Source organism: Saccopteryx leptura, chromosome 3, assembly GCF_036850995.1.
Source record: "Saccopteryx leptura isolate mSacLep1 chromosome 3, mSacLep1_pri_phased_curated, whole genome shotgun sequence".
Lineage (NCBI taxonomy): Eukaryota > Metazoa > Chordata > Mammalia > Chiroptera > Emballonuridae > Saccopteryx > Saccopteryx leptura.
In genome coordinates, this window is record NC_089505.1 from 279112109 (window position 1) to 279184197 (window position 72089).

General features: G+C 43.1%; 1 long non-coding RNA gene across 2 annotated transcripts; it reads left to right on the top strand.

Moving 5' to 3' along the window:
- Positions 1-38060: 38060 nt before the first annotated feature.
- On the top strand, positions 38061-45293 carry LOC136400981 (uncharacterized). Of its 2 annotated transcripts, none has more exons than XR_010750441.1 (4): positions 38061-38188; positions 41366-41496; positions 41606-41759; positions 42594-45293. It is a non-coding gene; the product is annotated as an uncharacterized lncRNA (long non-coding RNA). The 2 variants fall into 2 exon arrangements; XR_010750440.1 differs by lacking the exon at positions 38061-38188 and adding an exon at positions 40503-40584.
- The last annotated feature ends 26796 nt before the right edge of the window (positions 45294-72089 follow it).

A 72089-nucleotide genomic window follows, 5' to 3' on the forward strand; every position in this document is an offset into this window, starting at 1 on the left:
AAGTGTTCAGCGCTATATTACTTTTACCTACCTTCACAGGGTGATGATGAGAATCAAATGGGATAATGTATTTAGCAGCATGTGGTATGTTAAACTAGTAATTGTCACCCCCACAATCATCAAAGAACTGGATCTTTGCGCTGCCATGGTCTGCCCTTATATTTGTTTAATAGTGGAAGCTTATTGAGCAGTATGTTATAAGAAGTAGTGTGCAAAGTTTGCGTACTTAGAATAAAACTGAGCTGGAAGCCAGATTTTCTAACATCTTTTTAGGGCAGCTTCTATCTTGCTGCTGGCATGTCATTTAAGGTGAGAATTGTGCCCTGGAGAGAAATGTCTGTGGAGACCCTAAGAAGAACAGTTGTTTGGTCCCCAAGGCTTCCTCTTTTCTAGGGCAGAACTTCCTCTGTTCTGCCCCAATTCTCCTGACCTCCCACACCCCCCAAGCTTAATCTGTGCCACAGGGTCTTGCACCTCCTTCCCTGTGGTATCTCCTAGTCCCCCTGCAATACTGGGTCTTATTTGTCCCCAATTTTTGCCACCTGACTTAGTACTAGGACCCAATCATAGTTTGGCTTTGTTTCTAAATGAATATGTGAATGATATAGAATGCATACAAACAGCAGTTGATTGACAGGTCAGAGTACCTCTATGATCTTTCTCAAACTGGGGATTCCACAATGTGACCCCAGGTTATTTTTAAAGAGAGATTCTGAAGGGGCACAATGGATAGTTCCAGAGATAAATAGTCTCAGTTTCATGTTCAAATTTTCCTTCCCTATCTACGTCTTCCTTCTTCCTTGACACAGGCGTGTCTCTAGCACCACACTCGTTGTTTGGAGTCACGAATTACTAACATCACTCAGGTTCAAAAGCTACTTAGTAAGAAGAGATGAAGAAGGCAGACAGACCTCGCAATTGAGAGATGGCTTTAGGAAGAGCTCAAAGGAGGCTTATGACACATATGCATGAAAGAAAGGAAAAGTGAACTTAATCATAAAAGTGAAACTCAGAGGAGGGGGGAGAGGGAGAGAGGGAGAGAGGGAGAGAGGGAGAGGGAGAGGGAGAGAGAGAGAGAGAGAGAGAGAGAGAGAAAGAGGAGTTGGTGCCTGTAGGAACCTGGTCGGATCAGTCAGTGCAGAGAAACAGCTACATCCACGGAAGCTATAAGATGTTACATTTCTCTGTTCCTGGCAGCCTAAAAAATTAGTTTCATTTCCTAAAGTGTTTAGCTGGATCCCAGAGAACGTTGCGGCAGAAGGGAACCTGGCGGCAGAGGGCACAGATGACTAAGTCTACTTCCTTCACGGAGGAGACGCGGGGCTTTGGGCGGTTTCTTTGAAGTCCCTCCAGAGGCTTCTAAAGATTGTTCAGTGGCATCTGGTCTTTAATCCTAGACATCAAACTTCTTGATTTTTGCCCTGGACCATCTGTTTCTCAAATTTCCCTGGAACCCTTCCTTTGTGACAAGTAGGGGTAGAAATATTGCAGTTTTATTTCTTTCCGTTTTGCCTTCTCATCCCAGTCACAGTGTTTAGAAAGGAAGACTTGCTTGTCTGCCGAAGCACAGAAAGGTTAGACCCGCAGTGGTGACCTCGGTATCTGCAGCACACCTTCAACCGCTCAGACGCCTGTGGCCTCAGCTACCCTTCTGGACAAAGTGGTGGCTCTCCTACACTCCAGCAGAAAGTGAGGGACACTGAGTGAGCTCTTGTGACCATCCAATGTCTATGTCCACACTGACTATACAACTTGCGGTTGTGAGGAACAGGGACCCTGGGATCTGACTGCCTGTGTTTAAATATCAGCTGTTCCTAACCAAGTGCCTGACAAGTGAGGGGAACCAACGTTGTGCCACCCTGAAGCTGCCTTTTTGGGATATTGATTTTAAGCTGATTATTGAGAAACCAAAGGACCCAGCAAGAAACTTTGACCTTTCACTTTCCTGCCCAAAAGATTCAACTGCAGGAAGGGAGTTCTAAGCTGCCACTTTGTCCTGATTGGAAGGCTGTATGGTAAATAAGAGGCTTCAGAGAGGGCAATGCCTGTTAGCTAGATCCCATTGTGTCCCTCTGTTTCTAAGTCAACTCGCAAGAATTCTCCAGCCATATGTGTGTTCCCTTCTCCCTCAACTTCCTGTAAGTCACCTATTTTCATTTCTGAAATCTAGTACCCCGTTCTCCACCTTTCTTCTTAAGTCCAAAACGTCTTAATTAACAAATGTTGCTTCACTGTCTTTGGAATTTTCATGCTTCTGTGAATTTCTCATGCACATGCATTACAATTCGATTTTTCTCCTGTTAATCTGTCTCCATTAATTTGCTTTTAGTTCAGTCTAAAGAACTTTGAAGGTGGGAGGAAAAGCATTAATTTTTTTTCTTAGCCTCCACACAAGTCATCTAACCCTATAAAGCCAGTATCCTAGTCTATAGAGTGGGAGAATGATAACATCTACCTCACAGAGGCATTGTGAGGATTAAATGAAAACACTTTACCTAGTGTCTGGCCTTGAGTACACGCTCATGAACATCAGTTATTATCATTTAATATAGGAATACTATTTCTAATAATAAAGTGAGAGAAAGTTCTCACCTGCACCAAGAAGGAAGAAAGGTGGTCACACAAGACCTTTCCTTGAGTTCATCCCACTCCCAAGAATTTGATGTTGTCATATAGGGTAGTGGTCCCCAACCTTTTCTGGGCCACGGACTGGTTTAATGTCAGAAAATATTTTCACGGACCAGCCTTTAGGGTGGGATGGATAAATGTATCACGTGACCGAGACAAGCGTCAAGAGTGAGTCTTAGACGGATGTAACAGAAGGAATCTGGTCATTTTTAAAAAATAAAACATCGTTCAAACTTAAATATAAATAAAAAGGAAATAATGTAAGTTATTTATTCTTTCTCTGCGGACCGGTACCAAATGACCCATGGAGCGGTACTGGTCTGCGGCCCGGGGGTTGGGGACCACTGGTATAGGAGACAGAGCAGAAATGGCTGTTTCCAAGCTGATGAATTACTTAGGGACTTTTTTCTCCATTGCATTTTATCTGTTCAGTGTTTTTAGTGTTCATGGCCATTCCAAACTTCCCATGAGCTGGGGGAACATAAGCCTACAGCCACCCTGATCCAAGCTTCTCTAATTCTACAGACTCCGTGTGGTAGGTGGAAGGATTGATGTGGGCTTCCCTAGCAAATGCTTGTTGGGCATTGTGGAGACTCCCACCTCTAAAAGGCTGCAGATACCATTCTATCCTCAAAATGAAGGCTGTAATTACTACCCTTCTGGACAGAATGGTGGCTTCTCATTGAAAGAAGATAGGAAACTGATTTATTTTTTCCTCTCTGAGACCACTATTTATTGCATCATATTTTAGAATATGAGGACAAAACGCAAGTTTATAGAGACAACATGAGTTTGTATAAATAAAATGAAGTCCTAGCTGGTAAAGATATACCAAAGAACATTGAACTCCAAATGTCTAACTCTGTAGTCCATACTCAGCCAAAAGTCCCATTGAATTAAAGCACAGACTGCATAACCATGTACACAAAATGTCTTTAAAGTTCTTACATAAATTTAGAATAGTCTGTTTAGAGCTACTAAGGCAAAAATTCCTTACTGAGGGTTTATAGGCACTGGTACAAGCCATCCCTAAACACTCTTTACAATTTTTTTAAAATTATAAATAAGAAAGAACAGATTCTGCCTTCACAACTTCCACTCCAGAATTTGAGTTTCGAAGCACAAGGAACAGAGTTCTTGGAAAAAAAGAAAGCTGAATTCTAGGCCTCTGATAGCAAAGTTATATAGTCTGGCTGAACACTGCCTACATTTTAATTCCACATATTTTTCCTTTGAAACTCACATAGGATTTAACATCTTGGATGTTTCACGTTGAACTTGTTGAAAAGCCCTCACAGTATTTTCAGGCCTTGAACAAAATGACTTTTATTTCTTACTTTTCTTGTTCAAATCAGTGAGAGAATTAAGTTGAATAAGTAATAATATGTGCAATCCATTTAATATAAAAATTCTGTCCTGTAGCTTTATCATGGTGTGGGCCATTATTATGTGTGTTGAAATTAACCACTTCCTACGTCTCGTCAGACCAGTACCTGGGATATGTCGAAAAGGTCAATGTCAAAGTCTTTGCTAAGAGAGAGCTGACTGCCACTGCCACCACACTGGAGTAGTGATTCAGGGATGGAGTTGGCAAAGGAGGAGGAAATGGCTATGGAGAACTGCTTTTCAATAGCCAGAGCCCCAAACAAACATACAACCAATCAAGTCACTCCACCTTCAACACCTAACATTACCAAGAGTGGTAATATGAAGCTAGCCATTTGGATTGCATGGGTCCATTTGCTATTTATGAGTAGTCTTCATTATAGCTGCCAATAATACTAAACTCTTATTATATGACATGGACATCTATGGGATGAAAGAGGACTTGGGAATTTACCCTCAATCCCACAACGTTATGATAGATTGACTTGCCTACGGATAAAATAACTATCAACTAAATTAAGACCATAGAAATTATGTAAACATGCCATGGCATTGCATTTATAAAAAGTATTCACAATTATCACTTCATGAAGTTTCCCAGTAGCCCTATAAGTAGAGATTATTATTTTCATTTTACCAATGAAGAGAATCTCAGTAGTAAAAGTAAGAAAATTGCTTGATCTTACTAGCAATATAAGAAGTATACATTGAGAAGCCCTGGCTGGTTGGCTCAGTGGTAGAGCATCGGCCTGGCGTGCAGGAGTCCCGGGTTCGATTCCTGGCCAGAGCACACAGGAGAGGTGCCCATCTGCTTCTCCACCCCTCCCCCTCTCTTTCCTCTCTGTCTCTTTCTTCCCCTCCCGCAGCCAAGGCTCCATTGGAGCAAAGTTGGCCCAGGCGCTGAGGATGGCTCTATGGCCTCTGCCTCAGGCGCTAGAATGGCTCTGGTTGCAACAGAGCAACGCCCCAGATGGGCAGAGCATCGCCCCCTGGTGGGCATGCCGGGTGAATCCGGTCGGGCGCATGCGGGAGTCTGTCTGACTGCCTCCCCATTTCCAGCTTCAGAAAAAAAAAAAAAAAAAAAAAAAAAAAAAAAAGAAGTATACATTGAAACAAGAAATCATTTTTTTTCCCCAGAGACAGAGAGAGAGTGATAGATAAGAACAGACAGGAACGGAGAGAAATGAGAGCATCAATCATCAGCCCTTCGTTGCAACACCTTAGTTGTTCACTGATTGCTTTCTCACAGGGGCCCTGACCACGAGCCTTCAGCAGACCGAGTAACCCCTTGCTTGAGCCCGCGACCTTGGGTCCAAGTTGGTGAACTTTTTACTCAAGCAAGATAGAACCCACGCTCAAGCTGGCGACCTCGGGATCTCGAACCTGGGTCCTCCGCATCCCAGTCTGACGCTCCATCCACTGTACCACTGCCTGGTCAGGCACAAGAAATCATATTTTGACTATCAAACTAACAAATATAGGTAGACCATCAAATAACCAATATTTTAAAAAAAACAGATAATGTCTTATGCTGGCAAGTTTGCTTTGAGATGGAAATTCTCTTTCTACTGCTGGTGGGACACAGTGATTATGCCTTTCTGAAGAGCAATTTGCAACATGTATCAGAACCTTAAAATGTGTTCATACTTTTAGCTACAATAATTTCATTTCTGAGATTTCCTTTTAAGGAAGGAAGAGGAAATGTGAACAAATTTTGTATATAAAGATATTTCTCACAATGTTCTTTATAAAGGTGAAAACTTTCAAATAACTCAACTATTTAAATAGAAATGATCAGAAATAGCTATGATACACCTACACAATGGAATGCTACGGATCCCCTAGAAGTGATAGTTTTGAAAAACTTTTAATGACATGAGATAATGTTCAGAATATAGTGTTAATTGCAAAAGAATAAATGACTTGAAACAGCACAATCATAGTTATAGAAAAATGTATGTCAATTCATTTAAACTAAACTGGAAGAAATAGAACTGTAGTTAACAGAGGTTTCTGAGTTATGTATAATTTTAGATTTTAAAAATACTTTTCTATATGTTCCATAGTTTTAGAAGGAAGTTGTATTATTTTTATAGTCCTAAAAAAACCCTACAGCAAAGTTCCTAAAAATAAAACTACAATGTAACAGAAGTTTGTTCAGAGAGATTAGTTAACTTGTCCAAGGTCACACAGCTGCCAAGCAGAAGAGCCAGCAGCTAAACCCAGTTCTTTTGGCTCTAATTCCAATGTCTCCTTCCCCGTACTACAGTGTCTCTGAAAACAGTCAACTGATCAACACATTGTTGATGTCTGAGTTGTTAGAAAACAGACCATTTTTGAAATCATACTAGTGTTCATTACTACTTTAATTAGACTCAAGAGTACCAGTAAGCTTTGTAATATTGCTCAACTTACAGAGCCCTACAAGTTGCTGACACCCCATTTAGAGCACTGAAGTGTGCTACACTCACTACAGGGTATCTCACCTGCACCAGACTGAAACTCCCTTCACACAGAGAACCACAGCGAGCCCAAACAGAACACAACCTGGAAAGGTTATTTATTTCAGTGATTTTCAAACCTAAACAGCAAAATTACCAGGATGATTTTCTAAAAATACAAATCCAGGTCCCACCCAGGAGATCCTATTTTAGTAAGTTTGTGGTGGAGCCCTGGCCTCTGTATTGTTAAAAGCACTCTGGGCAGGCCCATTTTTAAACCATCTAGCTAGAACTTGAGGGTACTAGCCTCCGAGTCCTGTAACTGCTTGGCTCATTTATGCAATGGTTAATGATGGAATCACCTTGTCGCCCATTGTTGCCTGTATAGGTTATTTACTGCTGCTTAACTTAGTACCTTCAAACAACAAACAGTTATTATCTCATAGTTTCTGTTGATCAGGAAGGTAGAACCAGTTTCACTGAGAGTCTCTGGATCAAAGTCTCTCTGTGGTTCCAGGCAAGCTGTTGGCCTGGGCTACACTCTCATCAGAATGACAGAGAGGGAACCAAAGCAGGAGAGAGTCTACTTCTATGGCCACTTACATCAGTTGTTGACAGACTCTGTTTTTCTCCAGCAGCTTAACTCACAACATGGCAGCTGACTTCCACAGAAAGAGTCATCAGAGGTAGGAGAGAGAGGGAGGAAGAGGAGGAGGGAGAGGAAGAGAAAGAGAGAAAAAAAGAAAAGAGGAGACAGAGAGAATATAAACTCAAGCTGGAAGCCAGAATTGTTTTATGATCTAATCTTCTAAGTGACATCCCATCACTTTTCTGTATTTGTTAGGTGTAAGTTAATAAATTCAGCACACAACCATAGAGAGGGTATTACCCAAGGATGTAAATACCTGGAGGCAGAGGTCCCTGGGAGTCTTCTTAAAGGATACTTGCTGCACTGCCCTAGGCAAACAGTGGAGTTAAAATCCTACGGCAAACCACCTTCATCCCTTTCCTTATATTTCTATGTGGTAAATAAGCAGAGGTGGAGCTGGAGTGAGGTTTGTCTACTGTTGGTAATTAAACCAGTAGGCCCAAAGCAGAAGGAAAACAAACCTTCCTGGTTAGTGTAAGTCAACACCTGAATTTTCACATATACAGCATGAGCTATGGATGTCACCTTCGAGACTTGATAAATCACTCACTGTTTTTGTCTTTTAAAGGAGTGCGTATTTCAAAGAACCTTGGGAGCTATTATTTTCAACTTTGACCCTAACTTGTGAAATAATACTCAGTTCTCCTAGAAAACATACTTGAACTTCATATCCTGACCTCAAATGCAGCTTGCTCTGATGCTAAGATAACTAAATTTTTATGTCCTCTTTGGGAAATAGACAACAAATATTGAGTGAAAAAAATATATAATATGTAATATGTTTGAATATATACACATGTATATACAGGGGGTCCTAGGGTTATGACACAGTTCCATCCCTATGACAGTGACGTAACCCGAATTTTGGTGTAAGTCTAAACACACCCTAGCGTAAGTCACTTACCTATCCTAACACAGTTGTAAAATCATAATCTAGACCATAAAAACACAACTAAGGCACAGAAAAAAGAAAAGGACGTAACAGAAAAAATGACAAAAAAAAATGAGTTAAGAAAAAAGTACAATGCTAAGGGCGTAAGCCAAAACAATCACATCTCAATTTTTTTATGTTTTTATGGGAGTGAGTGTTGTAAACTCAAAACGTCCTATGTCAAGACTGTCAGAACATGAGAACCCCCTGTGTGTGTTTTCATATATGTGTATACATACCCCACACACTTCACTGGGACCACCTGTGTCACCTCAGCTTACCCCAACTCAGTCCTGTTAACACAGCCTTCCAATAATATGAACAGAGCTAGGCATCTAGACACAACCAGTTTGTCCACTGGACCTGCATGTAAAGTTAATCCCAACTTTGCCATCTGGTTGCCAGCTGACTACAGCTACAAGCATTTTCCAGAATCTCAATTCATGATTGAGTCAGAGCCACAAATTAAAGCAGCCAGTGCAGCTGCTCGCGGGATGGGGTGTTTTCTGTCTCTCCGGGTGAAATACTGGTGAGGAAGGAGTCCCCATCGTCATTTCAGCTGCCAAGACATTTCATGCTAACAAACTGTGAAAGGGAAGTCGCTAATGATATGAAATCCCTTTTCATGGCGAGAGCTGAGCCAAGGCCACCAGATGAGCCATGCTTTTCCTATGCTGTCTGACCACTAGCAGAAGCTCTTAACAATCTAGGCTGAATCCTATGTTCATGGGAGGTGGGAGAAGAATGGGCCAATCCCTAAGCGACGTTCCAGGACTCTGGGAACATTGGCATGATTCCATAATCCACTATTCCCTCCCCCTACAATGCCTCAAAATTTTCGAAGGGAGGTTAAGTTAGATAGATTCAGAGGAAACTTGAAGGGGAAATACTTTTAGCAGATCACCTAGGAAAACTAAACAAAATTCCCAAGGTACCTATTTGAGTTATGGAAAGCCCCATGAATACGGCTATCCCACTGGAGTCTGTCTTCATGCCTAATTCAAGCCAGATGATGCCCTGTAGACCTACCTGCACAGGGGAAATGCCAGGGGAGGCACTAGTGGTACAATGGAGAGGCGCAGAGGCGGATTTAACGGCGGGCGCACCGACACGTGCCCTGGGTCCCAACTTTTGAAGAGCCCCGCAAAACCCCAACTTTACACTTTTTTCTAATGACACCAACTTTGGTTTCATATGTGTAATTTTAACATTAATAGTACATAATATTTTTTATTTATTTAAAAATATGGTTAACATGTATTTTATTTTCCCTGTCTCTCTCTCTTTTTTTAAGGGGTCCAATATTTTCTTCTGCGCCCGGGGCTTCAACCGACCTTAATCCTCCTCTGGAGAGACCCCTCCCTTGGAGCCAGAGAACCTGCTCCCATCTTTCCCTTTCGTTATGTCCTGGCTGTGCAGCCATGTATAAAACACCGGAACTTACTTAAGTGCATATCCTCATCTACGTATTATTAACTATATCTTATGTTGTTAGGAAATTAACTGGATATTCAACTGATGTCACTAGACATAAATGGCAATATCAAAAAAAAGATCAGTATTAAAAATATCTTTTTTACCATTTTGTCCCTGTGACAGAAATTCTGCCATCAGAGGTATGACTCTTTGGGGGTAAGGCTCTGTTCTCTGGGCCCTCCTTTTATTTTTAATTAATTACTTTTTTATTTAAGTGTAGTTGACATACAATGTTACTTCAGTTATATTAGTTTCATGTGGACAATACAGTGATTTGATATTTTGATACCCTGCAATGAAATCAGCCCACTAATTCTAGTCATCATCTGTTACCAAGCGAACTTTCCACAGTATAATCGACTGTATTTCCCTTTACTATTTTTGCTCATTCCCTTATCCCCCACCCCTCTGACAACCATCCCTTTGGTCTCTGTCTCTGAATCTGTTCTTCTTTTGTTTCTGCCTTTGTTTTGCCCTCTTTTTAAAGCAAATGCCTTTGAAAATAGGTAACACGGAATCTGTGAGTGATGAGTCGGTAGATTTCATTTCCCCAGCAGATAGGTATTTGAAGGTTCTGAAGGAACACCGGTGCAAGAGGAAGGGCTTGGGGGAGCACGGAGGCCACCTTGGGGAACAGAAATTTGACTAGGTATCTTGTCTCATGCGATACCGGAGGCTGGGCAGTGCAGGGACATTACTAGGAGGAAAAGGGGGCATTCGAGGTGGGGAGGCAACTTGATTAGAGGCTGATTTTGAGTTAGTTACGTCTCTATCCACACTGGACTGTAAGTTCTTGCTTCCTGTTCACTGATGTTTCCCCACAGCTTATTACAATGCTTGGCATGTGACCGGTGCTAGTGACTATTGTAGAGTAAAACTGCGTTTTTCAGATTTCACCTTTTTGCACAGGGTCAGCCATCAATAAGCTGACTCACTTGAGCTTTGGGAGTACTGCTCCTTGACAACTTCCCTGCTTGACTCCCTGACCTCTAGCCTTTTACTCTGATATTCTGAGGTGGGCCTCTGAGGCCTTCCAACCCTGTCAGCGGCTTCCGGAATGCACTGAAAAGTCCCGGATGGAGGTCTGCATGGTGTGGCCCCTCTCACAGCCAGCTCACTTCTAAATCATTTAAGACTCAGAATCCCAGCAGGCACTGACTCCAGGCAAGACACAGATGGAGGTGATGTCCCTGAGGCAGGTGGCTCACCCAACAGAAAGAACAAAACTGTCATCAAAGCCCAAGGAACCAGCCAGACCAGGGGCTGGCTTGACCTGATGAGCTCACGCTTGGGGTCTCCTGGCACCTTTGCATTCCTGTCTGTATAATTCCTGTCTCTAATTGGTTTTATGATTCTTCTGCTTAAACTAAATCAACATTACTGCTCTTGAATAATTAGAGGGCAGATATAGATTCAGAGAAAAAAAAAAAAATGTTTCTTCAGTAACCAGGAAACAGAATTCATGGGCCAAGAAGAGCAGAAAGTGCCCACTAGTGACATGTCAGATGGCTTTCACCTGATTAAAATAGCAGCTCAAATTTTCCTTTTTTTAATTTAGAAATTAAATGTATGGGGTGACGTTGATCAATAAGAGTACATAGGTTTCAGGTAAACATCTCTATAGCATTTGAACTGTTGATTGCGTTGTATGGCAATCACCCAAAGTCAAATCAATCAAATTTCCCTTTTTATCCAGGACAGCCACCAGAGATGTTTAAAGCATTCGACACCTCGACCCTCAGAGGACCTCCCTCCTTATGTTTTGCTGATACAAATGCAAAGGCCTTTGATGGAGTGGGAGGCGACGACCCCACTGGTAAAATCGGGGAGATTTCTCTTTGAGAACTTTTCCCCTCGTGGAGGTGTTGGCCTCTGATCTGGTATTACCATCCTGTCCCTTCCTTCCTCTCTAGAAAAATGTGAATGAAAAACTTTTCACTCTTTATTCCTCCAAGGTATGTTGGTATATTAAAAAATTAATCAAAAATGAATTATTAATAGGCTAAGGTGTAGGGGTGCAGGGGGGAATTCTGTCGTGTCAAGAAAGGCACCTGGGAGTCTCTTAGACTCACCACAGGGGGCGCTGTCCATTCCACAGACGTGCAAGCCAGGACGGCCAGGGCGAAGACTGAGGTTTTAAATGATTAAGGATAAGAATGGATTTTCTCCTGAAGAAATGTCTTTTGAACTCAACACAAGTGAACTTGGGCTTTGGGGAAACTTAACCCCAATACTAAGGCTGCCCTGGCTCCCAGGGCTGCCGGAACTCAGCTGGCGGACTCCGCACGCAGTGGGGGGTCGGGGCGTCTCTAACAGTGCGGGGCTGGTTCTGCGGAGGGGAGAGAAATGACTGATCTGGAACAATTCCTCACTCTAGACAAGGCAAGAAAACAGTCCAAAATGTCCTGCCAGAATTGCAGGCGTTAACAGAAATATATTTCAAGAAGCTTCTTCTCCCCCTCCCACTCCATCAACTGAGATTTTAACATGTTTTCCAGGCAGTGTCACTGGGTTGGAAGAGGTTCCTCAACGAGTTTCTGAATCTCTTTCTGTACTGCCTCTAGTTCTGTTGCACAGTTGAGGTCCCTACTTAGGTCTATGGGGGACACACCACAGAACTGGGGTCTCCATGTCCTTAACTCCTGTTATCATTAAGTAGTTACAAGTAAGGCACAGTGTGAAGATGCTAAAAAAACAGCCCCTATTTACTGAGCACAGACTGTATTATTAGGCACAACGCTAAGTGCCATATTTATTATATTTAGCAGCTTTCCTGACATGTTTTAATGTACAATCAACTGTACATATTTAATATGTATAACTTGAGTTTTGACATATGTATATAGCCATGAATCTATTACCACATTCAATAATAAACATGTCCATCACCCCAAGAGTTTCCTGATGTCCCTTAGTAATCCCTTCTATCTGTTCTTCTCTGGCCCACAGCCCTATGCTCAGATGACCAATCACTCATCTGCTTTCTGTCCCAATAGGTTAGTTTGTATTTTTTAGAATTTTACATAACTGAAATCATCATACAGCATGGCCTCTTTTTTGTCTGACTTCTTAGTATGATTATTTTGAGATTGATCCATGCTCTTATATGTCTATTAATATAGCTCATTCCTGTTTATTATCTGGTAACATTCCATTTGTATGGAGTTACCACAATTTGTTTACCCAGTCATTTACTGACAAGCACTAGGTTGAGAGAACATTATGAGACAGTTTTTATAACTGAAGTAGATCGTTGCCCTCTGTCCTGAGAGTGGAGTGTCAGAAAACCCACTTTTTGGTAATAGCCGGAAGTCCAGAAATCCAGTCTAACCTTCTCCAAGTGATCGACCTCTCTGCATTAAGAGGTCAAGGATCCAAATGCATGAAGTGTTTATCCAGTCCCATTTCAGAGCACACTCCAAAACTGAGGAGTACTGATGGCTGAATAGACGATGCCCATGGCAGGCTGCGACCAACGCACTGAGGTGGGACAGAATACCAGCTTTCTGCTTCCCCAGAAGCTTACGCACGAAGACGCCATCTTGTCTCAAGCAGTTGACATTCTTTAGGACCAGCCTGGCTCATTTCCAACATTACATTCAATGAAGGTGGCTCCCAGCCTGGCCAGCCAGATCCCTTCTCATTAAAGTTCTTCTGATTCTGCCACTCAACCCCCAGCACATGGTATTGGGCTGCCCCAGCACAGTGGGAATGGATGAGTTTCTGAAATTAGTCAGCTCAGGAGCATGGGACATGGAGGAACAGTACCAGTGGAAGGTGAAGACCACAGGAGGCAAAGCTCTACTTTGGGATCACTGCCCCAGAGAATAGTGGCAGATGGCTCGTCTCTGTCAGCTCCCACAAGTGTTGGTGCAGAATGCTTTCACAGTTTTCAAGAGAAAATAACCTTCCACACACTCAGCACCCTCAGTCACCTGAGCCACAATAATCAGCTCTTGGCTTTTAGTTTACTACACGGTTGTGCCCCAGGGTGAGGCAACTCTGCATAAGAACCCATTGCCTTGTCTGCAGCCCCATAAACCCAGAACCATACCTTCCACCCATTGTATCTCAGTGCTGAGCTAGCCCTCTGGTCCTAGTACATCTTGAACTCAAGGTAACTATGCCAATGGTCCAGGATTTACACCTATAACTAACTTAGATGTTTATGCTCTTATCGCCATATAACAGAAGTAGAAATAAATTTCTATATAAATGGACCCTTGGTTAGCAAGTGGTCAGCTCAGCAGGAGAGATACTTTTTCTAGAGTCATAAGTAAGAAAAAAATATGTGTCTACAATATATACATAAGAAACATTGTCAGGAACATGTGTGTTGAAAACATATATGTCAGGAAGAGCATGTGGAGGGAAGCATATGTCATAGAAGGAAAGGTCTTGCCAGTTCTGAGCAGGTTATATCATACTTCTTACTGGGGTTATTGCTACCCAGAATTGATCTTCCCTAGGACTTTAGTACCTAGTTCAAGAGTTTCAAAGAACTAAGCTGGTGATGGAAACCAGAATGCAGACCACTATGTGCTTGAGAACAGGGGCTGGCATTAGATGCCTGGGCTACACAGCCTTGGGCAGGTCACTGTCATCCTGTGCCTCAGCTTTCTCACCTATAAAATATGGAAAACAAACGGTTTTTCCCTGAGGTTTCTGATGAGGATTAAATGTGATGATGTACCTACAGAGTAGAACACTGTGCCTGTCGTGTGGTGACAGGTCTTACGATTCCTCTGATGGGCATGTTTTCCTGACTGAACACTTCAGACAGACATGCCACTCCTGGCACCTCTCAGGGTCACTCAGATGGTTGCTATGAGTCCCCTCTGTGGTTCCCTTGAGGTTTCCTGAAGAGGGGAGCACCCACGAGTCAGGACTGCTCTAGCAAGGTATTTGCATGTAGAAAAAATTTGTTTGCTGAAATTTATAGACATATATTAAACACTAGTCTGAACTTCTGGAATTTTTTTTATAAGAATATTCATACCCAGAGTAAGGTCTTTCTTTGTCCACGTAAATAGAGATTACTGTACTAACATTGAGAATCCACAAGGCAAATTGTATAAAAGTCAGGATCTCTTTGTACTTGCTTCTCAGAGTGAAATATTCTTCCACGGCAGCCATAACTCCCTGGGATATTAATATCAAACATCCACACGCACTGCCCACATGCATATACACATATACTGCCTCAGCCTGCTACACAACATTTGAGATATTCTCCAGAGAAAATATCCAGGTCTGAGTCTTTTGAAAAGAAATGCCCTCCTCATCTATTACAGATTAAAATTTTAATGCTCTCTCCTTACCCTGTCCCCAAAGTGCCATAAGATAGATCTATGTTGATATTTTTCATTGAGTTACCAAGTCATTTAAATCTCAGCCAAGGATGAAAATTGCTGCCTTTGAAGATTGTGCCTCAGACCCTACTTACATTGATTTTGTTGGTCTTTCCTCACCATCTTTTCTCTTTTTTCAATGAGGGTGGGGAGCGTCATCTTTATTATATTCATGGCAGCTAATCACTCTCTGTGCTCCATGCCAGCTTGGTTTACAAAAGGGCTTCCTCTGGCAGCCCCTGTGGAAATGAATCCAATCACCCGTAAGTGGGTGAGTGTGTCTACGTGCGCTCTATTTCCTTTTATTAACTTAGGGACCATTTCTCACCTTGTTCTCTAGTTTTGCAGCCAAACTGAGTACAGGGCTTCTATTGATTTTTGTGGCCTGGAGTTGGTTCACTCTCAATGAAAATGAAACATACTCAGATCTGTCCGATGGAGCACCGAGCAAGCAGAGAAATGAGCCATAAATTCAGGTGTACCCATGTAAGGGATGTGGTTGGCTCTAGTTCTTTCTTTGAGCGCAGGCCAAATGCCACATCTGGGCTTAAACTGGCTGCACAGGGCAGAGTTTTGGAGCTTTTATCATGGAACATAACTTCCATCATTCATCACACTCACATGTGTCCTTCTAGCAGAAGGAACTACCGCGATGGACTGTGTACAACTCCACTGAGCGGGAGTGCTTGTTCCTTGAAGCCAGGTACATTTGAGGCGAGAGAAAGTATGAAAAGAAAGCAGTCTCCTACTCTACTCCTGTTTGTTTAACACTGCTGGGCACATATGTGTTGGGAAAAGAAGAAATGTTCTTATATTGTATTTAACTCTGCAAATGATGTTTTTGTTATGTAACCCAATATGGTTTTATGTTTTAATGCCAATGGAAATGAATGACTTTTGAGAGGTGTTTGAATTGCATTTCCACTGTTTCTGTTGGGCAAACACAAATGAATGACTTCTTAGGTCTGTTGATGGAGAACTGGACTTGGCACTCTTATTAAAGCCCACTGTTTTGTATCATTATGTTCTGAGGATGGGGTTTCACCTAACAGGAGACCCACATTTATGAAGGGTCAGTGTCCTTCTTACCCGGAATCAGCCATGTCGACCCCTGAGGGTGTCCACATCTAGGCCTTCTGAATGATTTCTGAAGAGATTAAATTCCACAAAACTTTTTAACCTTACATTTTCACATGTGGAGAAGAGCAGAGCCTGTAGGGGTCACTCATTTAAAATATTTTCCTTTTAATTATTTTCTCAATGATATAAAAAGACTGTTGGCCGTTTGTTGTTTTTTAATGAAACTTCTGTGAGGAGAGTTAAGGTAGAATTTCCTCTCTGTATTTTGTTTGCTTCCTTTCTCCCCACTTCTCTTTGCTCATCTTGCCAAAACTAACGTTTCTCTACGGCTTTGGTATGCTTCATCTTCTAGCAGGACTTTTGATCTTTAAAGATTTAAAGTTTGAAATAAGCCTTGGTGGCCTTGGGTTTGAAAAAAAAAAAACCTTCTTAATTTCCCTGATGTCTTGCTATTTTGAACTTGCTATTGCCCAGTAATGTGGCTTCTCTTATATAAGATCCATATAATTAATTCAAAATAGTGTTAGGCAATAATCTGGTGAACTTGGCAAACTATAGAAAAGGCTGAAACGAGCTTGTGCGAAGTCATAAATTCACCATATGTGACTTTCAGAACTCTCTTTAGTCATGTAGACTTGGCTTAGGAGCCCAGGTGAGGTCCTGAAGCAGGAAAAGACATTCATCCTAACTCTGGCTGGTGTTGGTCTAGCAGCTTCCTTTTTCCTGATCTGTTGTTCATTCTCTGAGGAAAGGAAGGACTCCTTTGTTGATCACTATAGCATCTTAAGCACAAAACCAGTAAGACCAGAAATTCTTTATAGTTAAAAAGTTTTATTAACAATAGTTAAAAAAAAAACAACCTTAACCCTAACCCTAACTCTTAAACACTCACTAGGCATACAGTTTCTTAATTAGTAATAGGAAACTTAACCTTTCTGTGAAGCCAAAAGCCCCACCATCACTGAGGGTTTGTTTCCAGTGAGGTCCCTCCCACCCAGCAGTCCCCAGGCTCTCATCTGACACTCACTGTCCCTAAGACCTTGGTGTCCTGCACCCATGGCTAGCCTGTGACACTGTGGTCCCTTAATTGCTGTCAGAGGGTTGCCAAACAGCATTCATTTTTGATTCATATTGAAGTCAGATGTATTATTCTAGACCAGTGGTTCTCAACCTGTGGGTCATGACCCCGGCAGGGGTCACCTAAAGCCATCGGAAAATATGTAGGGTTCAGGAGAAAACAAAATATAACCAGCAAAGATAAAGCAGAAATGACTGAACATGCCTCTTTCAAAGTTTTTAATGCTATACTCCTAACCCTAGTGAATCCACTCTTTCTTTTGTCTGGATTCAGAGTCAGAGATCTTAGAGGTAGAAACTACAGTCATGGAAGATCATCTGTGCTTCCATCTATTTGTCTGTCCATCCATCCATCCATCCACTTGTCCATCCATCCGTCCATCCATCCATCCATCCATGCATCCATTCATCTAAACATCCAGGTTTTAAATCCCTGTGTACTACATAATAGAGTGCCAGCTTCTGATTTTTGACTGAGAACATGTATACATACTTACACAAAGAAAGAGAAACACATACACACACACATACACACACATACACACACACAAGCTTTTATGGTGCACTGATTAAATGAATGTCTAGAAATGAAAATTAACCTTCTCTATGAGGGCCAACAGAAGAAAAGATTTAATAACAAGGACAATATCATTACCTTCGCTAAGCAACCTACTTATAAATACCCTTGCTGCTTAATTAACCTCCTCATTCTCCAGTAAATAAAGCCTCCCTTTTTAACAGAACAGTACATATCAATATTTTTGGATGTCCGGAATAATTTTTTATTAAAAAATTAAATTTGTTGTGTTAATGTGGTGATGTTTGGGATAATTTTTAATAACTATCTAGTTATTCTATTCAACCCCTCCCCCAATCTGTGACAAACACTCTACAATGTTCCTCTGACACATCCCAGCACCAACTCACATCAGAGCCCTTCAGACACAGTCAGGAACCTCACAGCTCATTGTCTGCTGAAGGAACACTATTTTGAGCCTCTACCCATGCCAAACTGTCCTCTCTGAGAAAAACAATGTCATTTCTATTTATGACTCTTAGCGCATCTCATTGTACTTCCTCATGTGGTGGAAGTGGGAAAGTGAGGCCATTTCCAAGTCCTAGTTGGGGAAACAGGCAAACCTGATGACTTTTACCAGGATGGGGTGGGGAGCAGTGTGGCAGCATCCCGATCACATGTTTGACAGGATTTTTATACTTATTCTCTCCTGTAACTCCAAGATGGTGGACAGATTAAAGAGAATGAGGAAAGAGAAACTCTTATTATTAATAAATCTTTGCTGAGAATCTTACAATATTATTGACCTTCTCAGCCCCCATTCAGTTGTCCTACATGTAGATACGCACAGTCCCCTGTGTTTACATTAATCATAGTACTTATGTCATGTGGGAGGGTAAAAATGACCCCCCAATGTAACCATGGCCTAATCCCCAGAACCTGTGAATGTTACTCTAGATGACAAAGGAGACTTTGTAGATGTGATCAAGTTATGGATCTTAAAATAGGGAGATTATCGAGGTAACCCAAATGTCATCACAGTTGTTCTAAAAGAAGGACACAGGAGAAGTAAGGGTAAAACAGAAGTTGAGAGATCGGAGTCATGAGCCAAATAATACAGGCATCTCCAGAAGCTGGAAAAGGCAAGAAAATAGCTTCTCCCCAAAGTCTCCAGAAGAAACCAGCCCTGTTGACACCTTGACTTTATTCTAGTAAAACAGATTTCAGATTTCTAACTTCCAAAACTATAGGAGAATAAATCTGTGTTGGTTCAAGTCACCAAGTAAGTGATAATTTTCTACAGCAGCAACTAAAATTCCACTTGCATTTCTACTTGTAAGTCCATCTTCTTGACAAGAGACCACAAGTTCGTCTTTATCTCCCAGCACAGGCACACTGTCAGTCAAGTTCTTTCAGGATGCAAACTGCAGAGACATATTCTACTGAACCCTAATAAAGGATGTTCATCATAATAGTACTTAAGAAAGAACAAATTGGGCCAAACTGTCCCAGCAACTGCCCTAAGCTTCATGGCCACTGAAACTTCTTTTAGAGAACAGAGTTAGTTTCTGTTATCAGGCAGCAAGGCCAGTAACTCAATACTAACATTAGTGGTCATCATTACACAGTCTATTTTAGTGACTCATTCTCCAACTGCCACCAGTTACCTCTTGTTCAAACTCCCCTAAAGAAAGAAGCTGATCTTTTGTTCCATCACCACCTACTGTCAAATTCTCTTTGGGGATAAAGACTGTCATTAAACCAATGTATAAATGGCACTAGCCAACCTTTGGGTGGGCACTGGTCCCTGGTCTGTGCAGCTGTGGACAAGACAGCAGAGCTGTGTGTTATGAAACTCACAATCCAGGTGTGCTGCTGTGCTCAAGGTGGTTTTGGACTTGGCAGTGATGCAAAGCTCACGGACCCACTGGTGCACAAATTCTTTTGAAAGGAAGTGACCCATAGAAGTAAAAAAACAAAAATGTAAAACACAACAATCTCTGCCCATAAGAAGATCATCACCTTGAAGGAAAAAGAAAAGCAGAACCATTAATGACAGGACAACATTACTTTCAACAGCTTTCTTTGTTAAACCAAATCAGAGCATTACATTACCAATATCCTTTCCTCTCTCTCAAGGAGAAGATTTGGTTTGCGTGAATTTACTTCCATGTTCCTTCCTGGCAGTTTGGAAGGTTAGCTTCTGATAGATCAGTAGGCGTTAGGTCTGTGACAGCCGAAGCATAGCCAGGTGAACTTTCTCCCTCTTGCCCCCTCTTGCTATAGCTGTGAAGATAACCTAACATTCAAAGAGAAGCAATTCTAAAGTGGCAATCTGTGTATTTACCTAATATAAGAAACCTTTACAGTGGCACATAAGGTCAGGGTTGTAGGTTCTCATAAAAGAAAGTCACATTGTTTTACTTAGAAGGACTGTAAATGGAGCCCCTTGACTCTCTTAATAGACTGCAGAGAAACAAAAATGCCCAGTGAGGTGTGTTTAATTTCAGAAATTGGGGAGGAGAAATCTCAGTACACTAAGGGGAGCAGAACCACTCCCCTCCTCCCTCTTCTCCCCCTCCTTCCACCCTTCCTCCTCCCAAGAGCCTGCCTTCACTGGGAAGGAAGCCAGAGACAGCCCAGGAATGCCTGACCCAGCCAGTGCTGCCCACCACCAGGGGAGTGTTCGGACCAGGAGCCAAATCACTCCTGCAAAGGGGGAAACGGATCCCTGGAGAAAATGGGGGAAGAGCGATATTAACAGGTCAAAGAGGTCAAAAGTAGAAGCCCAAGGGAGAAAGAGAAAGAAGAGCATGTTAAGAAGAGAGGGCATGTCCCCAGGGACACCCTGAGCAGCCCTAAGTAGTGAGGTCCCACTTCTGTGCTGTGTAAGCAAAAGAATGATGAGGGGCCCCCAGAACACCTGATTTCCTCCCCTTGAGTGAGCCCAGCACTGAGAATAAGACAGAAACCCTCCAGTGAAAACAGACAACTCTTTAGATTCAGAGAACTCTCAGTTTAGGGAAGCAAGGAAAAGAAGGCTGGTGTGGGTCAGGGTCTTCGAGGGTGCTGAGATGATGTCAGATCCCTGGACGGGAAGGAGTAGGATTGGAAGGCAGAAACTGGGAAGCAGGAGCTAAGAGTTCCAAGTCACCAGATCAAAAATGCAATGAACATTTAGGTAAAGGAACAGGCCCAGGACAGCAGCCTCATGACGTAAGCTTTAGCTGTTACAGAGCACACAAGACGAAAGCCTTATTGAGACTGCAGAGTTAAAGGGTCCCAGAAAAGTTTTTGGTGAGCAAGGGCTGGTAAATGGAAATTAATCCTCGCTACTGTGATAGGCATAAAATATTATTACAGCTGCTTTGTTTCATGTTCTTCCTTTGTTGGCTTATTTTAATGATGGTAAACTTACTTATAATGAATTTTATAGATTCTCCTGTGACCTCAGTTTCTCTAATCCTATTTTTCTCATAAGGTCACAGGTTTCTCAACTGGAAATACTTCTACCACAAGTGTTTTCACAAACTTAATTTCTGCAGTTGGGCATGAACTAAACATAATATGGACAAATTCTACATCACTGCCATTAGTTGACAGTCAGGCAGAGATATGGCAGCTATTATGGGAGGATGATCATCATGGTCATTGTTTATTGATTGATTACTACTTAGTGGCCTCCATGTTCTACATTTCATATCATGTACTCTTTCTAACAACATGGTGAGGTGGTGTTACCACTCTGGACAGAGAGAAATCTGAGGCACAAAAATGTGAGTCAATTGCTCAAAGTTCCACAATCAGTAAGTAGCAGAGAGGGGATTCAAACCCCAAATGATCTGAATCCAAAGCTCAAATGCCTACTGTCTATGGAAAAGCAAGGTGACAGAAGGTTTGTTTGGCCCTTGAAAGATGTGTAAAAATTGAGTGTTGAAAGAGGATAAAGAGAAATTGAACCTAAGGTAGAGACAGAAGAGGAAGGACCGGATGGGGAGGAGGGAAGACCTACATGCTTGGGACTCAGGTTCATGTTGGAACCAACCAAGAGCTGAGGATGGAAAGCCAGATGGGGCCAAAGGGGGAAGACCTTGAAACACAGGCTAAGCACTTTCCCCAGGATTCGTTACAGGGGAGGGAGTCCTAGTTTGAGTGATGCAACCAGTTCCTCTCATTTAACAATCCCTCAGGCCATATTTAAAGTGATTATTTTTAGCAACAGTGATGTTGGTGGGAAATAAGGAGGCATGGATGTGGAGGGAGAGAGGATAGAAGAGAGGTGGTGGAGAGGGTATTACATTGCTTCAGTAGAGAATATTTGCCAGGCTAAAAGAACATATTTTGACAAACTCATTCACTTTACATAAACTGGTTCATCTAATAGGATTCCCTTGGGACAATGTCAGGCCCTTCAAACACCGGAAAAGGAAAAAGGGGAGGGCAGATTTATTCTTTCACTCCTGCAGAAACATTCAGCTTGGGTTCTACTGGGAATAGATGATGCTATTATTGCCATCAAGTGGTTTGCTCCCTAAGCTTGAGCCTTTCTCACTATGCATTGCCACTGACTTTTGTTTACAAATCAGCAATCCCACTTATGGGGATGGTGAACCCCTTGAGTGGACCTGCTCATTGTGAGTCCTGTTTCAGAAAAGCATTTAGCCAGGGGAGTGGAGACCAATGGATTTTATTAAGGGCTCCTGTGCCGGACTCTTGTGTATGCTGTCATTTGGTTCCCCTGTAAAGTCAGTTGCCACGGCCACCATCACGGCAGGTTCGCATTGGATTCGGACAGATGGTAGTGAAACAACAGAGCCACGAACTGGTGGGCCATCATCTTTAATCCTAGCTTGCACCCGCGAGCAAGTAAAAACACACACTGGGCTCCAAAACACCACTCATTCAGTGCTCACAAAACTACTGACTTATCCGAGTTTCCTAGAATCAAAGGTTTCTAGCTCACTAGCCTCATTCTCCTTTGTTCCCCATCTCCTTCTCTCTACACAAACTCTGCACTAACTGGCTTCTCTTTCAGCACTCTGCCATTTTGGCTGCCTTTCCTCTCCTCCACATGGCCTTTCTCTGCTCTCCAACCTGCTCTCTGCTCTAATGCTAATCTCAGGAACCAAGAGAGCAAGCTCCTGGTCTGCCCCACTTTATAGTGTAGAAATCAAAACCTTTAATCCAATATACAAAATAGGGAAGTCTCTAATACAAAGTCACTTATCTGAGGCATGATCGGATTGCACCACCCCACATCAAAAAGGGTGGGAAAGGCTTAGTCCTAAAACCAAGCCCCAGGCTACAAGGATCATGCCTGCCCATAGCCTGCCCCAACACACAGTAATAGCACCTGGGCGACGGGCTTCCACGTGGGCAGCACCATCTTTAACAAAGTGAGCATAACATATTTTATCAGCCCAACATCCCCCAATAACCCTGTGCAATATAATTCCTCAGTTACAGCTGTGGAAATATGCTGATAGATGGCATTGCAGGTCATGCAGCCAGAAACAGGGAAGGTGGGAATTGAGCCTGGTTCTTTCTAAGTCCAAGCTGAGTTTTCTGCAGACAAATGAAGCAAAGGAGGAGGGAGTGGGGGAGGAAGGGCCATGCTGGGTTTATAAGGGGAGAGAAAGAAAAAAAATCTAAGATGTTTGCTTTGTTGTTTGAATGCAAACTTAAGTTTGGACCTGCAATTAGGAACCCAATGGGACTCAGTGGACAGTGAGTTGGGAGCTGCTGAATGCACTGCTGTCTTCTGGAATTTGAGTGTTCTAGAAAGAATATCTCTCTTTGTGTCTTTGCCAGAAAGTGAACCTGAAGGAGTCTCTATGATGATCTGAGCATGCTGGGTTGCACTGAGGACCTTAATCCTAGGAGATTTATGTCTGTGACTTCACTATGAAAACAAAACTATTCTCCTTGACCTGTCAAAGGGCAACAATTAGAAGAATGTGAGACTTACTTTTGATGAAGCATATGGTTCTGAATTAATAAATCTTCTCTTACAAATGGGGTGATTTGTAGCTAAAATATAAAATATACAGGCCTTGGATTAAAAATAAAATGAAATAAAGAAAACATAGAATCCTGGTTACTCCACTCCAGAATGGAGAAACAAAAGGTAAGTGTATGGTCAGTATCCACGGCCACCGTCACAGCCACCTGGCTCATGCAGGTTCACGTTAGATTCAGACAGACAGTAATGAAACAATGGAGCCAAGAACTGGTGGGCCATTACCTTTAATCTTAGCTTGCACCCGGCAGGCAAGTAAAAACACACACTGGGCTTCAAAACCCACTCACATTCAGTGCTCACAAAGCTACTGACTTATCTGAGTTTCCTAGAATCAAAGGTTTCTAGCTCACCAGCCTTATTCACCTCTGTCCCCATCTCCTTCTCTCTGCACAAACTCTGAACAAATTGGCTTCTCCTTCAACACTCCATCTTGGCTGCTTCTACTGGCCTCCTCCATGTGGCCTCTCTCTGCTCTCCTCTCTTCTCTCTCCTCTAATGCTAATCTCAGGAACCGAGAGAGAGCAAGCTTCCGGTCTGCCCCACTTTATAGTGTAGAAATCAAAACCTTTAATCCAATATAAAAATAGGGAAGGCTCTAATACAAAGTCACTTATCTGAGGCATGATGGGATTCCTCATGAGAGTGCACCACCCCACATCAAAAAGGGTGGGAAAGGCTTAGTCCTAAAACCAAGCCCCAGGATACAAGGATCCTGCCTGCCCACAGCCCGCCCCCAACACACATTAATATAATCACGCCCATCCCAAGCAATCACCTGGGCACGGGCTTCCATGTGGGCAGCGCCATCTTTAACAAAGTGAGCATAATATATTTTATCTGCCCAAGAATTAGCTTTGGGAATAAAACATGATCTGTTTTGTATATTTTTTCTGCATCAGGATGCAAGTCATTCTGCACTTTAAATTGGTATTGTATCAATTCACATAAGGTGGATATATTTTTCCCTGTTGTTATAAAAACATTTCGAGACATGCATGACAAGGCTGCAGAGAATGCCGTCAATTCCTGAGCCACTGTGAATAATGGCAGATTAATACAAATTGACAACGAGTAGTTTTGATCCCAGTATATGCCTGTCAGGATAATGGAAGGTCCAGCTGGTAGGTATATCAGGCGGGTGTCATGGCTTCAGGAAGTGTCAAGACTCTACAGTGTGAAGTCAATGGGATAACAGCAGAAGCAAAGCTATAGACTGCACACTTGGGTAGTCTGGAGGTGGCTGGGCCAGGGTAATAGGCAAGGCCCAGGCAAAAGGCAGACTCAGGCAGTTTGAGGGTGTGGGGGTTCAGACAAGCCGCACAAAGATGTGTCTCTATGGTATGCAGATAACTTTGAGCTAAAGGCCATTTTAACTTCAGGCTCAAGAATAATTTTTGGCCCCTCCCTTTAACCACTACTTATAGGGAAGGGCAAACTTCTATTTATTAAATATCTGTTTCTCTTACAATCCTGCAAGAACGCTTTGAAGCCCCCAAGGTGCATGACCTTGTTCCTAGCTCCAGACATCTTATTACCTCAATCCTCCTTTCTATCTCTGAACCTCCCCTGTGTGTGCAGTCTCTGACTCTCTTGTGTATGCAGGGTTCCCGTGCGTATATATGCATTAAATTTGGTTATTTTCGGGTAGGGGCACAAAGAAAACCAGATAGAAGGTGACAGAGGACGATTTGACTTTGAGTGAGGGGTATGCAGCATAATCAAAGGTCAAAATAATCTGGAGATGTTTTCTCGGAACATATGTACCCTGATTTATCAATGTCACTGCATTAAAATTAATAAAAATAAGATTAAAAAAAAAAGAAAAAATATTTGGTTATTTTCTCTTGCTAATCTGTCTCATGTCTATTTGATTGCTAGACCAGCTGAAAGAACCTTGAGAGTAGAGGGATAGAGGGAAGTTTGCAGTCCCCACAGTTGGTGTGGTAAGCAGGATAAACTCACTGGCTGCAACCCCGCTCCTTCCCAAGAGGCTGCTGCTGATAAGACCCTGACCCAGGGGGCCTGACACAGGACAGCAGGAAATGAGCGTTCTCACCAGCTCATTATACCCCAGAGCTCTGTCTGTAGGATCAGATGCAAAAGTGGTGAGAATCTTGTAATTTTTTCTTCCTTCTAAATTTTGATTGGCAAAAGGAAATATCTGTGAAAGCAGTTTCTTGAGCTGGTGACTCTTGGTTATTTGATAAGAGTACTCTAAGTTTTTGTTTTATTCTGTTTCTGGTTTCTTTCCTTGTTATATGTCTTGAGAGCTTGGCCTTATGACTAATGAGAATATGTTCTCTCTGGCCTCTACTTTCCAAAGGGTGCATCTCCCAAGGTGCCCCTTGCTCTCTGAGCAGGACAAGCTCTTGAAGGGTTTTTTGTATCTATTCTGCCCCTCCTACAGATGGATGATACATACGCATCTGGCCAGCAGCTGAATAGACTATGGATCCAAGCTTAGGGAATCTGAAACCTTATTCTGTTTAAGGGGGAAAGCACGTGATTCCCTGTTTAAGAACAGCTGTTTAAAGACAGGACTTCCCAACGTTTAGGCTAACTCTGGGAGTAAACCTTCTTGGGTATCTTTTTCCACTCTCTTTTTGGAATGCCTCTTCCATCCATAGTATTGGTTTAAGTCAATATAGAGCCTACCATCAAGGCCAGGCAATGGATTCTTGTAATTGGAATAAGTTTTTAATTGAAAAGAAAGAGAAAAATAATATATATATTTTTTAAGGTGAGAGGAAGGAGCCAGTGAGGCAAGCTCCCGCATGTGTCCCTACTGTAATCTATTCAGTAAACCCATCTGTGGCCAATGCTTGAGTGCCAAGACCGAACTATTTTTAGTGTCTGAGGCTGATGTGCTCCAATGGAGCTAACCACGGTGCCCTGGCCAGGCTTGAACCAATCAAGCCACTAGCTGTGGGAGGGTAAGAGGGAGAGAAAGGGGAGAGAAGCAACAGTGTAGGAGGTAGAAGCAGAAGGTCACTTCTCCTGTATGCCCTGACTGGGAAACGAACCTGGGACATCCATACACTGGGCCGACGCTCTAGCAACTGAGCCACCCACCATGCAGAGCCAGAAAGAAAAATCAAAGTCCACTCAGACCATCTCCTATCTGCCTTCACACATTTGCAGATACTGTAAAAGGAAAAGAAAAGTTCTGGCAATTGAAAATGTCGATGTAAAAAACATTCAAACCTGTATAGAATTTTTATGAGTTTATTTGAACTAAATTGATTATTATTGCTGGAAAGCAAAATCTCAAGAGATTTAGAGAATGTTCCAAATAATGGCAGTTTTGTATTGTTAATCAAATAAATTTATAAATATGATGTATATCAGGGGTCAGGAACCCATGGCTCATGAGCCAGATGTGGCTCTTTTGATGGCTGCATCTGGCTTGCAGACAAATCTTTAATAAAAAAAATAATAACATAAAAAATATAAAACATTCTCATGTATTACAATCCATTCATTTTCTACCACTCATGTTCATGGTTGCAGGTGGCTGGAGCCAATCACAGCTGACTGTGGGAGCCCCACACCCTTAACTGTTGCATGATAGGGGGTAGTGCACTTTCATGAGAAATCCCATTATGCCTCAGATAAGTGACATTGTATCAGAGACTTCCTTGTTTGTATATTGGATTAAAGGTTGTGATTTCTACACTATAAAACGGGGCAGAGGAGCCCATGCTGGAAGAGAGCAGAGGAAGGGCATGTGGAGGAGAGGAGAAGCAGCCAAGATGGCAGAATGCTCAAGGAGAAGCAGTTTGTGCAGAGTTTGTGTAGACAACACCAAATTTTTATTGGATAATGAGTAACATACACGGATCGTTGTATGGCTCTCACGGAATTACATTTTAAAATATGTGGCATTCATGGCTCTCTAAGCCAAAAAGGTTCCTGACCCCTGATGTATATGCTTGCTGGCTTATAGTTTGCATTGGGTGTGGGGGACAGGCTGTAAGCAGGCAGGGTCATTATAGCCTAAGGCTTAGTTTTAAGACTAAGCCTTTTCCACCCTTTTAATACTAAGATCTTCTCAACACTAAACTTTTCCCCACACCCTTGACTATTGCATGATAGGGGTGGTGCACTCTTATAAGAAATCCAATTTATGCCTTAGATGAGTGGTTTTGTATCAGAGACTTTCTTATTTGTAGATGGGCTTAAAAGTTTGGATTTCTACACTATAAAGTGGGGCAGACCAGGGCTTGCTCTCTCGCTCGGTTCCTGAAACTAGCATTGCAGGAGAGCAGAGAAAGGTCACGTGGAGGAGAGGAGAAGCAGCTAAGATGGCAGAGAGCTGAAGGAGAAGCCAGTTTGTGCAGAGAGAAGGAGATGGGAAACAGAGGTGAATAAGGCTGGTGAGGTACAAAACTTTGATTCTAGAAAACTCGGATAAGTCAGTGGCTTTCGGAGCCCTGAATGGAAAGAGAAGTGTTTTCCCACTGTGTGCATTACTTGCCCGCCGGGTGCAAGCTAGGATTAAAGCTAATGGCCCACCAGTTCTTGGCTCTGTTGTTTCATTACCGTCTGTCCGAATCAAATGCGAACCTGCATGGGCCAGGCGGCTGTGATGGTGGCCGTGGCTACTGGCTTTACATGTAGCTTATGATCTATATTAGAATCTAAGGAGAATACATAAGGAGTGTTACATGAAACCCATTGGTGGCAGATTAAGGGGGTGGGAGAAAGCAAAGCAAAGAAACCACTGATATTAGATAAAAAGCAAAATGGAGAGACACATACTTCTTTTACTTGGTCAGTACAGGATAGTTAATAATTCACATTTATAACAAATAAAGATGTTATGTGGGGAACAAGATATCAATGAGAGTAAAAGAAACCCAAGTTTTGCCACCCTGGTGTGGCTTTGGGGATATTGCTGTTTGTAAAGCCAGCAGGCAGGGCAAGGGCCAAGGCCAGAGCCACTATCAAAACAGCCCGACTCATGCAGGTTCGCATTGGATTCGGACAGTCGGTAAAGAAACCATGGAGCCAAAAACTTGTGGGCCATAGCCTTTAATCCTACCTTGCACCCGGCGGGCAAGTAAAAACATACACTGGGCTCCAAAACCCAGTCACACTCAGTGCTCACAAAGCCACTGACTTATCCGAGTTTCCTAGAATCAAAGGTTTCTAGCTCACCAGCCTTCTTCTCCTCAGTTCCCCATCTTCTGCCTTATCCCAGATACAAACTCTGTACAAACTGGCATCTCACTCAGCACTCCACCATCTTGGCTGCTTTTCCTGGCCTCCTCCACGTGGCTGCCTTCCACTGCTGGCTCTACTTTCTCTGCTCTCTCATGCTAATCTCAGGAACCAAGAGACCAAACTCCCGCTCCGTCCCTATTTTATAGTGTAGAAATCCAAACACTTAATCCAATATACAAAATAGGGAAGTCTCTAATACAAAGTCACCTCTGAGGCATGATTGGATTGTACCACCCTACATCAAAAAGGGTAGGAAAGGCTTAATCCCAAAACCAAGCCCCAGGCTACAAGGATTCTCAACACACATTAATATCACCTGGGCGACGGCATCTTTAACAAAGTGAGCATAATACATTTTACCTGCTCAACACTGTTCATTCAGAAACAAGAATCAGAAAGGACCTTTGGCCCTCAACCCATGCCCTGCCCAAGTGATTCAGACTGAGAAACCCGTTTTAGAAATGGAGTCTTGGCTCAATTACCTGAAGCATCTCCACCTTGGCTTTAGTCAGGAAGACTCCAGGCCTTCTTAGTTAGCTGACCCCTGTGTCCTGTTGTTTCTGAGTCTCTTAGCAAGAATTTGCCCACCATACATGTTCCATTCTTCCTCAACTACATATGAATCACCCATTCTCACTGCTGAAATCTACTATTTTGCTTCCCTTCTCCTTTGTCCAAAAATGTCTTCTTCTATTCATTGTTGCCTCATTGTCTTTGGAATGTTCATGGGTATGTGAATTCCCCATTTGTATGTATTAAAAACTTAGCTTTCTCCCGTTAATCTGTTCCTGCTAATTTGATTATTAGCCAAGCTAGAAGAACTTAGAAGATGAGAGGAAATATATTAATATTTTAATACCCCAAGGGGTTTTGTGCTCTTTTACTCTGGTGCTGGTGGTTGTGCCTTGAGGGGTCTGGAAGAGATGACTCTGACATTTCAAAGATACGTTATCTTAGATGCAAAAGACAGGCTATAAGCTCACTTACGGAAAAGTACAACCTTTATCCAGGAAGATGCAGGCCTAAGACTTGACTTATCTTCCATGACCTGCTTTTACTTAAGAATTTCTATGTGGTGACTTTAGGTCTCTGAGTTTGTGAGGCTCACCATGCAGACCTTTCTTGAGCTGGTCACATTTAGTCTGTGGCCCCCTTTTCACCCAAAGCAGTACAATTGTCCTGCACTTAAGTAGAATAATGAAAAGAAAAAAAATGGCAAAATCTTAATTAAATTTTATGTCCTGAGAATTCGGCTTGGTAACTGTCAGGTTGGAAGCTCCAAACTATGGCCAGACAGAAATGTGCGCCAAACTCCACTTACAGCTAGGTTCCTACCAAACAGCTGCTAGTCCTCAGGGAAATTATAATGTAAAATTATTACGGCTATTCTGACGAATGTGCCAATTAGGAAAAAAACCTGGCTAAATAAAATGGACATTGATGGAGTGACAACAAAGGTTTAGCACAGCACTAACAAAGGCTGAACGGGCCAAGTTGACCTCCTGTTGCTCCTTCTCTCCTAACCAAGCTGAGCCACCGCAAGTTATCTGTGTGCAGATAACTTTGAGCTAAAGGCCATTTTAGCTTCAGGCTCAAGAGAAACTTTTGACCCCTCCTTTTAACTACTATCCATAGGGCAGAGCAAATTTCTATTTACTAAATGTCAGTTCTCATCATCCTTGAAACTCCCGAGGTGCACTACCTCATCCCTACCTCTGGATGTCTTATATGCCTCAATTTCACTTTCTGTCTCTGAACCTCTTCTGCCCGTGAACTCTCCGACTCTCTCCTGTATGTGGGGTTCCCATACATATGTACATACATCATGTACTAAATTCACTTATTTTCCCTTGTTAATCCATCTCACGTTTATTTGATTATTAGACCAGCCAGAAGAACCTTGGGAGAAGGGGAAATTTGTTCCTCCCCTACCGTTCATGTAATCATAATTATCAGAGGGACCCAGAGAGTGTGCTAAGGACAAAGGAGAACATGAAAACTGGTGAATCTTTCAATAACTGGTATTAGCTGCCCCTTAAAAGCAGGGGTTGTGTTTTAAATAATGTTCCATTTCACCTAAACCTGCTACAGATCCTTACCCTAGAGCAATACATTCACATTAAGGGTTGGTGAACACATAAACTCTGTAGACATCATATACACTCCTGAACATCAGGTCTATGTGGCAAAAAAAAAAAAAAATGAGAAAAAGGGATTCTTTGGATTTTTCAGGTGGCAAATATGTCCCTGAGCCCATGAGGTTTCTAGTTCCATGGCTAAAATCTACATGGTTTTCTCCACCTGGAGTTGAGGTCCTGTTCGGTTGGTGTAAAGCCAGCAGCCACGACCACCATCACAGCCGCCCGGCCCATGCAGGTTCGCATTGGATTTGGACAGTCGGTAAAGAAACAACAAAGCCAAAAACTGATGAGCCATCTTCTTTAATCCTAGCTTGCACCCGGCAGGCAAGTAAAAACACACACTGGGCTCCAAAACCCACTCACATTCAGTGCTCACAAAGCTACTGATTTATCTGAGTTTCCTAGAATCAAAGGTTTTTAGCTCACAGACTTATTCACCTCTGTTCTCCATCTCCTTCCTTCTCCCTGCATAAACTCTGCACTAATTGGCTTCTTACTCAACACTCCACCATCTTGGCTGCTTCTCCTGGCCCCTCCATGTGGCCTTTCTCTTCTCTCTGCTCTCTCCTCTCTGCTAATCTCAGGAACCAAGAGAGCAAGCTCCTGTTCTGCCCCATTTTATAGTGTAGAAATCCAAACCTTTAATCCAATATACAAAATAGGGAAGTCTCTAATACAAAGTCACTTTCTGAGGCATGATAGGATTGTACCATCCCACATCAAAAAGGGTGGGAAAGGCTTAGTCCTAAAACCAAGCCCCAGGCTACAAGGATTCTGCCTGCCCACAGCTAGCCCCCAACACACATTAATATCACCTGGGCAATGGCCTCCACATGGGCAGCGTCATCTTTAACAAAGTGAGCATAATACATTTTATCTGCCCAACAGTTGGGATGGAGTCAATGCTACATTTTCTAAAGATAGACTGATTTGCCCTGACTGCGTTACTCAGTTGGTTAAGCATCATCCTGACATGGTAAGGTTGTGGGTTTGATCCCTGCTCAGGGCAGATACAAGAATCAACCAAGGATGGCATGATTGAGTGGAGCAACAAGTCGATGTTTCTCTCTCTCCTCTCTCTCTTTCTCTCTGTTCCTCTCCCTTCCTCTCTCTCTAAAAATCACTAAATAAAAATTAAAAATAAATTTAAAATGGACTGATTTGTATCCCACTGTAGTCTAAATATAGTAACTGAGACTTTGACCTCTTTTTTTAACAGAGAACTTTCTAGTCTTGAGATGTTTACTAATAATCATTAACCTAACTTGTCCAACCCACTTTGGAAGCACATCTGAGCAATATCCATATCAGAGTTAGTGTAGTATAAAGCAGACTGCATTGTCCTATCAAAGGGTAAGCAAATGAATATTTTTTCTCTCTTTCCTCTCAGCTTCTGCAATAGTTTGCAAGTATTTTCATTCACCCATATCACACATTGTTTTAATTATATGATTTGATACTGTGAACTCTTCATGGATGTAAAGCAGTAGCCACGGCCACTATCACAGCCACCTGGCCCATGCAGGTTCACATTTGATTTGACAGATGGTAATGAGACAACGGAGCCAAGAACTGGTGAGCCATTAGCTTTAATCCTAGCTTGCACCCGGTGGGCAAGAAATACACACAGTGGGAAAACACTTCCCTTTCCATTCAGGGCTCCCAAAGCCACTGACTTATCTGAGTTTCCTAGAATCAAAGGTTTGTACCTCACCAGTGTTATTCACCTCTGTTCCCCATCTCCTTCTCTCTGCACAAACTGGCTTCTCCTTCAGCACTCCACCATCTTGGCTGCTTCTCTTCTCCTCCACATGGCCTTTCTCTGCTCTTCTCCTGCATGGCTCCTCTGTCCCATTTTATAGTGTAGAAATAAAAACTTTTAATCCAATATACAAACAAGGAAGCCTCTGATACAAAGTCACTTATCTGAGGCATAATGGGATTCCTCATGAGAGTGTACCACCCCCTATCATGCAACAGTCAAGGGTGTGGGGAAAAGTTTAGTCTTAAAACTAAGCCTTAGGCTATAATGACCCTGCCTGCTTACAGTCCATCTCCCACACCCAATGCAAACTATAAGTGAGCAAACATATATATCATACTTAAAAACTTATTTGACCAACAATGGGCAAAGGCCAAGCATAGTGCCTTGTGCTTAGTAGAACATCAATAAATAGTTGCTCCAGAGGAATTTAAAAATAATGAATTAATGAGTTTATAATGTGAAACTGGATAGAAAGCTAAACAATTTATACTTCAATTAGCTCAGTATGTTCTCTTCTAGATAGATATTGTTTTGCAACATTTTTTTAAAGACTTTATTTATTCATTTTAGAGAAAATGAGAAAGAAGGGGGGAGGAGCAGGAAGCATCAACTCCCATATGTGCCTTGACCAGGATAGCCCAGGGTTTTGAACTAGCAACCTCAGCATTCCAGGTCAACACCTTATCCACTGCACCACCACAGGTCAGGCACACAATATTCTTTTTATATCCATTAAACCTTGGCTTAATGCATGAATTCAGACTGTCTTGGAATTTGATTATTTTATGGTCATCCCTCCTTGTGACAGGCATGCTTCAATAACTTCCTTGAGCGTGGGATCATAGACATGACCCCATGGTTGCTGGCTTGAAGAACAAGGTCATTGGCTTGAGCCCAAGATTGTTAGCTTGAGCAAGGGGTCACTGGCTCAGCTGTAGCCCCCCTAGTCAAGGCACAGATGAGAAGCAATCAATGAACAACTAAAGTGTCATAACTACGAGATGATTCTTCTCATTTTTCTCCCTTCCTGTCTGTCTGTCTCTCTTACAAAAAAAAAAGGAAAGAAAGAAATTGATGTTTAGCTGTGCGAAGTGCAGTTAGCCATCTGCAGTGCCTTCAGAGTCTAGCTGCAGAATGTGAGCTGATTAATACTCTGCTGCCACCCCTAGGCAATGACTGAGCTTTCAAAAGGAGGGGCATCAAGGTAGACATTTCTGTACTGTGCGAGACTCCTCTACTGGGCAATCTTTCTTCTGGAGTTTCCACTGGGTTGGCCTGCAGTTTTCCTTGCCCAAATTTGTTTCTCTCTCCTGTTGGTTGTAAGACTTAGATCCCTATCAGTCTGAAGACTCCCCCTGCCCAATGCTCTCCTTGATCTTGATCTCCCCTTTGTCTTTCACAGGGTTTACCTCCCAATAAATCTCTTATATGTCTCCCTCCCATCCCAGAATCTGCTTCCCAGCGGACCTAAACTGACACACCTACGCAATACCTCACCAGACTTATTTTCTCCTTTAGAGCATGATGGAGAGATTTTATTAGCTCGAATGCATAGTGTCTCTCTATCACAATTGCAGTTTTGTTGAAATGCCCCTCAAAGAAAACCATTTATTATGACAACAAAGCCTTTTCCAAATCATGTTTTGGATCATCACGTTGTTCATGCAAAAATGCATCTTGTGGGGGTGACATTATACGTCAGCACCCTACACTAGAGAATAGGGCATTCTAAGTAGGCACCCCACACACGAGTCCTTTGGCAAGCAAATCTTTTCAAGCATGGATCACAGGCTGAAGGAAACCTGAGAGCCTGAGAGCCCCTCTGGGGGCCGGGAGGGGCCCAGAACATGTTGGGAGGCGATAATGAGAGCAATCACGTTTGAATGGGCTTTATGAGGGCTCTCAGATGAGGCCCTTTAGAAGCCTGGTGCTTTTCTTCCACTTGGCATTTTGCAATTTTGGCACAAGGTATGTTAAATCTCAGAATGAGGTTATCACACGCTATTTGTTTTGCCAAAGTGCCAACTACCGCTTCAAGTCTCAGGTTCCCTCCTCTTTTGTTTGCTCCTGCCTCGCCAGGGACACTGCTCTCATGTGACTCCTGGTGGCCCCACCGGTAGCTGACAGTGAGGCTGGTGGAGGTGTGTAGAAGATGTGGCCAAGAAAATAAGAGAAGCTGAGTCCTGTTGTTGATCTGCTTGCTGCTTGCAGTTTGGCATTCTTCCTCACTCTGCTGGAAGCCCTCTCCTTAGTATGAGGCGTATCAGTAGACACATACTTCTCTCATTGTATAATGCTTCAGTGTTAAGCATTGAAAGTATCAGTTCCTTCCGCTGTGACTTTGTATGCTCAACTACACCAAAAAATTAAAACATTAAAAAGCCCAAATGCAGGCCTGCTTTCATATACTGCAGGAATAAGATGGCTGGTGCACTGTTTCAAGAAGCGGAACGTAACGTGTGAACACAGTTTCCTTAGGTTGCTGCCCTGCTTCCAACATATTGCTGTCACTGTTTTCCTCCCAGTCTCCCCACCATTGGTGGTTTATGCCTTTTTCAAAAAACGTTCAGGACTTGGGGAGGGAGTGAAAATTTATGTATATATTCAACCCACCATCTTTCCAGAATCCACTATTTAATTGTCTTCCTTCTTCGATTTTGGCTTCACACACACACACAAAAATTTGATTTACATAAATTATACGCTCATATGCTTTGTCCTTCCAAGGATTATAGTAATATTTGTTGAGTATCCTACTGTTTACAATTATTTTCTCACTCTTGATCTTATTATTTGGGGTTTACTCTGATTTAGGAAGGTAGAAGCAATTATTTTTTATTTTTAAGTGTGAGAACACTAAGGTTTAGAGAGGCTGAGTCATGTGCAAGTTTCATTAGTTAGTAAGGAGCTGAGACAAGACTCAAAACCAGATTTTCTGGCTCCAAATATGACTTTTCTGTTGTCACCTGCATCAGGCCTTCTTGGTGAACACTGGCAGCCATGAACCTGCGCGGCAGCCTGTCTCGGCAGTGGACGGCTCTGCAGGGAGCATCCTCCTCGTTAATAGCTGAAACCTGCCTCCTTTTTTTTTTGTATTTTTCTGAAGCTGGAAACGGGAGAGACAGTCAGACAGACTCCCACATGCGCCCAACCGGGATCCACCCGGCAAGCCCACCAGGGGGCGATGCTCTGCCCACCAAGGGGCGATGCTTTGCCCCTCCGGGGCGTCGCTCTGTTGCAACCAGAGCCACTCTAGCGCCTGGGACAGAGGCCAAGGAGCCATCCCCAGCACCCGGGCCATCTTTGCTCCAATGGAGCCTCGCTGCGGGAGAGGAAGAGAGAGACAGAGAGGAAGGAGAGGGGGAGGGGTGGAGAAGCAGATGGGCGCTTCTCCTGTGTGCCCTGGCCGGGAATCGAACCCAGGACTTCTGCACGCCAGACCGACGCTCTACCACTGAGCCAACCGGCCAGGGCTGCGAAACCTGCCTCCTTTAATGTCTTCCCACAGGTTCCGGTTCTGCCACCTGTAGCTCCATGGCATGATCTAATTTTTCTTCTCAATATAAGGCTTTTTCACTCATTGAGGTAGAGGGGAAGGGCTTTGGGGTTATAGAAGTTAAAAGACTCTAAGTCTAGGATATTAGATGACTGTTGAAATTGTCCTTGGTTCCAAAATTTACAAAGAACTCATAAAACTCAACAACAAACAAACAAACAATCCAATAAAAAAATGGGAAGAGGACATGAATAGACACTTCTCCCAGGAAGAGATACAAATGGCCAACAGATATATGAAAAGATGCTCAGCTTCATTAGTTATTAGGGAAATGCAAATCAAAACTACAATGAGATACCACCTCACCCCTGTTAGATTAGCTATTATCAACAAGACGGGTAATAGCAAATGTTGGAGAGGCTGTGGAGAAAAAGGAACCCTCATTCACTGTTGGTGGGACTGTAAAGTAGTACAACCATTATGGAGGAAAGTATGGTGGTTCCTCAAAAAACTGCAAATAGAACTACCTTATGACCCAGCAATCCCTCTACTGGGTATATACCCCAAAACCTCAGAAACATTGATACGTGAAGACACATGTAGCCCCATGTTCATTGCAGCACTGTTCACAGTGGCCAAGACATGGAAACAACCAAAAAGCCCTTCAATAGAAGACTGGATAAAGAAGATGTGGCACATATACACTATGGAATACTACTCAGCCATAAGAAATGATGACATCAGATCATTTATAGCAAAATGGTGGGATCTTGATAACATTATAAGGAGTGAAATAAGTAAATCAGAAAAAAACAAAAACTACATGATTCCATACATTGGTGGAACATAAAAATGAGACTAAGAGACATGGACAAGAGTGTGGTGGTTACCAGGGGTGGGGGGAGGGAGGACAGGGGGAGAGTTAGGGGGAGGGGGAGGGGCACAGAGAACTAGATAGAGGGTGGCGAAGAACAATCTGACTTTGGGCGAGGGGTATGCAACATAATTTAATGACAAAATAACCTGGACATGTTTTCTTTGAATATATGTACCCTGATTTATTAATGTCATCCCATTACCATTAATAAAAATTTATTTAAAAAAAAAAAAAAAAGAAATTGTCCTTGGTGATGTTAGATAAGGTGTAAGTGACATGTCAAATTTTTCAAAGAATGATGATAGTAACTGTTGAGAGAATGGCAGATGGTAGCAGCAAGGCAGGAAAGAGAGCACATGGAGCATCTGAATAGCATGAAACTCAAAGGAGGAAGAGATTTTGCCTATGGGTGGATGGCAGACATGCAACAAGAGGATCGGAGAAGTCTGCCCCGTCTCCTGGCCATAGAGTTAGGTGCTAAGACATCCAGGTAATCAGCTGAGACAAGGGGCTAAGAGGAAACAATGGGTGCACAGGAGGAAGGTGTGGAAGTGTGGATGATAAGGGAATGAGGTTTACTTAAGGTGAAGTGGAAAGAATTGTGGGGAGAGTTACTGAAAGACAGAGTTGGGGAAAAGTAAGCTCAGAACAATTCAAAGATGTGTATGTGTGACCTTGGCTCTATTAGAAAAAAAAACACAACAACACGCAATTCCTGCAGCCCTGACCTGCTGCTGAGGCAGTGGAGGGCAATACCAAGCCAGCCGGAGCGTTGTGTCTGCCTCTCCCTTATTCCCATGGAAGCGAGCCTGTGGGGAAAGCCTGCATACTCACCTGCAGCATGCCTTGGCTTGCCACCTGGCCCACAGGGTTCTTGCTTGTCTGTCATTGCCAAAGGCATTGGGTGAAGGATTTGGTCTGAAGCCAAAGCAAATAGCAGCTGAGAGACGCACAACAGTTGGCGTCTGGCTCAGATGGCTCTGGCGCCTTCCTTGACAAACCTTTTCCGCCAAAGAAGGCTGCCGGGCTCGATGGAAATGACCACTAACATGGGTGCAGTGCCTCGGAGGTTAACAGGCACTTACATACGCGACAGCTCATCCCACCGTCCTGTGCTGCTGGTAAGTTTATGCTTTCCATTTTACAGATAAAGAAGCTTCCAGCTCCGTTTCTTATAACTGAGTGGCACTGTCATTAACTCTCTGTGAACATCAGCTTTCTTAGTCATTAAATGGGACTGACATTTCTGACAAAGTTGTCTTGAGAATTAAATAGGTTTAGATGTGTATAATATGTGTTTGCACACAGTTGGATTCCCACAAATGTTCGTTCTATATTTCTGCTTAAATGATTTAGCCCAGTTGACTCAGCCAAAGAAAGCCAGATTTGGAGCTGCCATCTGTGCTGGCCACCGAGGAGCTGGCCATTCCTAAAGGGAGAGAGGGAATTTATAACTATGCAGCTTCGGTGACGGTGATAGATTATAGGGCTGGTACCAGCAATTTCTTCCATCTCTAGGTGCATGTTTCTTTGCCATGTGAAACTGTCATGCTTCCAATAAAAGGAGGAGTCTCTTCTCCCTCCTCCTTGAATCTGGGCTGGCACTGTGACTTGCTTTGATCAATAGAATGTGGTAGCAGTGACTTGGGCTGGTCTCGTTGAGGATGAAGAATCACCTGGAGAGAGAGTTCCAGTCATCCCAGTAGTTACGGCCATCATCACTGAGGGACGTGGGGTGGAAGCCAGCTGGGCCAGTCAGCCACCCAGCTGGCATTTCCCCCACTCTCTCACCTGCCAACTGACCCCAGCAAAATTGACCCCAAGTGAGACCAGCAGAGGACTGGCCTCGTTGAGCCTGATCCTAATTAAAAGATTATGAACAAATTCATGATCTTCGTTTTAGACCACTAAATTTTGGGGTAGGTTGTTGTGCAGAAATAGATAATGATACATGACCAAAATAAGATGCTAGGACATCAGTCAGGTTGCCTAGATACTGAAATCAGGTCTGAACGTAACTCACAACATCATCTTTCTCTTATATGTTTGATTCTTCATCATCTAATGGTCATTTTTACTAACTATAGAACTTGAAACTGTTGAATTTTCAAAGACCCACTCCTCTGATGCTAATAATTCTTTTGATAAATAGGTATGGTCTGATCTTCCTTCCAGGGGCTTCAAGCTCAGAGTCTCATTGATTCCACCTCATGTTTATGAACCAGATTACATATATATGATAGAGGGTTTGGGGAATATTCCCAACATAATGTAGGAGTCTGCAGTTAAGCTTGGGCCCAAATCTCTCATTCTTTGACGCCTGCCAATCCTTTAGTATGCAGGGAGAGCATGCTCACCTCATCATCATCTGATCAGCATCTTGGAGACCTCTAAATTGTTCTGGAGCAAACAATGCTTGAAAAAAGCAGTACAGGCCTGACCTGTGGTGGCACAGTGGATGAAGTGTTGACCTGGAATGCTGAGGTTGCCAGTTCGAAACCCTGTGTTTGCCCAGTCAAGGCACATATGAGAAGCAACTGCAACTATGACTTGAAGCTTCCCACTCCTCCTCCCACAACCTGCCTTTCTCTCTCTCTCTCTCTCTCTCTCTCTCTCTCTCTCTCTCTCCCCTCTCTCTCTCTCTCTCTCTCTTCTCTCTCTAAGAAAAGAAAAGGTGAAACAGAAACGGGAAGGATGAAAACAAAATATTTTAGAGTAGGCTGAACTGATTAATCCGGCCCTAACTCTGTCTGGGTCAACTTGAACATTTCAGGAGAACTTTGCGCTGAAGGGGCTGAAACGATCCCTGAAGAACTTCACAACCAAAGTGAAAGACCCGAAGTAGGCTGTCTTTCTCTGAGCAGGAAAAGCCAGGGTGTACTTTTCAGGTCACCTGCTATTTCCTATCCCTGATTTGCCTACAGACAGGATAGAAGACTAGAGTGACTTCATGCAGCAGAGAACAGGCCAGTGACCTATGCCCAATGGGAGAATGCTAGTGAAATACTCATGAGCTCATCTGCTCATTTTTTGAGTAAAGTGAGGTTGATAGTGTGGGTGACAAGTCACCTGTGAAGCATATGTTGCAATCTGGGGATCAGGTTGCTGTATAGATTCTGAGGTTCCTCTCTCCCCTTCTTAGGGTCAATCCTGGTGACACTGTCTTTAATGTACTAGGCCTGTTCTAATTGTCTCTCTCACTCTCTCCTACCGTTCTCTTTGCCAGCGGCAGAGATAAGGCAAAGGAATCAGCGACGACAGACGTGGCCGTTTGGTTTCTGAGCTCTGCTTCCTGTGTATAGCCCCATTGTCCACGATCGCTGGCAGGAGAAAGGGCACAGGCTGGGGACCACCACTGCGCAGTCCTGGGCGTTTGGAGCTGTGGTACTGCCCCCCACTTCTTGAGCCCACAGGCAGTCGGCAGTGTCTAGGAAGGTTCCGCGGGGACTCGGGGCAGCCTGCTGAAAGGACACCCGGAAAAAGAATTCTGACTCCAACACTGACCTGTTGCATGAATTTAGGCAGGTTAATTAAATGAACATTTTTTTTTTTTTTTCTGAAGCTGGAAACGGGGAGAGACAGACAGACTCCCGCATGCGCCCGACCAGGATCCACCCGGCACGCCCACCAGGGGCGACGCTCTGCCCCTCCAGGGCGTCGCTCTGTCGCGACCAGAGCCACTCTAGCGCCTGGGGCAGAGGCCAAGGAGCCATCCCCAGCGCCCGGGCCATCTTTGCTCCAATGGAGCCTTGGCTGCGGGAGGGGGAGAGAGAGACAGAGAAGAAGGAGGGGGAAGGGGTGGAGAAGCAAATGGGTGCCTCTCCTATGTGCCCTGGCCGGGAATCGAACCCGGGTCCCCCGCATGCCAGGCCGACGCTTTACCGCAGAGCCAACCGGCCAGGGCTTAAATGAACATTTTTGAGGCATGTCACAATTTACATTACTTTTCCAAAAGCACTTTCGAATAAACCCTCCCAAACCTGCTGTGACATATGCGATATATAATGTGATTATTAAGAGATGAAAATGCTGAGGCTCAGGGATGTCGAGTGGTTTGTCCAAAGGCACACAGCCAAGGAGAACCAGAATCCACTGCCTGCTACCCTTTGCTTTCCCACCGTCCTTTGCCACCACTTGTAAATTAACTTCTCTGAGCCTGGGTTCCATCATCATTGAAATAATGACAATTTAACTGGGTACTTTCTCTGTGTGTGGTAAACATGGTACCTGTGTTAGCTCATTTAATCGTGTAATCCTCAAAATAACCTGTGGGCAGGAACTCTTTTTGTCCCTGTTTTACAGAGGAGAGGTCTGGGGCTTAGAGAGATCAGGAACCAGCCCAACCAAAGCCCACACTCTTTGTCTCCTTGCTGTGTAAGTTCCCATCGGTGACTGGAATGAATCTCCAACCCACTTACCTCACCAGGTAATAGGTAAGGTAATTTTGGAAGATAAAATTAGATGGTAGATGTGAAAACACTTTTGACAGTTTAATATATGTGGCAGAAATACCAGGGGAAATAAAAATCTCTACTCCTACAGATCTTACACTATAACAAAGCCCCAACTAACTCCCAACAACTAACACAACCACAAATCTTCACTGACAAAGTAGCAGGCACCGCCAAATAAAGAAGTTACTAAGGGAGGGTGCTGGAGTCTGGAAGTACCAGTCCTGGAGGACTTCCTGAAAGAGGTAAGTTTTGCTTAAGTTCCTGGCAATAAGGCCAGCACAGAGTATATGAGAGGAGAGGCATTCAAACAGAAACACTACCCTGACAAGGGAGGTGAGCAGGGATGGAGATTCTGAGAGGAGCGAGTGTAAGTGGGTAATGCTCTGGAGGCCATCACAATGAGTATGTGTACGTGTGTGTGCATGTGTGTGTGTATGTGTGTGTGACAGGCAAGATCATTTGCCTCCACCCTCTGCAATAGCTTCCATATGATCTTAAACACAGACTGAAATTCATCTTCTGCTGAGGACTTCTTGCTGCCACAATCTTCTATCTCCCACAGAATCAAAATACACTCTGTGATCTTGGCACAGGCTCTTGCTCTCACTGTGGGCCTTTTCCATGGACTTTTATGTCTCTGTTTATTTTGTGTGTTTCGTAAGTGTCTCATGCCTTTAAAGGAAATGCACCAGCCACAGCCTGGCCTGTCATTATAGCCCTTTGCTGGCCGCCAGCTGCACTCACCCCATCCCCGGGATGGGTGAGCCTGGGCTTTTAATTTGCTGTGACAGGAGATAATTGTTGCTCGAGTTTCCACCTCTGAAAATAAATCAGGGTGGTGCTTCCCGGCTGGGGATCCACAGAAGCAAACTCGCCCTGGGGCCCGTGCCAGGGCGGGCTTAGCCAGGCTGCTGTGGCCGGGTCCTCATGCCTCTCACCTCCTTTCCCTCTCTGGATTTCAAAACACACGATTCGTGTTTTCTTTAAGAGCTCAAGATGGAAAAGTTAAGAAAGTTCAGGGAGACTTTCTGATAATGTCTGCAATAATTCTAAAGGTGGATTCTTTGACATTTCAGACACTGGAGACACTGAACTCACCTCTCTGGCCCACTCCCCAGTTACAACTGCCTTCAAGTGCAAACACATCATAGCGTGCCCACCAGGGCTATCCTCTTTTATTCTCTTAAAATATGACATATGCCTAGAAACATCTGGGCAAGGCCTCATCAATCAAAGCACTTCAAATGGCAAGTCATGGGGTTTTGGATAACGGCAAGACCCTTCTCATCTCTACAATGAGGTAGCTGGAGATGACCCTCTAAGGCTCCTTCTAGCACAGGAACCCATTTACCTTGGACTGGATTCATGGGCTCATCTCACCACAGCTGACCCAAGTGCAAGGTGGAATGAAGCCTGAGTGGGTCATACAAGTTCAAATTATATAAAGACATCTGGGAACTGTACACGTCAGCTCTGGCCTGGAACTAAGATAACACAGATGAAGAACTCAAAGGCAGGGGAGCTAAGAGTGGCAGAGGAGAATGAACCATGAGGACACTGCCCCATACACTCTGGGGCCCTGTAGATGGTCCCTTTCATGTTCCAGGCCTCTCTGTTCAGCCGGCACAGCAATGTTTCCCTTATACAACTGGGGTTTATCGGAAAAGACAGCTGGGGTAAAGCTTAGCCCGATGCTCACTGACTTTGTAGAGCTTGTATATGCAGGGAAATCACAATCAGTCTGAATAGACTAATCAAGACCTATGAACTGCTGTCTGCACTAATAGCCACCTTCCCAGAGATCAAATCCATGTGGCTGTGGAGACAGGCTTTCAGCTGGTTGGCCTGCATCCTTTTCTGATCAGAGTAATTTATCACTTGAGTGTCAGAATCAGTGCAGGGTCTTTTCACTTCAGCTATTTGGTAGCAGACTGTTGAGTATTAGATGATTTAACTGCTTGAGCCCATGCTTAATCTGCCTTATAAACAACATGCTTAATCTGCCTTATAATCTACCTGTGGTTAAAAAAAAATTAAAGAAAAACAAACCTTCATAGGAAGATCTACAAAATGGAAAGAGACAATGCTCATTTAGTTTCATCTTCCTTTGACCCAGGGATAGAGGTGCATGTTGTGACAAGGAAGCGCTGTGCTGGTTTGGATGAAATGGAGCTGAGTGAGGGTGCAGGGGTGTGTGTGTGTGTGGTGGTGAGGAACAGCAGGCATCCATTGGTACCATTTTTCAGAGAAGGCTCCTGTCTCTGGGCATACCTGAAGTATAGGAAGGGTACCAGAAGACTCCCACAGAAACCTCTAGGGCAAGGCCCAAATGTCAGGGCTTCTGTGATCTCTCTGCTAACCCCAGAGTGAACTGTGATGGTCTAAGCATTTGGATCTGTCTCTATGAGGCCCCTGCCAGAAAGAATGTCTGTTCTGTGTCTGTATGGACCCTTCACATCCAGGTGGGCTGGGCGCTGGGCTGGGGCTGGGATGTGGGACAGCAGCTTCATGGAGGAAGGCTTGCAGACCAGCTTTCCTGGTGGCTGTGACCACAGACCCCTGGGGGCCCAATGGTGTTCACCTTCTCTACAGACCCACTGCTGCCCCATGGGTTTCCCAGATACCACTCCAACTCTTACACTGAGGTCGGCCTCCATTTATTCACCTTCGCCCTGTCATCTGATGTCCAGCGCCTGGCTGGCCTGCATAGCCTTATTCTGATAGGACATCCCACATAGTGTATATTTCACATCTGGACCAACAGGCCACCAGATGGGCTCCGAAGGGATTGCTGGTGTCTTGCAGATGCTCAATAAATACTTGGTGGATGAAGGAATGACTGAATAAATGAAAAAAATCCAGTTCTGTTTCCCCAGAGCAACAGAGCTTACTTCCTCCCTACCCAGACTGGGAGGGTGACAGGAGCAGTTTGAGGCACCTACCACCCACTCTAGCCTGAAGACCCTGAAAGAAGAGACCAGAATCAAGGGAGCAAGAAGAAGCCCCCTTCCCTGGACTATGTCTCCAGGGCTGCTGCCGTGAGGTGGAGCACAGCTCTCTGGTGAGGACAGGGGAGGAAGAAGCATTCCCTCCGAAGCCCTGGCCGAGTGGAGGCCACCTCAGTACTTCTCCATTTGGAGCCCGCAACTGTCATTTAGGTTCAGGAGAAAGGGGGTTTCCATGCACCCAGACCTCATCCGCTAGAATTAACTTGACACACTCACAACATCACAAAATAAGGTTGACTTCTGATAAACCCCCAGCCTTCTGATAAAAGGCCTGGTCAGCCCACCTTAAAGAGAACATCACAGAAGCTGGGGCTGGAGTGATGTGTTAGACCAAGCATCTTCTGAACCCCCCGGAGTCTGGTAGGTGCCAGGGACGGAAGGGGTGTTGGGTGTTGTCACAGTTGGTCAAGGGCTGTGTATAGCCCATGTATCTCTGACTTTCCTAAAAATTATTTGGTAAATCCAGAAGAGTGCCTAACAATAGCAGTAAATAGTTGTCAATAGGCTGACGCAGCATTGTCCGCAGTAGCCCAGATACCTGTTGATGTAAAGCCGTCTTCCCAGAGGCCAAGGTGGATCCCGGCCATGATTCTAACTGCCCATGTGGCTACTCTACTTCAGATCTCCATGGTCCAGGTTGACCAGAGAGAGAAGCTCTCTGAACGGTCACTTAAAAGAGCAAAGTCTGGACACTAGCTCCAAAGCTATTTCTTCCCTTGTGGACAAGCAGGTTCTGCATTGGGAAACAAGCCTCTTTCTTGTCAGAGGGTCTGGAGTCAAATGCTCCTAGGGCCATGATGGAGAACCTTTTTCTAAAAACCGCCCACTTTTGCAGTGCTGGTCAACCTGGTCCCTCCTGCCTACTAGTGGGCGGTCCAGCTTTCATGGTGGGCCAATCACGGAGCCATTTGGTTGCTCTGCTACCCACCCACCATGGAAAGTTGAAATGCCCACTAGTGGGCGGGAGGAACCAGGTTGACCAGCACTGCAAAAGTGGGCGGTTTTTATAAAAAGGTTCACCATCAAAGTCCTAGGGGAATATTGCAAAAACTCCAGAGTGGTCAGAAATGCCTCCAGCCTCTCTCAGGGGTTCACTCCAAGCCAAACGGATGGCTCAGTACTTGTTAACAGCCATGCTTGTTGAATGGAAGCTGTTTTGACAGGTGAGGTGTGTCTGAAGTGAGGGCAAAGTCACCCGACTCTGTGGAGCCTCAGGCTGACTGCAGAAATACCTACCTCTTGCACCCAGCCACCTACTCAGCTTGACCCACAGGACAAATCTTGCTCACATGGTATTTTTCACACAGTGGTGATTCCTACATTCCTCTTCCTGTTGACCTTGCCTGTGGGGCTTCTGGCCAACCACTGACCAAGCTCTCAGGGATAGTGGGACAAGAAGCTGACACCATCGACAACGTGCTGTTAGGCTCTGCCTTGGGAGCCTCTGGGACTCAGCTTTCCCTCCCCCCTGCCACACCAGACCCCCAACACCCCGTTTCCTAAGAAGCAGCTTTTCCCAAACACTCTAATCTTAGCTTCTTCCAATGTCCCTTCCACACAGGCAGCCCCTGAGTGACAGCAGTCACCATCACTTCATGTCTAGTGGCACTGGGCTGATTGCAAAAAAATCACTTAGGAAATTTGTTAAATATCCTGATTCCTGGGCTCCGCTCAAGACTTCCTGGGATCGAGATGGGACTTGGAGATCCGCAACCTGTGTTCAGACACATGCCCGCGTTTCCTCAGATACTGTCAGGACTGAGAAAGCTAACAGTTACGAAGTGCATTAACACATCCCTTCTCTTGTTAAGACCTACAGAAAATGTAGGTCATTTTGCTTCCTCAAGGATACAGAAGAAGCACTTCTCTTTTTTCCTAAAGCAAGCGTGCGTCCTGGGTCTCGTGACCATCCTAGACCAGCACGAATCTGCGAGCGGCTACAATGCGACGTGGGCTGCAGACCTCCGGCCTAGACATTCCAGACTCCCACGGACGTGGCGCCCAGTGCGTTCCTGAGCTGCTGGACGTGAGCAAGGCTGTGGGCTTTCCTACAAAGCTCACCAGATCCAAAAGCTACTAGAGGGATTTTCCTGGGATATTAAGCATTTATAGCTCAGGAAGAGGTAATATGTGGTGTGTATTGCAGAATAAGCTGCCCCTAGAAATGGCTAAATTTTCTACATCATGTGAATGGCAAAACTGTGTCTTTTTTTTTTTCGAAGTGAGAAGCAGTGGGGAGGTAGACAGACAGACTCTGGCATGTGGCCGACCAGGATCCACCCTGCAAGCCCACCAGGGAGCGATGCTCGGCCCTTCTGAGTCGTTGCTCTGCTGCAATCAAAGCCATTCTAGCACCTGAGGTGGAGGCCATGGAGTCATCCTCAGTGCCCAGGCCAACTTTGCTCCAATGGAGCCTTGGCTGCGGGAGGGGAAGAGAGAGACAGAGAGAAGGGAGAGGGGGAAGGATGCAGAAGCAGATGGGCACTTCTCCTGTGTGTCCTGGCTGAGAATTGAACCCGGAACTTCCACATACTGGGCCAACACTCTACCACTGAGCCAACTGGCCAGGACCAAAACTGTGTCTTAAAAAAAAAAATTCAGAGTGAAGCCAGAACACATGTTACTAACAACAAGACTGAATTAAGTAACAAGAACTGCGCTAGCTGCCAGGGCTGAGGAAGGAAATAATTCATTTTCCTTTAACTAATCTCCTTGTTTACATTATTTCTTTTGCTCCACATGACTGGCTCAGAGAAGGCCTGTTTTTGTCTTTGGTGTGGTTTTAGTCCTTGGTCAGTAGCGTTTTGTCCCACTGAGCCTCAGCTCAGGGTCCTCGTGGCCAAAGCCATTGTCATGAGTCACAACAGACTCACTGTGGAATGAAGAACGAGGACAGCAAAGGCCGGCAGCAGACCTGCTCTCCCAGCTGGGATGGCACCTATCCCGTCCACCACACTGTCCCTGACCAGTGCTAGCTGGGTCCGTGGTGGGGGTGCTGGCCTGCATGTTGTGAAGAGGGGGAGCCATGTCTTTTCTTACTTTTGTGTAGCTTGTTCTGGGCACAGTGCTTAATGACTATTGAGTACAGGAATGATAGGATGAGGACACAACAGATTATTTCCAAAGTGGGCTCGACACGTTTTCTCTCTCAACCTCTGTACACTTTTACACATATAGATGCAGTTCAGAGGGGCGGGGGTAAGGAGGGAGAAAGAGGAAGAGCAGATGGAGGGAGAGAGAATGAAAAATCACAAGGTGTTCCATGGGTCTAATCATACATGGCTGCCAAGGGGGTGAAGGAAGATGCCAAATTCCTGTCCCCGTGGCTCAGAGATTTCATGCCCATCAACTGCCTACTTCATCCATTCCTAACATGCAACATCAAGAGGTAAGAGCAGGTCATTGTATATGGTTCTAGACAAGGAAAGCAATATGTGCCCACATGGCTCCTCACCTGTGTTCTCTGCCCTGAGCACTCTGGGAAACATGGGGAGTCCTGCTCTTTTCAGGGGTTCTTTTTCTCTTGAACTCCAAGAATCCCCTGGTTTGATCTTTGGACTGTCCACCTGGTGACATTTGGTGGCAGGAGTGAGCTTACCTCTTCTCAACATTGTCAGTCAAGAGTGGGGAAGGGGTCCAGCATCCAGTGAGCACAGGTAACTAGGGTAATGCCCAACACATTTAACCCCTTCCTTCCCAACTCTCTTCCCGGCAAAGGTGTGTCACGACAATATCAAAGCTCAGTCAATCTGAACGTCCATGGCTTGCTGTAGGTATGACAGATGACCTTGATGAAGGAAACGGCCCATATTGTGAGTAATGGAGACATCCTTCTTCATATACATTTTTCTGCCTTAAAATAACAGAAGATGATCTCTGTTCTCTTGGCTCAAGCGAAAGTAAAACTTTTTTGAAAGCTCTGTTTAAAGGGTTCATTATCTCACAGGCTGCTAACTATATTCTGTGCGCCACACTCAATAAAAGCTTCATATAACTGTCTTTGAAATTAACAACCACCTCTTGTGCTTTTCAAGTTATTAAAGACGTTGCCATGGTGGAGAGACTGTAAACTTTCTATACTGGTGATTAGTCAGCGGGACCACATCCCACCAAATCCCCCAGAGCCTTCCTAACAAAAAGTTCCTTGTGACCCAAGCACTAATTTTTCTTTCTTGTCTGTTCATTCTAATTCCACTCAATTACTCCTGAGCAAGCTGTTTTATTCCTGTCAACTCATGTTATTTACTGGAGCCTTTAAGGAGGACTGAAGTAGAGGCTGATATTATGTAGGATGTTTTGAGACTCATTAAAACACTTTAAAAACAATCACCCATTGTGATATTCACAGCCCTATATGACCTGGACCATTTGGAGCCTGGACCACTTTATTTATTTGCTATTAAATGTTTCAGGTTAGAATGGCTTTTCTTGCTGCGATAATTTTGGACCCGGAAACACAGAGCTTGATCTGGGCTCCTGGAAGCTTCTGGACAAGTAGCTAAGGAGTGTGTGTGTTTGTGTGTGTGTGTGTGTGTGCATGTGTGTGTGTGTGTGTGTGTTTGTGTGTGTGTGTGTGTATGTGTGTGTGTGTGTGTGTGTGTGTGTTGGGGTGGGGGAGGAGTATCCAGGAACAGCTCTGTTGAGCCAAGGAGAAATGGGTGTCTGCAGGCAACCCCAAGTAGCCAGAGAAGTTTGCCTTCTAGAAGAGAGAAAGATTGTTAGGAGACCGTGTGCTCAAGCTGGCATAAAACTAGAGGATTCTAGCTTTTCAGGCCCCTAAAATCTGGAATTCTTTATAAGAGGAACAGAAAGTCTCCCTTCTCCAATGATTTTAAGATGCTCTGTGATTTCACTAGTAGCCATTGTCTTAAAATGATGCTCAGAAAAAGGTCAACTCACCTGGCCCACCACATCCATTGCCTCACACACTTCTAGAATGTGGTTTTTCCACGAGCACCTCATCAGCCCACACACTCCATCCTCACCCAAGCCAAGGGATGGTAGGTGCCACTTAGGGCAACAGAGGTGGAGGAAAGTGAGGCTGCAGATCCAGAGCCAGGTGTCATTGTCAGGCCACTTCTCTTTTGCTGAAGGGTGTTAAATTGCATAAAAAGGAAGTTGCACTAGACCAGCCCTTCCCACACGATGCCTCAGGCAATGAGATGCTAGCCTATGCTCCCAGAGAAGTCAGCTCCCAGTCAGACAGGCTGAGGAAATACTGCCCCTCCGTCCCCAGCTCCTCGACTGGCTTTGCATCACCCTGAGTTTAGAGAGTGCCGTGCTAGCTGACCTCCAAGATCCTTCTTAACTCATGAAATTCTAGGATGCAGGGATAAGGAATGTGACTGCAAAGGGTTATAAGGCAGTACCTGAGGGTTTGGGTTTCCACCCTGACTGTGTATAAGAATTTGGGGAAACACAAGAGGAAAACCCCACAAGCCTATCTCTGAGCCCAGGGATTAGGATTCACCAAGACTGGGGTGGACCCCGCCATCTACATTTCTAACGACTCTGCGCTCTGGTCAGTTTTGATGTGTAGTGGGCATCAAAGTCAAAACATCGAGCCAAGCTTACAACCAAGAGCTTTCACAAAGCAAGGACATGAGGGAAGAGCTAAAGTCTGTACTTAAACTGCCCACTTCTGTTCACAGGATTGGGCCCACGAGGAATTGGGTTTGGTGTTTTTTTAGAAGACGCTTTACCAGAAACCGATTATTTAAGGTGCAGTGAGGCAGAATTTGTTTTGTTTTGTGTTAAACCTCAGAGTGACACTCCAACCACATCCCGAGGGCAAACATCTCACAGCTTAATTGGTAGGTAGGCATTGCCTAGAACAAGTCGGAGAGCGATGCTGGCCTCCCACCCTCGGAGAATTGGGGACCAAGGAGGAGAAGAGCCCTTGTGAGATGTGGCCTACTTCCTCGACGGCCTCTGGCTGAAAACAGAGCTGACCCAGCCCTCTGTCCAGGGTTCAGAGCTTCAGGACAGAGAAAGCAGGAGAGCGGAAGAGGGCCCGACCTGTTTCCCAGGGCAGTGAGGTCAGGGTTCTCGTAAACCAGCCCATTTCTGAGCTGAGGGAAGCCCTTGAGCCCCCGGCATCACTGGTCCTCACTCGCACACACAGCAGAGAGCAGCTCGGCGGCCTGACTCCTGGGCCCGGGCTGCTGCAGACCGGGGAGGCCTGAGCCTGCTCAGGAGGACAAGCCAGAGTGATGAATCCTTCATTGACTAAAGTTCAAGGTAGAGTGCAAGTCCAGAAAATAAGTCTTAGGCCTACTACTCCCTCTCATATATTCTATAATCCAGACAAGCTGGCTAACTCCCTGCTGTTTAGATAGAAAATGTTCTCTGCCTCCTTTGAGCATTCACTCCTAGTTTTCTCTTCCCACCCTTGCCTGTTGGACTCCTACGCATACTTCATGGCCTATGTCAAATTCCTCCTCCACTGATTTCCCCATTTGATGCAATGATATCACTCCCCTCTGGAACTGCCAGAGTATGCTGTTTATATCTATTATCTGGCATTTTTTCCACATACAGTTGTGTGTCTTATCTCCTATTAGAGCACCTGGAGATTAGAGGCTGGGTCGTATGTCTCCCTCCAACCCCAAGCAAGTTTCAACATTGTGCTTTGTATGTAGCAGGCACCCAGTGAATATCTAAGAAATGGAAGATATTTGACAGTAATTGCCCACTGAGGGTGGGCGGCCAGCATCACTTTCCTTCTGGTTCCCTGCTCCCTGTCATTGAGCAACCCCTTGGCACTCCCTCCATCTCTGCCACACGGTGCCGTCATCAAACGTGTAGCCCAATATTGGGCCACCGTAGCAAAGCTGGAGTCTGAACTGCAGGGTCTGAACTGCAGGATCTGAATGTGAATTCCAGCCCCACGTCAGATTGAAAGACACTCCAGTCCCCATTGCATTTGGGATGCTCCTCAAAAAATAATGAAGAAAGGAAATTTTCTCTCTTGGAAATAAAGCTTGGGTGGACCACATTTTGCAACAGATGAGTAAATTATCTTACTGAGAGGATGGATCATTTGTCATAATGTTACACAGCATTTCCCATCTTTATTATCTAAGAGGTTTCATGTTTACAAATCTTACCTCCCTAAGAATGATTAAGCTCCCTGAGAACAGACTCAGTGTCATACAATGAAGGGAAGTCATGGGTTTGGAGTCAGACAGACCTGGATTTGAAGCTTGGTTTCATCACTTCACTGATAAGATACCTAGGGCAGATGGCTGCACGTCTTTGAGTCAGTGTCTTCATTTATAAAATTAGAGCAATAATGCCTCCCACCGTTAAACTACCCATGCGAATTCCTGGCATGTTACCTGGAAAGTAAGTGCTCCATGATTACCCCATCTCTTTTCTCCTATTCCTTTTCTCTTCCTTTAAAACAGGGGTCCCCAAACTACGGCCCACGGGCCACATGCGGCCCCCTGAGGCCATTTATCTGGCCCTCGCAGCACTTCCGGAAGGGGCACCTCTTTCATTGTGGGTCAGTGAGAGGAGCATAGTTCCCATTGAAATACTGGTCAGTTTGTTGATTTAAATTTACTTGTTCTTTATTTTAAATATTGTATTTGTTCCCATTTTGTTTTTTACTTTAAAATAAGATATGTGCAGTGTGCATAGGGATTTGTTCATAGTTTTTTTTTTATAGTCCGGCCCTCCAATAGTCTGAGGGACAGTGAACTGGCCCCCTGTGTAAAAAGTTTGGGGACCCCAGCTTTAAAACATACAGATGCTCCAAGAGTTCTGCAGCCATGTTTCCTGGATCAAAACTTGAGGGTCTGTGGTTATAGGGCTAAGCAAACAAGACATTCAAAATTAGGCCTCTCTTAAGAAATGGATCTGGCCACTAGCAGGACAACTTATTTGTATGAATGAAACAAAAACATTTCCAAAGCAACTTTTGCCACAGACCAAACTCTGGACACGTTTACCAAACTGCTACTTCCCTTTGGGGCATGGAGATAGAGAGTCAATGAGGGTACCGGAAGGCCAGCCATCCTGCTGCTCTGGGAGGTCCCTTCTCCGGTAACATCGAGACCCGTTTTTCTGGATGGCTCTGGGAGGTTTACATGCTATTGGTCCACCTGCTGACCCCCCCAGGCCACGGTGTCCTATTTTCCATGCATACTTTCATTCATATCCTGTCCTGTGATGTTTGCCTCAGAGGCACTTAAGGGTATTAGGTCTCCAGCATCAAATAGGCTCTGCTGTTTGGTCTATAAACCGAGACTCAAACGAAGAAAAACAAATGAGCTTCCACTGGCCTTGGGTGTTTCCAGTAGCTGGAAATTCCCACTTCTGAAAACCTAGTGAAGTAGTCTCCATGCAGCGTTTTATAGATCCCGTGGCAGGAGCTGAATTACCCTGGAAGGACCAGAGGGGCGGGCAGAAAGAAAGCTTGTTGATGACCAAATCTTTTAAACTGAATGGCTGTTTTTGTTCTGGTGTATGTGTGGTTATTTTGTTATTGATGACAAGGTGAGTTCTTTTTTTCCCCCAGTTTGAGAAAAAAGAGAGGTATATCTTCTATTCACTCCCCGGGAAATAGCAAGCATGGCTCCTCTTCCAAAAGCCCAGTCCAGAAGGCTGACACCAGAGTTCTGAAGCAGACCGCCTGTGGCAACGCCATAGGAAAGTGGACTTTGTTTTGACTAGGACCTGTGGCAGTGGACTTTAGTGCTTCATCCTTTAAATGCATAATGCTCTGAAATATATGGCTTTGACAGTTGTTAGCCAAAGTGGATTTAACCCACAGCCTCAAACCCAGCAGCTGTCTTTGCCACAGACGTTGACCTTGTCCTGCATATAGACAGGCATCGTGTGTAATTACCCTGAGCATTTGCCACACTGCGGAATAAACTCGGGGTCTTCCCACTGGGGACATTTCTGTGATCCAGTGGACTGGATTCGGCCCGAAGAAGAATAGTTGTGGTGTACACTCCAACCCAACTGCTCATTCCCTCTCCTTGACCTACCCTTTGTGGGAAGCCAGGAATGCCAAATATTTCTTGCAGCTCTGCCCAGGCCTTTACTTTATTTACACTCCCCCCACCCCCACCCCAGCCCTGCCTCTTTTCCTGTGGCCGCCCAAGCGTTCTCTCTCTCTCCCTCTCTCTCCCCTCTCTCCTCGTTGGACCATTGCATTTTTATTTGAGATGGTACATCAAAGGTGTCTCAAATAAAGAAAGACAAAAGCATAAAATGATGCCTGCTGAACAACAGGCCATGCTCTGGCAGGAATAATGTACAATTTCCACATAAGGGACTTCTTGATATGAGCAAACTGTGTCCAAGTTTCTAGGCTGTGGATAAAATAACTCTTTTCAAAAAGCGAAATAAGATAGAGTCAGTCAAATGCAAACCAAATGAACATGAGGTGGAAGATTGATGGAGGAACATTTTAAAAGAACCCACTAACCAGTTTATTTGTTTCCTAAAAGGCAAAATTAAGCCCTTAAATCAGGTCTTTGTTTGTTTGTTTCTTTTCTAATTCTGGAATCTCCTCTTACCACACTGGGAAGGCAAAGTGGGAGTATGACTTCTTCTGTCATTATTGCTACACAATCTATAAGCACATTTTCTTCAACAAATCTGTTTTGCCTCAAAATATGTTCTCAAAATCATTTCCAATCAGTATAACCCTGGAGGTAGGGCTTCAGGGAAGCTTGTAAATGTTTCCATTGCAAACCAACTAGAGAGAAAATACAGACATACTGAACCGGTCTCCCCTGGCTAGCATGGCCTTGTGTCCGCTTAGCCAGGTGGGCAGGCTCCATTCATATCTGTTGACCGATGTGATTATTAACAGTCCCTTCTTCCAAAAGTGTCTAGTTTGGATGATGAATTATATAGGCATCCTGCCAGTCACCAAATGTACCATTTTCAATGTCCATTTCAAACATCGTGTACAAATAACTGGGTCTGCAGACAGCCAGGCAGTTGGCCTGGCCCTGAGGAGGGGAAGGATGACATCTGCATACCCAGGTGGCACCAAGGTCTCAGAGGCCAATTTGAAGCTCATCCCTCAAGGCAGGTCTTGAGCTTGGCATTCAGTTGCTGACTGCACACTGCAAACAAGAATTGTTTTAGAAACCTTGGACTTGAAAATAAAGTCCTTTGCTTTAGACTATAAAGCAAAGCAGACCTCTGGGTGTTTGCTTCCTTGTCTCAAGCCCTCATTCTCAGGAAGATACCTCCACTCCGCCAGCTCTGCAGAGTGCACAAGGGATCGGCTCGCTGGGGCAGGTCCCCCTCGGGCCCATCTCCCTCCTATCAGTATAGGTGAAGCATTTCCAGATGGAAAGGAAAACACCAGCCGACACATCTTTATCAGCAATTGTCAAAAAGGCATCAGAGAGTTTGGCCTAGACCAGGGGTCCCCAAACTACGGCCGCGGGCCACATGCGGTCCCCTGAGGCCATTTATCCGGCCCCCACCACACTTCCGGAAGGGGCACCTCTTTCATTGGTGGTCAGTGAGAGGAGCATAGTTCCCATTGAAATACTGGTCAGTTTGTTGATTTAAATTTACTTGTTCTTTATTTTAAATATTGTATTTGTTCCCGTTTTGTTTTTTTACTTTAAAATAAGATATGTGCAGTGTGCATAGGGATTTGTTCATAGTTTTTTTTTTATAGTCTGGCCCTCCAATGGTCTGAAGGACAGTGAACTGGCCCCCTGTGTAAAAAGTTTGGGGACCCCTGGCCTAGACATTACTTGCTTGCCTAACTGAGCTACTAAAACCATTCGGACTCTGAGTATTTCGGTGGCGGGAGACATTTTGGAGATTGGGGGAGAGGAGCAGAGAAAAGATTGATTCCTGGTTATATTCTAGAGTCTGGGCTCAAGACAGAAATATTTATCTAAAGAACATGTGAATAATTGCAATGGAAAAGGGAGATTTTTGTCCACTCTTAATTTTTTTTAATACAGTAGAGGGCTATCTTTAACAGAAATTTATAGTAATATATATAGTCATTTTTGGATATTTTTCCTAAAGCTATAGGGTTTCAGTATACTTCATTTTACTCTTTAGGCAAAGCTGATTTACAATTCTGACAGTGTACATACAAAATTAATATGCAAAAATAATGTTCATTTTAAAAAAACTTAACTGGGGTTCATTTTAAATGTATTGAGAAGCAATCTGTGATGTTGCAAAACACCTTGTTAACTGCCAAGGCAACCATGACATTGATGGAGGGCCTATTACCGAGACTTGCCTGCACTCGATTGAATTTGGAGTGGCATTGCACAGAAGAAGAAATGGTTTTGGTTAAATGCTAGAGCTAAAAGAAAAAAATAAAAAGATGTGTCAAACCATCCACATCTATTCTGCTCACAAAAATTAAAAAATATTTTATCACTTCATATTCATTTTGAAATATCCCCTAATTTTTGTGAGCAGTATATTTTGCCAGTACCATATCCAAACAGGGTGAGGTAGAGGAGTATTGAGAAAAGATAGCATGTTGGTATTAATGTGGTTTAATCTTTCTTCCCTGTTCCATGCCTGTGCTTATGGGCTGATAGATCAAAAATAGAATATTTAAGATTGGGAAATTATCAGTGGAATTTAAAGCTATCTCTGAATTCTGCAATCTGCTTTGGAGAGACCTTCCCACAGACAGCATCCAGTAATCCAAATAAGGAATGAACACAATGAAGAAAAAAGTAAAACTCAAGTGGTAGATGCCCACGCATTGGTAAGCTAAACAGACTGAACCCCAGTTTTCAGCTATTTACAATAAGAATATAGTCGTTTGATAAACTGGTTTTGAACAGCAACTTTTCATATTGTCTTGGCTAGCTGCTGTATCACTTATTATGTCCTGTGTTCAAGCTCTGACTTCCTGTAATTGCTGTGGAATTCAAGACACACACCTCTGTTTACAGAGCAAGCCGTTGCTGATGAACTACCTTGAGTCAACCCCTTCCCTTCCTCTTACTAATTAACATTCTTGACATTTGACTCGACAGTAGTGTTTTTGAAGTCTAACACACAACTTTTGTAAACAAATATACTATTCCTGGTGTGAATTGCCGCTCTTTATAAGAATCAAGTCAGTGTTATTTTCAAACTAAGGAAAATGTAGTTTATTTTGTTAGTTATAAGTTTCCAAATTTTTTGTTGTTGTTGTTTTCTTTTCTATGTGTTTCAGAATCCACCAGGGAATTTCCCTACAATGATTCTGGTATGGAATTATTCTCTTTTTAAAAATGGCTGCTCTCTGAAACAATTGGAGTGTATTGGAATTGTTTGTTTATGCATTTAAAGAATGTTCTGGCATGTGGTGTGTGGTATGGATATTATTTATTCATGATACCAAAATGGATATGAGGAATAGGATAACTAATTTTAAAAAAAGTGTTCCTCTTCTAAGAAAATTGCTATTTCAATCTAGATCAAATGGTTTTTTCTTTCATGCATCACAAGTACCAGACATCTCTTTTCAATATGTATGTTTTTGTCATGTTTTATTAACTTAGAGATGTAACCTATTGTCCTAATTTCTTAATCATTCTGATTATTATTATTATTGTTTACTGATTTTAGAGAGACGAAAGAGAGAGAGCAAAACATCAATTTGTTGTTCCACTTACTTATTAGTTTATTGGTTAATTCTTGCATTACGTTGAGTGGGGATCAAAACCACAACTTTGGTGTATTGAGATGGATGACACCCTAACCAACAGAGCTACACTGTCATTCCTCTGATTAAAGTAAATAAAATTTTAAAAATTAAGCTGGAAATAGATTTGTAATTAATTACTTTAAAAGTATAATATTATAAATATATACTTGTACAGCAGTGGTCCCTAACCCCCGGGCTGCGGACTGGTACCGGGCCATTTGGTACTGGTCCGCAGAAAAAGAATAAATAACTTACATTATTTCCATTTTATTTATATTTAAGTCTGAACAATGTTTAATTTTTTTAAAATTACCAGATTCTCTCTGTTACATTCGTCTAAGATTTACTCTTGACACTTGTCTCCTAAGTTCGACAATTATATTTTAAAATGCCACAGTTGTTTTGTGTGTGTGTGTGTGTTTTTTTTACAGAGGCAAAGATAGACAGGAACAGACAGGAATGGAGAGAGATAAGAAGCATCAATCATTAGTTTTTCATTGCGTGTTGTGACTTCTTAGTTGTTCATTGATTGATTTCTCATATGTACCTTGACCACGAGCCTTCAGCAGATTGAGTAACCCCTTGCTGGAGCCAGCGACCTTGGGTCCAAGCTGGTGAGCTTTTTGCTCAAGCCAAATGACCCCGCGCTCAAGCTGGTGACCTCGGGGTCTCGAACCTGGGTCCTTCCGCATCCCAGTCCGATGCTCTATCCACTGCGCCGCCACCTGGTCAGGCGGAAATACCACAGTGTTTATGCCGGTCGCATAATTTTATTTTGTGCATTTATCCATCCCACCCTAAAGGCCGGTCTGTGAAAATATTTTCTGACATGAAACCGGTTCGTGGTCCCAAAATAGGTTGGGGACCACTGTTGTACAGAATTTAAAATTAATATGATCCTTGCCAGATCAAACATGATCACAATATTAATAACATCAGTGAGGCCTGACCTGTGGTGGCGCAGTGGATAAAGCGTCGACCTGGAAATGCTGAGGTCGCCGGTTCGAAACCCTGGGCTTGCCTGGTCAAGGCACATATGGGAGTTGATGCTTCCAGCTCCTCCCCCTTCTCTTTCTCTGTTTCTCTCTCTCCCTCTCTTTCTCCTCTCTAAAAAAAAAAAAAAAAAAAAAAAAAAATAACATCAGTGATAATATGTTGAAGGCATTAAACATTTACATCAATAAATTTCTTTTCCAGAAGATCCCAGAACTCTAAAACTATGATTTAAAATCAGCATATACCAAGTAGCAATTATTATTTACTATATGCATTAGTTCTTGGTCATTTTTAAATTCATTCCCCTATTTACTTCACAAAGAATTATAAGTTTACATTTTAAAAATAGGATAGATAAAAATTCAACTTTTTATTTACATGATTTAATACAATTTCATGCTCCTTTCTGGCTATATTTTGAAATAATTTCAGATTAACTATTGCAAAAACAGTAGACAAAGTTCCCTTTACCCTTCACTCAACTTCTCCTATTGTAGCATCTTACATAACCACAGTACAATGATCAAATGACCGTGTTAATGTCGATACAATACTAATTGTTGTATCATTCAAATTTCAGCAGTTTTCTCACTATTATCCCTTTTCTGGTCAGGAGTCAACCTAGGATTCCATACAGCTCTTATATCTTTTCAAATGTTCCATCGTTTTTCAAACACTTTTTGACTACCTATCATGTTCTTTTTAAAAGAATGATTCAACTGTTTTTTTTTTATAAAGTTGACATATAGCCATCACAATAAATTAAATCAATATAGAAAACTCTAAGCACAATGTAAAAATTATCCAAACTTCTGCCATGAAAGAACAACTATTAACTTGGTAGACATAATTCCTGACATCTCATGCATATAGACAATTAAAAGGATAGATAAGTTGATCTGTAGACTGTTGATGAAATCACTTTTTAATGAAAGTATTACTAAGAAGTATTAAACTTATTTTTAATTAAAAAAACATTAAATGTAGTTTCACTTCAATTTAACAGAAGAAAAAGACACTAAAATATAATTAGATGTGTTGAATTTCAGGTAAACATTTCTTTACCAAAGACATAGCCTAAATTTTCTCTCTAAAGGCAAGAAAAGGTTGTGAAAAACATTTAGATATTCACCAGTTAGCTGTTGCTGCTACCACTCCAACACTTCGTGGCTGAAAACAAACACCATTGTACTTAACTTACAGGTGTGCCCGTCTCTGGGGCAGTTCCGCTGCTCTGGCTTGATGGATCTTGGGTGAACTGCCTAAGCGTCTCTAGTCAGGACATGGGTCAGCTGGAGCTTGGCTGGCTTAGAACTCCTTCATTCATATTTAAGACAGTTGGTTATTTTTTTGGCAGAGGCAAAGTGGGTAACCTGGTCATGTGATCACTCATCTTCCAGCAGGATAGTGCAGGCTTGTCCGCATACCAGCAGCAGAGTTGTAAGAGAGATCAGAAGTATGTGAGTCCCCTTGAGGTTTAGGCTCTGAGCTGATACATACAACATGCTCCTGACTGAAGCAAGCCATAAGTCCAGCCCAGGTTCACGTACTGATGTCAGTCATTCAAATACCAAGTTACCATTACAGCGTTATTTGTTCAATCTGCAGATTCAAGCATTTATTTTGGGATTTTTTTTTTCTATTACATTTTTAAACATATTTTCTACTTCATGTGTTCATTTCTTTTTTACAAACACCAATTATGTATTTGTTGGATATTGTTGAACTGTCCTCATGTCAATTTTCTTCCTTACAATCTTTTTTTAACCTTTTTTTTTTTTTTTTTTTTTTTTTTTGTATTTTTCTGAAGCTGGAAACGGGGAGAGACAGTCAGACAGACTCCCGCGTGCGCCCGACCGGGATCCACCCGGCACGCCCACCAGGGGCGATGCTCTGCCCACCAGGGGGCGATGCTCTGCCCCTCCGGGGCGTCGCTCTGCCCCGACCAGAGCCACTCCAGCGCCTGGGGCAGAGGTCAAGGAGCCATCCCCAGCGCCCGGGCCATCCTTGCTCCAATGGAGCCTTGGCTGCGGGAGGGGAAGAGAGAGACAGAGAGGAAGGGGGGGGGGTGGAGAAGCAAATGGGCGCCTCTCCTATGTGCCCTGGCTGGGAATCGAACCCGGGTCCCCCGCACGCCAGACCGACACTCTACCGCTGAGCCAACCGGCCAGGGCCTTTTTTTTAACCCTTTTTATATATGCCTAGAATATGTCCCCAGATGTCATATTTGCAAACCTGAGTCATTCATGCTATTCAGGTTTCAGATAAAATATCACAAAGTCAGAGAAACCTTTCTTGATCCCCTGGGCCAAACAGGTTTTCCCTTTTCCTCTGCTATTATATAGTCTTATTTTATCTTTTTATAGGACTACATCAATTCATTCTATGTGTATCCTAGACCGTTGGCTTCATGAGGGCAGAGATGCTGCCAATCTTAAAGACTGCTAAAATCCCAGCATCTAGCAGTGCTCCTGGCATGCCTGGGATATTCAGAAATTAGATGTTGAACGAATGAGTGAAAGTCCTGTTTCGTTTAAGTTTATTCTAATTTTAGTTGCTTATAATGTGTCTTTCTTCTCTGTAATATTTTTTATTCATATTTATTACCTATAATTTCATTGAGAGTCTAGAGAACTCTGTCTGAACTCTTCCTCTGTTTCCTCAGAGAATTTTTCTTGTTGTGTGTGTGTGTGTGTGTGTGTGTGTGTGTGTGTGTATTACATTCCTTTCTTCTTTATTTTCTCTCTCATTTCAAAGCAGATCTGTGGGGATGACTCTTTCTTATCATTATTTATCTCATATACCTGCCGAAAAACAGTCTAAGAAGGAAGGGATGTAGAGCAAGATGTTAGTAAGCTCTAAAGGTATATTGCCTCCAATAGCCTCACACCAAATCTATTATTTTTCTTAACCTGTGAACATATATCATCTCTCAATTTTGCGTGTGTGTTTGAGACATTGGTAATTCAGGGAACGCTATTTCCTCCATTCTCTTTATCTCACCTCTTCTCTGGTGATTCAACAGTAAAAAAAAAATTGTGTCTTGTCCTGGTTTCTCCTTCACTTTTACCTGCCATGTTTGGTGGTGTCAAATTTGGGTCTCTATGAGGACAGTCCTCTTCTGCCATGGTTCTCTGTGCCCCTTAATCTTCGTCATACACAAAGCCCTTGGAATGAGCATGTCAGGGCTGCCCGCCCTGACATGGTAGTGAGGGGCCGTGCCCATCTTGCCCAAAGTTTGAAGATGTGTTGTTAGTTCTCAATGTTCTTCCTCATTTTGGTCCAGATTTCACAGCATTTGGCAGGTTTGCTCCATAGTTTGTGGTTTAAGATTGCAATCATATCCTTATTTTGTTGGCAACTAAAATATTTGTATTCATTTTTTTTTTGTCTTTCTGAATTTTTTGAGGAAGCAAAGGGGAGAATTAATGTCTGTACACCATGAACTCTCACCAGAACTCACATTGTTTTCTTCTAGTTGAATTGCAATCAGCAACCTTGTGTTGCTCAGCACAGAAGGTGTTGTAAGTGCCGTTCACCCACCAGGTTTAGGACTTGGATCTTAAGTCTCACAAAGTGTAGCTAAACTTTTATTATATAACTGCGTCCATCACATTTCTTCTCCATTCCCTTTCCTCAGTTTTTCTCTACCTCAGAATCTCTAGAGGATTTTTTGTTTTGTTTTGTCTCCTGGCAGAGCCTCAATATTCTCTTGTCCTTGTTTGGTGATGCTTTTCTTTGTCACCTCTGTGACAAGAATTTTCCTAGTCCTTTATTATCTTCCTAACTTTTCTAAGTTAAGCCCTGAAGTTTCCTGGCCACACACGAGTAGGGAATTGATAATCACCACCACCACTACTACCTGGATAATCACATTAATCACTGCCTCTGCTAATTGAGCCCTTACGTTATGCCAGAAATGCTATGAGATAGCTTGTGCATGTACCAACCCAGGTAATTCTTCCAATTACTCAACACAGTTAGTATGACTACCTGCAATTTCACTTCTGGGGTGTGAACAATAACATTCTCCTAAAACTGGCTCCAGAATTGTACTCAGAGATGCCACTGTGTTCATTAAAGAAAACACTTTGAAAGATTTTCTTGGGGGAGTTGAACTGTTTTCCAATGGTTCACATGTCATGGGTAAGAAGGCAGTGACTCTTGAGTGATTAAGAGCACAGTCTTTCAAACCAGACTGGACTGAATCCTCATTTTGTGAGCTAGGTAATAATAATACTTTCTTCATAGAGCAGTTGTGAAAAAAACTTTTCAAACAGCACAGAGACGTGCAGCAAGGGCAGGGGATCTGTATAGAGCATCTGCTGAGTGGGCCGGCTAAATTTAAATCAGTGAACCCTTCCTGGAAGAGGGGACTCTTGGCCAGAGTTCTAAAGGAAAATTAAAGCATGAATAGAAGGAGCAGACAGCAATCTTTTCTTAAAAATTAAATTTATTGAGGTAACATTAGTTAATGGCCTTATGTAAATTTCAGGTGTACAACATTATAATTCAATCCTGATGATCAAGAAAAGAAATTCAGATTGGAAACTGAAAATCATGGTGAACTTCAGAAAGGAGCCATTTCCTCGAGAGAGTGACATGTAGTTTTTCACAACAGTGCAAATCTGCCACTGACCTTGGCCAATTTGGGGAGACTTTTTTTGTGAAATGAGACTTCAGAAGAGCTCACATTTTTCAAAGAATCTGATAATGGAAAAGAGAAATCCTTTAGGAAGCTCTTTTGATCCTTTTTACCTGCTCTTCTTTTAAAAATAAAGTTGACTCTGAAAAAGAATAAATTATTGATGCCACTTGTAAGAAGAAAGGAAGTTGAATTAACCATGAAAATTAAAACACCTGCTTCAACATCTGACCTCTCCTTCCCTATTTGTAAAATTCCTGAAGACAACAGCAAACAGCTTTGGGATTCTCTGTATCAGTAAGAAATGTCTTGAAGCCCACAGAGGACTGGGTGATGGGCTGGAGAGGAGATGTTACCACATGAAGCAGTAATCTGACTTGCATCAGCTGAAATGGTGAGCGACTGCAGACTGAGTAGAGGTAGCTCATTCATCTGCTGTTGCCTTCTCTCCTTTCCACGTGAGGCCATAAATCCACAGGACAGGAGAAACTCTAGCCCCATGGCTTAAATATTGTGTAACTTCCTCTGCAGGAATCATATGCCTATTTCTAAATTTTTTATGCCTGCCCTCTGGGCCACAGGTCAGAGAGACAGACACCAGTTGGTAGAAGGTACCAGGCAGTCCTTACAAAAGACTTCTCTGTCCTTTCTCCAGGATAGAAAGACTTCTAAAGGGAAAGAGGGACTCCATTTCATTCCAGCTTTTCCCTCTTATATATTTTTCACCTGTATAAAGTATTAGTAGTGATGCTAGATACACAAATAAATTGTGTATTTTTGTCCACAGGCTCCATCCACCCAGTCTGTGAAGATCTACAGTAACACCTGCGTCTTTGCTGACTTTGAAGCCATGCAGCATTCTTTAAACTTTTTATTCTATCATCTTTTGGAGGTCACCTATCCACCAGTGGGGTTTGTTAAATTAATAAAATTTTGGAACATCACATGACCGGAAAATTGCTAGGAGGAATATGGTCATAAAAATAAAATCACACTACCGAATAAAAAAGCAACAACAAACAGAGACAACAGCATAAATTAAAGCAATAAAACATATCTATTGGGAATGAGTGGGGCAAGGTGGAGGGCCTTTTCTACATGCCAAACTGAAATGTTCTATTACATTTTAAGTCATCATGTTTATAGCAGATATAAATTAAATTAACTGTGAGGCTATAAAACAGAGCAGCTGTTCCCCATCTCTTCTGTCACAGCACAAGAAGAGAAGGCTGGCCAGAGGGAAGGGGAACTCTCTTCTTGGGGGTGAGACACACAGCATCACTGAGGGGATAATGAGGAGAGGCAGGAGGGCTGTGAAACTGTCCCAACGACACATTTAAAGGGACAGATGACACACGTTTTACATGTGCCTTGAAGTCGTGTGTCGTTGACCAAGATTTCATAATAATCTCTAAATAAATGGAACTTCTTACAAAGTAGCTACAAGACACACATCTGAGACAATTGTTAAAACAAATCAGCAACTGGTAATCCAGAGTGAAAATGATCCTCTAGTCCTGTGCTGCAGTAACTTGGTGTTTTCAGGCTGAGGAGCTGAGTAATTGAAGAGATCTCTGACCCCATAGGCTGCAAGCCCACAACTAACAGTTGAGTTAACCAGACAAACATAATACCTGGGACACTTCTGTCTCTACTTGTTGGTCTCACCTTTCCTAAAATGCTGCATTTGTGCAGGTAATTCAGAGTGTCTGCCTTGCCCACCAGCTTAGCCCCATCACCAATCACCCTTGCTCACTTGGGCTCTGGAAACAGCAAATAGAAGTACAGATAACAAGAAAGAAAAGGATGTGATGGTTGAGAAATGTGGCAGGAATCCAAAGGCGTTCCATGAAGTGTATTGAATTCCACTTTCCAAAGAGATCTGATTCATATAAATGAACAAATCATTTTTGGTTTTTGGTCAACTCTAATGTGCTGTATATGCCAACATTTTGGAAATAATAATTCCTTAAAGTTACAAAAGCATCTTAAACTTACAAATTTATCTAGAGGGATTTTATTTTTACTTTATTTATTTTTTGGCTTGGTTGGTTGTTTCATTTATTTTATTTTATCACTAGATGCTTTCAATACAATGGTTTTGAGATAGTGTTTTGTGCATACAATATAGGCATACCTTGGAGATATCACAGGTCCGGTTTCAGACCATTGTAAAGTAATAAAGCAAGTATTGCAACAAAGCTAGCCATAATCTTTTTGTTGATGGAAGATCTCACTTTCAGTTTACAAAAAACCACAAAAGCTGTGAAATGCAATAAAACAAAATGCAATAAAATAAAAGTATGCCTGTATATAAAAAGGATTATACAATGACCAAGTGGGATCTTCCCCAGGGGTGCAAAGGCAGTCCAACATACAGAAATGATTCTGTTATATGCTATGTCAATAGAATAGAGAACCAAAAACACATGATTATTTTGATAGATACAGAAAAAGCATTTGACAAAATCCAGTATCTTTTTTTCCCCAAAGACTTTATTTATTCATTTTTAGAGAGGAGAGAGAGAGAGAAGGGGACAGGAGCAGGAAGCATCAACTCCCATATGTGCCTTGACCAGGCAAGCCCAGGGTTTTGAACCGGCGACCTCAGCATTCCAGGTTGACACTTTATCCACTGCGCCACCACAGGTCAGGCTAATATCTTTTCATGATAGAAACACCGAATTAAGAATAGAATGGAAATTTCTCAGCCTGATAAAGGGAATATACAAAATCAAACAAACAAACAAAAAAAACAGTCCAGAGCTATCTAACATTATAGTAATGGTGAAAGACTGAAGGCTTCCCCTCTGAGATCAGAAAAAGACAGGCATATCTATTCTTCCACTTTTAGACAACCTTGTACTGCAAGTTCTGGTCAAGGCAATTAGTCAAGGAAAAGAAATGAAAGGCATCTAAATTGGAAAAGAAGAACTGAAACTATATTTGCAGGTGATATGATCTTGTAAATGGGCAATCCTAAGGAATGTATACACATCACATACACACACACACACACACACAAACTATTAGAAGTAATAAATGAATTCAGCAAAGCTTCAGGATACAAAATCAATATACAAAAAAACAAGTGCATTTCTCCACACTAACAATAAGCAATCCATAAATAAATGTAAGAAAATAATTCCATTTAAGATAGCAGAAAAAAAAAACTTAGGGATACATTTAATAAAAGCAATATAAGACTTGTACATTGAAAACTACAAATCATTGTTAAAAGAAATTAAAGAATACCTAAATAAGCAGGCTGGAAACTCAGGCAAGATTTTTGGGTTATAAACGAGGCAGAATTTCTATTTCTCCAGGAAACCTCTACCTTGGCTCACTCTTCAGGCCTTCACAGACTGAAGGGGGCCCGCCCACATTATCAAAGAAAATACCTTCTCAACTTCAAGTCAAGTGACTATATATGTTAATCACATCTACAAAATACTTTCACAGCAACATTTAAACTACTGTTTGAACAAATGACTAAACACCATAGCTGAGCCAAGTTGACACAAAATTTAGCCATCACAGAAAGGGTACTAAGATAATTCAACATAGAATGAATAGTCTTTTTAATCGATGGTACTGGGACAACTGGACATCTGCCTGTGAAAGTATGAAGTTGGACCCCTTCCTCATACCGTATACAAAGCTCAACTCAAAGTGAATCAGAGTCCTAAATGTAAGAGCTAAAACTGTGAAATTCTTAGAAGAAAACAGAGGACTAAATTGCCACCTTAGATTAGAGAGTGGTTTGTTAAAGATGACACCAAAAGCATGAGAAACAAAAGGAAAAACAAATAAATTGAACTTCATTAAGAGAAAAACTTTGGGCTTCGAAGGATGCCATCAAGAAAATAAAAAAGATAACCTCCAGAATGGGAAAAAATGCTTGCAAACGTAAATGTCCCATCTATCTGACAGGGAACTTGTATCCAGAATATGTAGAGACCTCTTATCATGTGGAAACAACCACATTTAAAAGGACTAGAATAGATATTTCTCAAAAGAAGATATACACATGGCCTCTCAGTCTAGGTATCCTGACATACCCCCTGGCCCATTTACAATTCCCAAAACTTTTTTGTTTTAATCTCTAAAGTTCAAGAGGAACAAGGTAAGGGCTCTATGTTGGTCTGATGCGCTAATTATTCATTTGTTAATTATTCACCCATTTTTCTCAACAGGTACTTCTTGAGCACCTACTATGTGCCAATCATTCTACTGCATGTCAAGGTCCGTGGGGGACCCATGTGCACAGTTTAAAACATAGGTAGAGAAAACTAAAGCACAGTCCCCACCCTGAAGAAATTCACAGCATTACATATCAGAAAAATAAGCAATTATGAAATATGTGATAAGCAGTTGTTTCCGTAGTGTAGCGGTTATCACGTTCGCCTCACACAAAATATGTGATAAATTTGCCACCTTCTGAGAACAATACCATGGCTGTGTTCTGTCCCTACTGGGTTTTCTAATCTCTTAGAACTGCAACATTTCTGAAGTTTATTTCCTTGGGCTGCCGGCTCTATCTTTCTGTTCCTTTTCCTTCCTAAACCTAGATTCTTCTTGATTCTCAAATGGATTGCAGATGCCTGTTTAGATGTGACTGATTTTATTTTTGAAGCATTTGTATTGCTTTATGCCATTTCTAGTCATTTTGTTTTTTAACATAAATGAAACAATTCCACCTGCTTCTTTCATAAGAGAGTTGTAAGGGTTTTCAAAGGAACCCAGTAACACTGGACAGAAATTATCCATTACTAACCATGGGTTCACAGCTCTTTTTGTAGAAGAAAAAAGACATTCACTTGACCTGTGTCTCGGAACAGAAATAGTTTGTCCACCCAGCTCTAACAGAGCCAATTGTTAAACATCAAGAATCGCAGTAGATGCCTGACCAGGCGGTGGCGCAGTAGATGGAGTGTCGGACTGGGATGCAGAGGACCCAGGTTCGAGACTCTGGGGTTGCCAGCTTGGGCATGGGCTCATCTGGTTTGAGCAAAAGCTCACCAGCTTGGACCCAAGGTCGCTGGCTTGAGCAAGGGGTTGCTTGGTCTGCTGGGGGCCCGTGGTCAAGGCATATGTGAGAGGGCAGTCAATGAACGACTAAGGCGTCGTAATGCGCAACAAAAAAACTGATGATTGATGCTTCTCATCTCTCTGTTCCTGTCTGTCCCTCTCTGTGACTCTCTCTGTCTCTGTTTAAAAAAATAAGAAAAACTATTTAAAAAAGAATTGCAGTGGAGAAAGTTTAGCTATTTTAATGTGAGTGGCGTCACCCAGAAGAACTAGAAGCTAATACTCAAAAACCCAAAATCCCTGACAGGGCATCCAGGGTTTGGGTCAGGTTTTTAAGCTCTTTGGAGCTTGGCCATGATGGTAAAGGGCATCAACACAGGATCTTCCTGGTCAACATACCCTTTGCTTTGAAAGTGTTCCAGTGTTCAAGTTCCGACTATGTCTTGGTTCTTTGGTTCCATGGAGAGTAGTGAGACCTTGGTTACAAATGCAGATGGAGGTCAAAGTTCTCTCCTCTGTGCATGCTTCGGCTGTATGACTCGGTTTTGGTCTGCTGTCTCTGAAAAGCAACTTGGTACCTTGTTAAACAGAATAGGACCATTTTGATTTAGTTTTGCAGTTACACTTGCAACTCATTTAGGAAAATTTCACCTTCCATTGATAGAGAACAAATTACCTGCATATTTCTGGAAGGCTGTGTTGTTGAATATTTTTAGACTTGTGTCATTTAAATCAAGTAACTATCAACTTAGGTCTGGTACTCATCTCCTGTTTGTTAATCTGTTTGTGCTTCCATGGTAAATCCACTCTATATTAAGTACTCTTTGTTGGCACTGTAAATAAAATACAGTCTCTGTCTCATTGGAAGAATGAAGAGAAGGAAAAGGAGAAAAAGATGTTCTATGGATTTTGTATAAATTAACTCAATTAATCCTCACAGCAACCCTATGATGTAGGTTCATTTCCATCCCCACTTTACAGATGGAATAACCAAGATTAAATTTCTTGCTCCAGGTCATGTCACCAGTAAGTACTTCACTGCTCTAGCATTCATGTACTATATCATTTTTCTATGTTTCCTCTATTAAAACACAGTGTGCTATATTACAAGTTTTAAAAAGCATATAAAATGAACTATGGGAACCAGTGAGAGACTCTGAGAGAAGAAGGTTGAAAAGCACTTCTCAGAGGAGGAGATATTTGAACATATTATTTATCTAGTTTCCAAGTCGCATTTTCCACTTCTCTGCATAGACCCACACAAGAGAACTCTTCTGCTTCATAGATGGACAGGAAGGCACAGAATGACCCTTGATACAGGTGCTGACAATCCATTTGAGCAAGGACAACCCTGAGAACTTGAGCCCAATCTCTGTGTTCTAGTCCTTGGGTACATTGTGTGGGGGAGCTCCTGGAACTTCCAGGGAGAATGGCACAGGCTGTGCCCCTCACTGTATCTCTACCGTCCTTTCAAAAGAAGCCCATAATCAGTGGGTAACAGTTCTAGACACACAGATTTCAGTTTAATACATGGAATTACTCCATTCAGTGCCTCCTGGATGCCAGGCTAGATTTGGAGAAGAAAGGGGGTCTAGAGAAGCAATACATGGACCATTTTTGTGTAGCTCACCATGGGCTCATGTCCCTCCCAGCAACAACCTCATGTGTACAGGAAACTTTTAAGCCAGTCTCATACTCAACACCCCTTATTTATCCTATTTGCTTAATTCAAGTCCTTGTTTATGTTTGTTGTGCCAGCATAACCATCAATATCTCTGTCTTCATTCTCAAAAGTGTCTAATTTAAATGATAAATTATCCCGTCACATGAGTTGTAGGTGTGGGCAGTATGGTGTCCTGGAATGCTTGAGTTAAAATCCTACCTTTGTAATTTATTAGCTCTATGACCTGAGCAAGTTACCTAATTCTCCCTTCTCTGGATTCTTCATCTGTAAACTGGAATGCTAATATTAGTACCTACCTTGCAAGATTGTTGTAACATAAAATTCTTAGAATGGTACTTAGCAAAGGATTATGTATGTGTTTACTATTGGTGTTGATTTGTATTGATTGTTGTATTGATTTGTTGGTTGATTATGAATTTTTATTTTGCTTTTATATTTGCTTTTTATTTTTTAATTTTATAAGAGGGAGAGAGAGAGTAAAAGAGAGAGAAGGGAAGAGCAGGAAATACCAACTCATACTAGCTGCTTCTTGTATGTGCCTTAAACAGGCAAGCCTGGGGTTTTCAACAGACAACCTTAGATTATAGATTTTTAAGTACGTTTTAATACTCATTAGTCCTCATAAGGGTTCTTTAAGGTAGCAAAGAAATATATTTTGTTTTTCTCATTTTACAGCATAAGAAACAGAATTAGAAAGAGTAAATGATATGCTTACCATTAAACAGCTAATTAATGGACAGATAGGATTTAAGACCAGAAACTCCAATATACATAGTCCATGCTCAACTTTCAAGTATGTATTATAAAGGATTCTTCTGTTGCTAGAGTAATTTTTAGTGTAAATTAGCATTTCTCAGTGGGTGGGTAAAACCTCAGAGGTGAGTATTTGTGTTTCAAAGTGTCTACATCTTTGTGTGTGTGTGGGGGTGTGGGTGTGTGACAGAGACAGAGAGGGACAGACAGACAGGAAGGGAGAGAGATGAGAAACATCAGTTCTTCATTGAGGCACCTTAGTTGTTCATTGATTGCTTTCTCATATGTGCTTTGATTGGGGGGCTACAGCAGACAGAGTGACCCCTTGCTCAAGCCAGCCACCTTGGGTCCAAGCTGGTGAGCCTTGCTCAAACCAGATGAGCCCACACACAAGCCGGTGACCTCGGGGTTTCAAACCTGGTTCCTCTGTGTCCCAGTTCAACGCTCTATCCACTGCACCACTGCACCACCTCCTAGTCAGGTTAAAGTGTCTACATCTTTAAAGAAAGAGCTGGAAATCTTTTTTTAAAGTTTCCATTTTTTAAAAAAAATAGTAAGATAACTTTTAAAATACTTTTTTTTATTGGAATGGGTCTAGATGTCTACATAGATGTTGAGAGGTCCTAACAAACACAGGTAAACAAACCAATTCAATCATCATACATCATAGACATGCTGAACAGGGATAGAGAGCAACCGCAGCAGAATCTCCTCTGGAACTGGTAAACAGGGAAGTCTTTCTGACATGTAAATTAAGACCTGAAAGAAGAGATGGAGCTGAACTGAAGGTGACAGCATTTTGATGGGAAATGAGTGGTTTTGGACAACTGAAGGAAGAGGGAGGAACAGTGATAGGGGATGTTGGAGAGCTGAAGGTGACCAGGTCATGTGGGGTCTCAGGGGGCTACAGTGAGTAGTTCCGATTTCATGCTCAAAGCAGTGGAATGGCCCTGGCCAGTTGGCTCAGCGGTAGAGCGTCGGCCTGGCGTGCGGGGAACCCGGGTTGGATTCCCGGCCAGGGCACATAGGAGAAGCGCCCATTTGCTTCTCCACCACCCCCCCTCTCCTTCCTCTCTGTCTCTCTCTTCCCCTCCCGCAGACAAGGCTCCATTGGAGCAAAGATGGCCCTGGCGCTGGGGATGGCTCCTTGGCCTCTGCCCCAGGCGCTAGAGTGGCTCTGGTCGCGACAGAGCGACACCCCGGAGGGGCAGAGCATCACCCCCTGGTGGGCAGAGCCGCACCCCTGGTGGGTGTGCCGGGTGGATCCCAGTAGGGCACATGCGGGAGTCTGTCTGACTGTCTCTCCCCGTTTCCAGCTTCAGAAAAATACAAAAAAAAAAAAAAAAAAGGCAGTGGAATGCCATAGAGGGTTTTAAGTCGTGGTTGTGGGAGGTGTAACCAGTGGTGTGATCTGCCTTAAAAAAGCACTTCTGCTGCTGAGTGGAAATGGATTGCAGGAAGCAAAGCACTTGTGGAGAGACCCAGTAAGAGACTCTCATAATATTTCAGGTGGTAATGAGTTCACTACAGAGGTGGCAGCTGAGGTGAAAAGTAGATGAATCTCAGATATATTGTGCTGGTAGAATTGACAGACTTGTTGATAGATGGAATATGGAAGAGTAGAGGGGAGGCAAGGAACAGGGAAGAGTTAAAGATGACACCTAAAGATTTTGGAAAGAGGATGGCTTCATTTCTTGAGCTTGGGAAGTATATACATGTGGGGGTGGGGGTGGGGGTGGGTAAGTTTAGAGAAGAATGAAGTCCAGGACTGGAGCTGCAGGTTCATGACATCATCAG